This window comes from Oncorhynchus keta, chromosome 17 (genome assembly GCF_023373465.1).
Source record: "Oncorhynchus keta strain PuntledgeMale-10-30-2019 chromosome 17, Oket_V2, whole genome shotgun sequence".
Lineage (NCBI taxonomy): Eukaryota > Metazoa > Chordata > Actinopteri > Salmoniformes > Salmonidae > Oncorhynchus > Oncorhynchus keta.
In genome coordinates this window covers 51,240,633-51,312,721 of record NC_068437.1, presented here as the reverse complement: position 1 = coordinate 51,312,721, position 72,089 = coordinate 51,240,633, and the positions used below count along the sequence as shown (strand labels likewise).

At 43.9% G+C, this 72,089-nt stretch overlaps 2 protein-coding genes and 1 long non-coding RNA gene across 6 annotated transcripts; 2 read left to right on the top strand and 1 right to left on the bottom strand.

The window, feature by feature from the left end:
• Positions 1-27,630: 27,630 nt before the first annotated feature.
• On the top strand, positions 27,631-30,878 carry LOC118396198 (parathyroid hormone-related protein-like). Its single transcript, XM_035790300.2, has 2 exons — positions 27,631-27,792; positions 29,425-30,878. The coding sequence occupies exons 1-2, from the start codon at positions 27,641-27,643 to the stop codon at positions 29,876-29,878; spliced, it is 606 nt and encodes a 201-aa protein (XP_035646193.2). The 5' UTR covers positions 27,631-27,640; the 3' UTR covers positions 29,879-30,878.
• Positions 30,879-37,266: 6,388 nt separating this feature from the next.
• LOC118395996 (cytosolic carboxypeptidase 2-like) lies at positions 37,267-52,363 on the bottom strand. Of its 4 annotated transcripts, none has more exons than XM_052466414.1 (23): positions 51,528-52,362; positions 51,256-51,374; positions 50,969-51,124; positions 50,493-50,675; positions 50,134-50,241; positions 49,774-49,921; positions 49,435-49,567; positions 49,102-49,281; positions 48,163-48,401; positions 46,309-46,536; positions 45,704-45,863; positions 45,258-45,384; positions 44,572-44,672; positions 44,292-44,459; positions 44,096-44,179; positions 43,898-43,948; positions 41,237-41,329; positions 40,897-40,950; positions 40,736-40,799; positions 40,245-40,394; positions 39,985-40,039; positions 37,731-37,859; positions 37,267-37,457 (listed from the first exon to the last, which is right to left on the bottom strand). In XM_052466414.1, the coding sequence occupies exons 2-23, from the start codon at positions 51,284-51,286 to the stop codon at positions 37,319-37,321; spliced, it is 2,781 nt and encodes a 926-aa protein (XP_052322374.1). In that variant the 5' UTR covers positions 51,287-51,374; positions 51,528-52,362; the 3' UTR covers positions 37,267-37,318. The 4 variants fall into 4 exon arrangements, with proteins under 4 accessions (XP_052322374.1, XP_052322372.1, XP_052322373.1 ...); XM_052466412.1 differs by having other exon boundaries at positions 37,731-37,889; positions 51,528-52,361; XM_052466413.1 differs by having other exon boundaries at positions 37,731-37,889; positions 52,203-52,361.
• Positions 52,364-65,049: 12,686 nt separating this feature from the next.
• Positions 65,050-66,256, top strand: LOC127908527 (uncharacterized). The gene is made up of 4 exons (XR_008067564.1): positions 65,050-65,195; positions 65,326-65,481; positions 65,716-65,871; positions 66,080-66,256. It is a non-coding gene; the product is annotated as an uncharacterized LOC127908527 (long non-coding RNA).
• Positions 66,257-72,089: the final 5,833 nt, after the last annotated feature.

Below are 72,089 nucleotides of genomic sequence, written 5' to 3'. Positions count from 1 at the left end.
CAGTAACACTGATGTGAAGGATCATGTCCTTCATACTTTGCAGCGCCCTTTAAAGGTGCAATCTGCAGTTGAGTCAACAACAAAGCGGTCACCCCGTCACTTGTTTTTGTAAACAGCTGAGGGATGGGGTTGGAGAAATTGAACCAATCTCAAAGTGAATGTAGCAATCACAGATTGCCCCTGTAATGCCTTCTAGTGCTTCTCTTCTGTTCTATAGGGCTCATTGTTTTTGCCATTAAGCTAATTGGGTCTTTCAGCATGTTTCAAATACAGTTACATTGCAAGACTGGTAATATTGTTTTTAAAAGTTAGATCGATTTCTCATAACCTGTCAACAGTTTTCTCATTCTAACAGAGGGCCAAGGGTTGGAGTTAAGTCGGTTTGTGTTGGCCTTTGGTGGAGTGAATACTGGATATAGAATAGAATCCTTGTCAAGATGTCACACACAGTCAGAGAAAAATTCCACACCTCACTGCAACCAAAAACAAAAATAACGTATTAGTACTAGTTTAAATTGAAAGCATATGTCCAGCATCAGTGATGTAAATGTAAGAATGTGTTAATTCACTAATGAACAGTGAATTCATTAGACATTTGATTACACATTCTGGGCAGCAGATAAATCAACACGCAGTGTTGTCCAAACACACGCCCTCGCCAGACAAACTTGTTTTCTGTCCGACTGTGGTTTTCCAACAGTCTAAATCCATGAAACCGAGTTTCGTTCAAAACAAACCAGCATATTTCTCAAATCTGCATCCCCTCGTAAAGAAGCCGGGCCGGACCGGGGGGAAGGAAGGCTGGAGTGGCTAGAGCTAACTGTCTGTTTTGTACTGCCCACGCTCTCAGGCCTCTGTCTCATCCATTCAAGCCTCTACATAAGGCCCGGCTTTCATTAACTCTACGGCAATTCATGAGCAAGAGGGGATTAGGTTTTTAAAAGTTTGTTTTTAAAGGGCTGTAAATAACGCTGTACTGATTCAGAGTTCATGGCTCCTCACAAGACTTGTGGAGGTGGATTTGGAAATATTGAGCCATGTAGGGTATGTTTATAATACAATGTCCCAGGGGCAGCTGAGCTCGTGGCACAGATGTATTACAGACGGGGGGGGGGGGGTGTCACTGGCTATTAAAGTGAATGTTACTAGGAGGAACCTCCTCTATATTTAAGTGGCTGAGTGGGTGTGATCTGTCATTCCAGTTGCTGCTGTCAAGGATGCCGTGTTAGCGTAACGTTATCTGACTTCTGTCTGTGTAAGAGTTATTGCTGGTTAGGTGGCCCTATTCACTGATTTGTTTTTCACCGATTCATGTTTCATAACAGAATAAAAAAAACTAATGGAAACTAATGGAAAAACTAAAACATTTAAAACATTTGGTAGATTTCCAGTAACGTTTTGTAAAATAGCCTTAAAATAGCCAGTCTGCTTATGTGGAGAGTAGGGGTTTCATAAGTCAGCACAGAGCATGTTTCATTCAGACGGAGTTCAGAGATGGAGAGTTACAGAGTTCAGAGATGGAGAGTTACAGAGTTCAGAGATGGAGAGTTACAGAGCTCAGAGATGGAGAGTTACAGAGCTCAGAGATGGAGAGTTACAGAGTTCAGAGATGGAGAGTTACAGAGCTCAGAGATGGAGAGTTACAGAGCTCAGAGATGGAGAGTTACAGAGTTCAGAGATGGGAGTTACTCAGAGATGGAGAGTTACAGAGTTCAGAGATGGAGAGTTACAGAGCTCAGAGATGGAGAGTTACAGAGCTCAGAGATGGAGAGTTACAGAGCTCAGAGATGGAGAGTTACAGAGCTCAGAGATGGAGAGTTACAGAGCTCAGAGATGGAGAGTTACAGAGCTCAGAGATGGAGAGTTACAGAGCTCAGAGATGGAGAGTTACAGAGTTCAGAGATGGAGAGTTACAGAGTTCAGAGATGGAGAGTTACAGAGCTCAGAGATGGAGAGTTACAGAGCAGAGATCAGAGATGGAGAGTTACAGAGCTCAGAGATGGAGAGTTACAGAGTTCAGAGATGGAGAGTTCAGAGATGGAGAGTTACAGAGCTCAGAGATGGAGAGTTACAGAGCTCAGAGATGGAGAGTTACAGAGTTCAGAGATGGAGAGTTACAGAGCTCAGAGATGGAGAGTTACAGAGCTCAGAGATGGAGAGTTACAGAGTTCAGAGATGGAGAGTTACAGAGCTCAGAGATGGAGAGTTACAGAGTTCAGAGATGGAGAGTTACAGAGTTCAGAGATGGAGAGTTACAGAGCTCAGAGATGGAGAGTTACAGAGCTCAGAGATGGAGAGTTACAGAGCTCAGAGATGGAGAGTTACAGAGCTCAGAGATGGAGAGTTACAGAGCTCAGAGATGGAGAGTTACAGAGCTCAGAGATGGAGAGTTACAGAGCTCAGAGATGGAGAGTTACAGAGCTCAGAGATGGAGAGTTACAGAGCTCAGAGATGGAGAGTTACGGAGCTCAGAGATGGAGAGTTACGGAGCTCAGAGATGGAGAGTTACGGAGCTCAGAGATGGAGAGTTACGGAGCTCAGAGATGGAGAGTTACGGAGCTCAGAGATGGAGAGTTACGGAGCTCAGAGATGGAGAGTTACGGAGCTCAGAGATGGAGAGTTACGGAGCTCAGAGATGGAGAGTTACGGAGCTCAGAGATGGAGAGTTACGGAGCTCAGAGATGGAGAGTTACAGAGCTCAGAGATGGAGAGTTACGGAGCTCAGAGATGGAGAGTACGGAGCTCAGAGACAGAGCTCAGAGATGGAGAGTTACAGAGCTCAGAGAGATGGAGAGTTACAGAGCTCAGAGATGGAGAGTTACAGAGCTCAGAGATGGAGAGTTACAGAGCTCAGAGATGGAGAGTTACAGAGCTCAGAGATGGAGAGTTACAGAGCTCAGAGATGGAGAGTTACAGAGCTCAGAGATGGAGAGTTACAGAGCTCAGAGATGGAGAGTTACAGAGCTCAGAGATGGAGAGTTACAGAGCTCAGAGATGGAGAGTTACAGAGCTCAGAGATGGAGAGTTACAGAGCTCAGAGATGGAGAGTTACAGAGCTCAGAGATGAGTTACAGAGTTACAGAGCTCAGAGAGATGGAGAGTTACAGAGCTCAGAGATGGAGAGTTACAGAGCTCAGAGATGGAGAGTTACAGAGCTCAGAGATGGAGAGTTACAGAGCTCAGAGATGGAGAGTTACAGAGCTCAGAGATGGAGAGTTACAGAGCTCAGAGATGGAGAGTTACAGAGCTCAGAGATGGAGAGTTACAGAGCTCAGAGATGGAGAGTTACAGAGTTCAGAGATGGAGAGTTACAGAGCTCAGAGATGGAGAGTTACAGAGCTCAGAGATGGAGAGTTACAGAGCTCAGAGATGGAGAGTTACAAAGCTCAGAGATGGAGAGTTACAGAGCTCAGAGATGGAGAGTTACAGAGCTCAGAGATGGAGAGTTATAGTACACTGGTGCAGCTGCTTTGAATGTAAGATGGTAGAGTTGGGGTAGGAGAGGTGGGAAGAAGGGAAGAAGGGAGGAAAAGAGGGTGGAGAGATAGTGAGTGAGAGAGAGAGAGAGAGAGAGAGAGAGAGAGAGAGAGAGAGAGAGAGAGAGAGAGAGAGAGAGAAAGAGAGAGCGAGAGAGAGAGGAATATACTGTAGGTAGAGAGGTTGGGTGTCCGTTTCTCATTTCTTTTCAGACACTTTCACAAGCTATAAATATCTGTTCCCAATCACCCCCTTTCCTGTAAGAGCACACCTTGGATTACACCCTCTCTCACTGTAATGAACCGCAGAGTGCCTTGCCTACTACTTCTGTATGGATCTGAATGTAAGTGAGTGTGTGAGTGTGAGGGTGTGTGAGTGCAAGTGTGAGGGTGTGTGAGTGTGAGGGTGTGTGAGTGCAAGTGTGAGTGTGAGGGTGTGTGAGAGTGTGAGAGAGAGAGAGAGAGAGAAAGAGAGAGAGAGAGAGTGTATGTATGTGTTTGAGTTTGTGCGTGCGTGGGTGGTTGTGTGTGTTCATGCAAATGTGTGTGTCTGTGTGTGTGTGTGTGTGAGTGAATGAGTGAGTAAGAGTGTGTGTGGTCAGGCATGCCTGAGGTTGCTGAGACTCTGCCTTCTCTCTCAGCATTAATGACAACTTCCTTCCTCCCAGACATTCAAACACCTGATCACTTACTGTACTGAGGTGGACATGCCCACGCATCCCTCAGAGTCTACAGTAGCTCAGACCTGGCAGGCTCACACAGTGTCTAATAAGGACATTGACCTCTTGCAGTGTTAAAGTGTCAATCAGCGATTGGTACGTGCATTTTGTTACTTTCAAATTTATTCTTGAAAAATATACCCATGAGCTTAGATTAGCTTAAATTGTACCCCATCAGAACTTAAAATATAAGCTTGTTTTACTTCAATATTTGTAAACAATGGAAATGTAAACAAACACTGTAAAGCCTCAAAACATGGTTTCAACTATAATGGTGATATCATGGACGGTCAGTCCTTGAATCTATAGGTCTGTCTATGAATCTGAGAATGGTTACTTTTCTCCAGCCAGGGAAGAGAGTCGGTTGGCCAGGACAGGAGCGGGAAGAGAGGTGGTTGGACATTGGGATAGGCCAGACCAGGCATATGGACAAGTTAATGATTGTAATTTCTTCTTAACTTTTATCTTGAGGAATAACATTAGCAATAGCGCAAGAACATTTCCAATAACCTTTTTGAGGGATAGCAACTTTGCTTAACTTTCTTCTTAAGTCTATAGGAAAAAAAGGGCAGTGAAGAAGAAATATCTTCTTAAGAAGGTTTTCTGAATCTGGGCCCAGGTGATCCAGAAATCCTGGTTGGAGGATTCCGGATTTTCTGCTTATTCCCTCCTGATTTTGGAAGTCATCCAGCTTCTGAAAAACAATGGAAATTTGGGGACATCTACTGGATTTTTGTAACCCTAGTCACTAAAAGCTATCTAGGGGTCAAAAGTTACAGTAAGAAAGGAAGTAAGGGATAGGAACAGTAATGTCAGTTTTGTTAGAAGACAAAACGTTCCTAAGGCAGGACGTTCCTAAGGCAGGGTGTTCCTAAGGCAGGACGATCCTAAAGCCGGACGTTCCTAAGGCAGGACGTTCCTAAGGCAGGGTGTTCCTAAGGCAGGGTGTTCCTAAGGCAGGACGTTCCTAAGGCAGGGTGTTCCTAAGGCAGGACGTTCCTAAGGCAGGGTGTTCCTAAGGCAGGATGTTCCTAAGGCAGGACGTTCCTAAGGCAGGACGTTCCTAAGGCAGGACGTTCCTAAGGCAGGACGATCCTAAGGCAGGATGATCCTAAGGCAGGACGATCCTAAGGCAGGACAATCCTAAGGCAGGACGTTCCTAAGGCAGGGCGTTCCTAAGGCAGGACTTAGGCAGTAAGCCAAGGAGTTTGTCCTTAGACCACTGGTTCAAATCCGTCTCAGAGGACCATGAAAAATAGCTATTTTCCACACAGAAGGTCATAAAAATATATAAAACATTTATTTAACCTTTATTTAACTAGGCAAGTCAGTTAACAACAAATTCTTATTTACAGTGACGGCCTACCAAAAGGCAAAAGGCCTCCTGTGGGGATGGGGGCTGGGATTAAAAATAAAATAAACATATAGGACAAAACACATCACGACAAGATTTAACCCACAGTGTAGTTTTACAGACCAGACGAAGTGTTCAGATGACGTGGATGCTACACTTCAGGAATGTTTTACTATTACAGACTGGAATATGTTCGATGACGTCGTACCCACAGTGACTGTACGTACATAACCCAACCAGAAGCCATGGATTACAGGCAACATCCGCATCGAGCTAAAGGCTAGAGCTGCCACTTTCAAGGAGCGGGAGACTAATCCGGACGCTTATAAGAAATCCCACAAGCTGCCCAGTGCCTACAAGACGAGCTAAATGTATTTTATGTTTGTTTCACGGCAAGCAACACTGAAGCAGGCACGAGAGCACCAGCTGTTCTGGATGACCGTGTGATAATGCTCTCGGTAGCTGATGTGAAAAAAACTTTTAAACAGGTCAACATTCACAAAGCCGTTGGGCCAGACGGATTACAAGGACATGTACTCAAAGCATGTCCTGACCAACTGTCAAGTGCCTTCACTGACATTTTCAACCTCTCCCTGATGAGTCTGTAATACCTACATGTTTCAAACAGACCACCATAGTCCCTGTGCCCTAGGAAGCGAAGGTAACCTGCCTAAATGATTACTGCCCCGTGGCACTCACGTCGGTAGCCATGAAGTGCTTTGAAAGGCTGATCATGGCTCACATCAACAGCATCCTCCCGGACACCCTAGACCCACTCCAATTCGCATACCGCCACCACAGATCCACATATGACGCAATCTCAATCTAATTCCACACTGCCCTTTCTCACCTGGACAAAAGGAACACATACAGCATGTGAGAATGCTGTTCATTGACTACAGCTCAGCGTTCAACATCATAGTGCCCAGGTAGCTCATCACTAAGCTAACGGCTCTGGGACGAAACACCTCCCTCTGCAACTGGATCCTGGACTTCCTGACGGGCCGCCCCAGGTGTTAAGAGTAGGCAACAACATGTCTGCCACGCTGATCCTTAACACTGGGGCCTCTCATGGGGTGTGTACTTAGTCCCCTCCTGTATTCCCTGTTCAACCACGACTGCGTGGCCAAACACGACTCCAACAACATCATTAAGTTTGCTGACGACACAACAGTGGTAGGCCTGATCACCGATAACGATGAGACGGCCTATAGGGAGGAGGTCAAATAACTGGCAGTGTGGTGCCAGGACAACAACCTTTCCCTCAATGTGAGAAAGACAAAGGGGATGATCGTGGACTACAGGAAAAGGCGGGCCGAACAGGCCACCATTAACATCGATGGGGCTGTAGTGGAGTGGGTCGAGAGTTTCAAGTTCCTTGGTGTACACATCACCAACAAACTATCATGGACCAAACATACCAAGACAGTCACGAAGAGGGCACACCAAAACCTTTTCCCCCTCAGGAGACTGAAAAGATTTGGCATGGGTCCCCAAATTCTCAAAAGGTTCCTCAGCTGCACCATCGAGAGCATCCCGACCGGTTGCATCACTGGCTGGTATGGCAACTGCTCGGCATCTGACCATAAGGCGATACAGAGTGTAGTGCGAACGGCCCAGTACATCACTGGGGCCAAGCTTCCTGCCATCCAGGACCTATATAATAGGCAGTGACAGAGGAAAGCCCATAAAATTGTCAGAGACTCCAGTCACCCAAGCGGTACCGGAGCGCCAAGTCTAGGACCAAAAGGCTCCCAACAGCTTCTACCCCCAATCCATAAGACTGCTGAACAATAAATCAAATTGCCACCGGACAATTTACATTGACCCCGCCTCCCTTTTGTACACTGCTGCTACTCGCTGTTTATTATCTATGCATAGTCACTTTACCCCTACCTACATGTATAAATAACCTAAACTAACCTGTACCCCCGCACACTGACTCCGTACCGGTACCTCCTGTATATATCCTCGTTATTGTTATTCTTATTGTGTTACTTTTTATTATTACTTTTTATTTTAGACTACTTGGTAAATATGTTCTTAACTCTTCTTGAACTGCACTGTTGGTTACGGGTTTGTAAGTAAGCATTTCACGGTAAAGTCTACACTTGTTGGATTCGGCGTATGTGGCAAATAAAATTTGATTTGTTCTAGAATAGATCACATACTAAAGATCAGTGTACAAAGTCCTTTCATTAACATGGACTGACTGGTTCAATGTAATAAGATTTTGCCATTCTATCAGCGGCTAGATGTCTCCATCTCTTCATTCAAAAGACTTAATCATGGACACTCTTACTGACAGTTGTGGCTGCGTTGCGTGATGTATTGTTGTCTCTACCTTCTTGCTCTTTGTGCTGTTGTCTGTGTCCAATAATGGTTATACAATGTTCTGTGCTGCTTCCATGTTGTGTTGCTACCATGTTGTTTTCATGTTGTGTTGCTACCATGTTGTTTTCATGTTGTGTTGCTACCATGTTGTTTTCATGTTGTGTTGCTACCATGCGGTGATGTCATGTGATGCTGCCATGCTATGTTGTTGTCTGGGTCTCTCTTTATGTAGTGTTGTGGCGTCTCTCCTGTCGTGATGTGTATTTTTTTTGTTGGTAGTCCGTCATTGTAAATGTGAATTTGTTCTTAACTGACTTGCCTAGTTTAATAAAGGTAACAAAAAAATAACAAATATAAATTTTAAAAATATACAAAAAAGCATTACACATTAAATACACATAATGTCACAGCACATGGGCCATGCAATAACCTTCTCCTAAGGGTTTACGTTGGCAGGGATGGTAAAGGCTGGCATTCAGCCTAACACACAATGTAGGAAACCTTCACTGGAGAATATTTTTGTTTGATACAGTGGCACATGAAGCCCATATTAAATAGTATGATTACTCAAGACAATGATTACTGGATGAGATAAAAAAAAAAAAACAAGCTTCAATTTTAATTAAAGGGTGCTGGTTTTGCAGTGCAGGAACTAGCATATTATGTGAATTCAATTTTCTGAATTTGTGAATTGCAGATGTACTTTTTTTGACTCTGACCCTAAAGTTTCATACGGCTATTCTATCAGGTTCTCCCACCCTGTTTGATTAGGGACTAACACACAGGAGGTCCTGCAACCACACTGTTTTCTTTCCCTGGGCCCATAACTCTTAAAAACACACAAACACTTGGGTTGTAAATGACCTGTTCATCAGGCAATGACAGGAGAGGTGATTCTGGACTCTAGGTGGGCCAGGTGTGCAGATCAGGACAGGCCAGTGGCTTGCCAAAGCCTTGTTGGCATGGCGACACAGGACCATGGAAAGTTCTGGAATCTGTCACTGCTGGCAGGGTGCTCTCAGAGTGGGACTAGTGTTGGCTTTGCCTCCAGCTGTTTCTTTACAGACAAGCTGAACGCCAAGCAACAGCCAGGGGCCAAGATCAGCCTAGAGATGGCTGCTGAGCCCAGCCCACTGGCCACACACAGACCATTTATACACATACACAACCTCTCTCTCTCTCTCTCTCTCTCTCTCTCTCTCTCTCTCTCTCTCTCTCTCTCTCTCTCTCTCTCTCTCTCTCTCTCTCTCTCTCTCTCTCTCTCTCTCTCTCTCTCTCTCTCTCTCTCTCTCTCTCTCTCTCTCTCTCTCTCTCTCTCTCTCTCTCTCTCTCTCTCTCTCTCTCTCTCTCTCTCTCTCTCTCTCTCTCTCTCTCCTCTCTCTCTCTCTCTCTCTCTCTCTCTCTCTCTCTCTCTCTCTCTCTCACACACACACACACTCTCTCTCTAACACACACACTCTCTCCTTTTCTCTCTCACACACACACATACATGCACATACACACACACACACACATACACACACACACACATACATACTTCGTATGAAATAGTAGGTCACAACCACTCGGTTACAATAGGTGACCTCAATCTCTTTGTGTGAAACCCATTTTGCAGACTGGTAAAATGGGAATCAAAACATCATTCTGCAAACTGCAAATTTCATAAGAATATAATCTTACTTATCATTTATTTTTCCACTTTTGACAACTGTAATCAATGGTGCTTGAAAACCGTTGATTGAAGCAGCCTTGAAGGTGATGTGGGTGAATAACCTCACTTAAGAAAATGGATAAAACCACAGTAAAATCAACTAGACCCCTTTATTTTCCTTGCGTGGTTGATGGTATTTCATTGAAGAAATTATTTTCTTTTTGAGGCTTTTTGTTCATTACCGTTCAGGTAAATGGTGGAAAGAAGCTGCGGAAATTAAAATGTATTGAAATCTATTTCAGTGGTAAAGTTGGCTGTGTTTCTTGGCACGCGTTCGCACATTTTTTTTCTCGAAAACTTCAACAGCGTGTATTGGTCAAGGAGGGGTGAACTCCTTTTGTGGCTTGACTCGGAGGTAAGAGTGTTTAGGTTTGCGGCCTGTGGAGCCTGCGGATAGAATAATTGGTGGAATTGGTGATGGATGGCCCAGAACAACGTAGGTTGAAGTATAGTACATTATTCCAGTGTAATACTGTACAACATTCTACAGTATAATTCATGAAAGCCTGGCTGGAATGGTGAACTAGAAGAATGAATGGATGGTGGATTGGATTTGATTTATTAGCATCCCCATTAGCCGATGCCAATGGCGACAGTTAGTCTTACTGGGGTCCGACACATAATTAAAAACACATTACAGACAAAAGACTACAATTTACATACAGTACATTATAAAAACATTAACGTGTAGTGTGTGCATCTATCCGTTACACATACAGTGCATTCGGAAGGTATTCAGACCCCTGGACTTTTTCCACATCTTGTTACGTTACAGGCATATTCTAAAATTGATTAAATAAACAATTTTCCTCATCAATCTACACACGATACCCCATAATGGCAAAGACAGGTCTTTAGAAATGGTTGCAAATGTATAAAAAAAAATAAAAAAAACATAAATACCTTATTAATATAAGCATTCATACCCTTTGCTACGAGACTCGAAATTGAGCTCAGGTGCATCTTGTTCCCATTGAGTCCACCTGGGGTAAATTCAATGATTGGACGTGATTTGGAAAGGCCTGTCTATATAATGTCCCACAGTTGACAGTGCATGTCAGAGAAAAAACTAAGCCATGAGGTTGAAGGAATTGTCCATAGAGCTCCGAGACAGGATTGTGTCAAGGCACAGATCTGGGGGAAGGGTACCAAAACAATTTTGCAGCATTGAAGGTCCCCAAGAACACAGTGGCCTCCATCATTCTTAAATGGAAGAGGTTTGAAACCCCCAAGACTCTTCCTAAAGCAGGCCGCCCGGCCAAACTGAGCAATCGGGTGAGAAGGGCCTTGGTCAGGGAGATGACCAAGAACCCAATGGCCATTCTGACATAGCTCTAGAGTTCCTATGTGGAGATGGGGGAACCTTCCAGAAGGACAACCATCTCTGCAGCACTCCACCAATCAGGCCTTTATGGCAGAGTGGTCAGACGGAAGCAACTCCTCAGTAAAAGCACATGACAGCCCGGTTGGAGTTTGCCAAAAGGTACCAAAAGGACACATCTCTGGTCTGATGAAACCAAGATTGAACTCTTTGGCCTGAATGTCAAGCGTCACGTCTGGAGGAAACTTGGCACCTTGGTGGTGGCAGCATCCTGCTGTGGGGAGGTTTTTCAGGGGCAGGGACTGGGAGACGAGTCAATATCAAGGGAAAGATGAACGGAGCAAAGTACAGAGAGATCCTTGATGAAAACCTTGTCCAGAGAGCTCAAGACCTCAGTCTAGGGCAAAGCTTCACCTTCCAACAGGACAACAAAGCTAATCACACAGCCAAGACAATGCAGGGGTGGCTTCGGGACAAGTCTCTGACTGTCCTTGAGTGGCCCAGCCAGAGCCCGGACGTGAAACCGATCGAACATCTCTGGAGAGACCTGAAAATAGCTGTGCAGCGACGCTACGAATCCAACCTGACAGAGCTTGAGAGGTTCTGCAGCGAATAATGGGAGAAACTCCCCAAATACAGGTGCGCCAAGCTTGTAGCGTCATACCCAAGAAGACTCAAGACTGTAATTGCTGCCAAAGGTGCTTCAACAAAGTACTGAGTAAAGGGTATAAATACTTATGTAAATGTCACAAAAAAAAGAAAAAGAAATTTGCAAACATTTCTAAAAACCTGTTTTTGCTTTGTCATTATTGGGTATTGTGTGTAGATTGATGAGGGTGAAAAGGCTTAAACATAACACAATGTGAAAAAGTCTAGGGGTCTGAATACTTTCCGAATGCAGTGTACATGTCAGTACATACACACAACCAGTAGGTCACATGTCAGTACATACACACAACCAGTAGGTCACATGTCAGTACGGCAGCTCTTTAGCTCGGTGCGGATGTTGCCTGTAATCCATGGCTTCTGGTTTTTGATATGTACATATGGTCACTGTAGGGACGACGTTGTTGATGCACCTATTGATGAAGCCATTGATTGAGGTGGTGTATTCCTCAATGCCATTGGATGAATCCCAGAACATATTCCAGTCTGTGCTAGCAAAACATTCCTGTAGCGTAGAATCCACGTCATCTGACCACTTCCATTTTGAGCAAGTCACTGGTACTTCCTGCTTTAGTTTTTGCTTTTAATCTGTAGGATAGCATTGTTAGTCATGCCAGTGGCAGGTCATTGGTAAAAATAGAAAAAGAGAGATGCCCTGCAGTACACCACACTTGACATGTTTAACATTAGAGAAGCTTCCATTAAAGAAAACCCTCTGTTCTCTTAGATAGATAGCTCTGAATCCATGATATGGCAGAGGTTGAAAAGCCATAACCATAGGTTTGTGGTCAATAATATCAAAGGCTGAACTGAAATCTAACAGTACAGCTCCCACAATCTTCTTGTTATCAATTTCTTTCAACCAATCATGTCATTCGTGTCAGTGCAGTACATGCTAAGTGCCCATTTCTGTAAGCATGCTGAAAGTCTGTTGTTAATTTGTTTACCGAGAAATGGCATGATAGGTCTGCTGTTAGAACCAGTAAAGGTCCCCTTTACCACTCTTGGGTAGGGAATTACTTTACATCACACTCCAGGCCTGAGGACAAAGACTTTCCTCTAGGCTCAGATTAAATATATGACAGATAGGAGGGGCTATATGTCAGCTACCATCCCTAGTTGGAAGAATGGATGGATGGTGGATTGGAAGAATGGATGGATGGTGGATTGGCGATTTTTAGGTAAGCAAATTGCTATAAAAATTTTAACATTTAAAAAACAATGCCCATGGATTTCAGTTCAGCTGAGAGAGAGAGATCGGATTGAGAGAGAAGAAAAGGAAAGTCGAATGACCAGAGGAAACACCAGTGTTTTACTGTTCCCCATAAAGCAGCAGGGAGGATTTAGCAAGGAAGGGTTTCAGCTCCTGTGCTGTGAATCCTTCAGTGGCAACAGCCTGATAGCCTGCTGAGATGAGCTACGGTCTGACTAACCGACTGACTATGACTGTACGGCTTCCTTCCTTCCTCTGCCATGTCCCAGTTCACTGCACAGTACAGTGTGAACAGCCACTGACTGGGTGGAGGCTACATTATTAAATATTATTCAAAACAGGCTACTTTTTAAAAATTAGCTTGTCTAATGATAAGCTTTGGACTCGTTGAATGGCTGGCAAATAATTTTCCAATCCAAGCCATGTTGGTGATTTTTTATTCCAACAAAGTGGTTGGCCTTGCAAAAATGCATGGGTGGATGGGTGTTTTTTGACCTGTACAGGTGAAAATGTAAATATTCTAATCGTATAACATTGATAATACTTAATACCAGCTAAATAGAGTTAATAACGAAACCTTTTAGGCTACTTGTAGGAATCAGAGGAGAAAGGAGAAGGATATTCTAGGCAGGAATACTATTATCTTAACTATCGCCTTTACTCATTCATAACCAAACGTTTTACAGGCAAAATGTCCCATGTCAGATATTTCCAGCATAGAAAATAATGATATAATGTACCTGCCTGGGTTTCCTGGGTTCTGGACTGGTTCTGACTCTGAACAACATGCTTTTGTCCCACTAAAACCTCCTTGGATCACTGTCTCCAATAGCCTGACATTTATGACAATTTAAAATAAATTCATCTACAAGTTAGACATGAGGGATTGGCCTTCGAGGATTGACTTACATACAACTGATCATTTATACTTCAAATGGCTAAGACAGAAATGGAGAAACCGCAAAACTCATTCTCAGCTACCGCAGATCAGTAGAATGAGTTACAGAGGAGTGCAAGGATGTGTCTCAAATGTCAACCTATTCCATTCATAGTGCACTACTTTACAGAGGGCCCTGGTCAAAAGTAGTGCACTATATAGGGAATAGGGTGCCATTTGGTATGCAGTCCATGTTATGGTAACCCTGAACAGGCATTAGGTAATGTTCAGGATGTACTGGTTTTCAGAGTTTCAGAGTGAGACTTGAAGAGTGACCTGTTTTTTAAACCCTGGTCTGCCAAGCCAACCCATTGTGTATTGTATTACACACTGAAATCAATGACATTCTGTGGAAGTTATATCCAGTCTGTACTAAAACAATTCATTAAGATCGTGTGTAATGTGACCACTTCTGTTTTGTGTGTGTGTGTGTTGTGCTTTGTTTTTGTTTTGTGTGTGTGTAGCAGTGTGTGTGTGTGTGGTGTGTGTGTGTGTGTGTGTGTGTGTGTGTGTGTGTGTGTGTGTGTTTGTGTGTGTGTGTGTGTGTGTGTGTGTGTGTGTGTGTGTGAATCCATGTGTGTGTGTGAGTGTGAGTGTGAGTGTGAGTGTGAGTGTGTGTGTGTGTGTGTGTGTGTGTGTGTGTGTGTGTGTGTGTGTGTGATCCAGAAAGTATTTTCAAAGTGCTACAGTATCTTGGAATATCTTTCGAATGGTCTTCCTTAAAATTCTGATATAAACAGCAAACGTAAGGACAGAATAGTTTTTCCTATTACAGTGAGTAAAATGCATTGTTTAATATATTGTTTTTTAAGGTGGTTTTCTTAGAAAAGGAAGAGAAAGAACAGAAATATATCCAGGTTTTCTCATTCCACAACTCCCCATCTAGTTTAAACAAAGAAAAACATTTCAAAAAGTGGTCTATCAAATAGATAATGAGAAAGGTTTAGCACATTGCATCATTTAATCCTGAGTGGCGCAGCAGTCTAAGGAACTGCATCTCAGTGCAAGAGGTGTCACTACAGTCCCTGGTTCGAATCCAGGAAGTATCACATCTGGCCGTGATTGGCCGGTGTAGGCTGTCATTGTAAATAATAGTTTGTTCTTAACTGAGTTGCCCAGTTAAATGTTATTTTTTTTTTTTTTTAATATACACTGTAATAGTTAACAATAAGTATTTCATTTCTCTGCTGAGAAAATGAAAAGTTACTAAACAATCATATTCATCGATTAAAAATAAATAAATCTGGGTGTTCAATGACTTTGCTGTTTCTCCTAAAACGCAGCCAGGGAAAGTTGAAACATGTCAAAGTAGGATTTGTATTCACATTTTGCTATCCACTTAAGATTGAATCCATACGTTTTAGAACATATACTATAGATTAAGTACCACGGTAAAATTTTGTCATAGTCATTTACATTTGCATTTAAGTCATTTCTGGACGTTCTTATCCAGAGCGACATACAAATTGGTGCATACACCTTATGACAACCAGTGGAACAGCCACTATGCATCTAAATCTTGTTGGGGGAGACAGGGGGGTGAGAAGGATTACTTACCAACTGATACTTATACTATCCTAGGCTATTCCTTGAAAGGTGGGGTTTCAGGTGTCTCCGGAAGGTGGTGATTGACTCCGCTGTCCTGGCGTCGTGAGGAGTTTGTTCCACCATTGGGGGCCAGAGCAGCGAACAGTTTTGACTGGGCTGAGGGAACTGTACTTCCTCAGTGGTAGGGAGGCGAGCAGGCCATGAGGTGGATGAACAGGCATTGCCCTTGTTTGGATGTGTAGGGCCTGATCAGAGCCTGGAGGACTGAAAGGTGACCGTTAAACCCTGGTCAGCCAGGCGAGCACCATGGTCTTGTAGCGGATGCGAGCTTCAACTGGAAGCCAGTGGAGAGAGCGGAGGAGCGGGGTACTAAAAGAACTTGGGAAGGTGTGAACACCAGACGGGCTGCGTGCGTTCTGGATGAGTTGTGGGGTTTAATGGCACAGGCAGGGAGCCCAGCCAACAGCGAGTTGCAGTAATCAAGACGGAGATGACAAGTGCCTGGATTAGGACCTGCGCCCGCTTCCTGTGTGAGGCAGGGTCGTACATTCTGTGGATGTTGTAGAGCATGAACCTACATGTGTGTGTGTGTGTGTGTGTGTGTGTGTGTGTGTGTGTGTGTGTGTGTGTGTGTGTGTGTGTGGTGTGGCCGTGTGTGTGTGTGTGTGTGTGTGTGTGAGACACCGCCAGTGTGAGGTAGGGTGTTGTCCAGGATCACGCCAAGGTTCTTAGCGCTCTGGGAGGAATACACAATGGTCTTGTAAAACCGTGATATAATCATGCAAACGTAAGGCAGTTTTTCCTTACAGGGAGTAAAATGCATTGTTTAATAGGTTGTTTTTGAGGTGGTGATCCGTAGATCCAGGAAGATATGTCTGCCAGACATGCAGAGATGCTCATTCGCACACCTGGTCATCAGAAGGGGGAAAGGAAAAGATTTAAAAGTGGTCTATCAAATAGATAAGAGACCATGTGAGGTTATGACAGAGCATCATTGACTTGGTGCGCAGCAGAATAAGGAACTGCAGATCCCTGGGGGACACCAGTGGTGAGAGCAGTCCCTGGTGAGGAAGATCACATCTGGCCGTGACGCCACCTGGTGGAGCGACCTGTCAGGTAACGCAATAGCGTGTTCTTAACGGAGATGCCCAATGTTTTTTTTTTTTTTTTTTTTCGGAGAGGGTGGAGAGGGAGGATCTGATGGTTCACAGTATAGGCAGCCGATAGGTCTAGAAGGATGAGAGCAGAGAAGAGAGAGTTAGCTTAAACAATCATATTCTCCGTGATAAAAATAAATAAATCAGTTGAATGACTTAGTCTTGAAACCTGACTGAAATTTGGTCAAAGAAGGATTTGTATTCATTTTGCTAGAGAGATAGCTTTAGAGCTGGCCAAGGACGGTAAATCTTTTGTCATAGTCGTGATATATTGTCTGACATACCACGGCTGTCAGCCAATCAGCATTCAGGGCTCAAACTACCCAGTTTATAGCATAGATTAAGTACCACAATGCCAATATATCTGCATAAACATGTGGAGAAATGGTGACAACATCGTTGAAAGGGTTTAGGATAGAGAACAGGTTGTTAGGAGAGACCAGGGGGAATACAGTACAGGCAATTATTTTATATTTAAAAAAAAAAGAAAATATTTTGCTGGTTGAAGACTAAGATTGATGGGTGTGAATGATTTGTAGAACAACAGCAGCAAAATGATATTCTTACTGCCTATAGTGAGACGTTGTACAGTAGAGCAGCATACCTCAAATGAACTAAGTGCAGTTGCCTGTAATTTACTTCTGAGAGACCACAGAGAGGGAAAGTAAAACTCTGCTAAAACCCATTTATCACCTTTAAGGTTTTCTAAACTAACAAACCAAGAATTAATATGCTTAGAAATGGCCAAGCTATCCAAGCACTGGCTAAACCATAAAGAAACCTTAATCAAACACATCATAACCCCTTTATGTTGTTTTTCACAGTATAGGCTATGTACACAGTGGTTAGATTAAACATGGTTTAAATACGGTGAATGGCCATCTTTTGCTTTTTCATAGACAGACTGACAGTCATGTTTTACATGCAAGCCAACTATACAGCTTTATGATTAGAATAATAATAATTATAAGAAGAAGAAGTAGAAGACGAAGAAGAAGAAGAAGTAGAAGAAGAAGAAAAAGTAGAAGAAGAAGAAGAAGAAGAAGAAGAAGAAGAAGAAAAAGTAGAAGAAGTAGAAGAAGAAGAAAAAGTAGAAGAAGAAGAAAAAGTAGAAGAAGTAGAAGAAGAAGTAGAAGAAGAAGAAAAAGTAGAAGAAGTAGAAGAAGAAGTAGAAGAAGAAGAAAAAGTAGAAGAAGTAGAAGAAGAAGAAGAAGAAAAAGTAGAAGAAGTAGAAGAAGAAGAAAAAGTAGAAGAAGAAGAAAAAGTAGAAGAAGTAGAAGAAGAAGTAGAAGAAGAAGAAAGCTGCCCTTGTCAGCCTCACAACAAAATGTGGAATATAGAACGGTTGAAATGAGCAAAGCCTGGATTCACTGAAGGATGACACGATGGGTGTTCCAAATATAGGACTGTGCAGGGGATGTATACAAGCGTAGAAATATATTCCAGATTAGAACAGGTCCTAAAATCAAAACATGAGGGAGTCTGGATTTGTGATGAATAAAACGAGGGTGTTACTTTGGCTTCAACATGGGGTATGAGCTGTTTTGGAAGAGCACAGTCTGTAGGCCTAAGTGTGTGACGTTCAACAACTGTAGGTAGGATGAAAAACGGACAACTAGCTAATGTTGTTCTGTGTTGAGAGAGCAATTTAGCATGAATCAAAAGCAGCTTTCCTGGCTCGGATTCTGCATGCTGGTCTGAGCCTGCCAGGAAATGAGGGGATTTTTTTCTTTTTGCAGGTAAAAGTCGGAATAATAATAATAATAATAATATGCCATTTAGCAGACGCTTTTATCCAAAGCGACTTACAGTCATGTGTGCATACATTCTACGTATGGGTGGTCCCGGGAATCGAACCCACTACCCTGGCGTTACAAGCACCATGCTCTACCAACTGAGCTACAGAAGGACCTCGTTCAAGAATGGAATCAAATTTGGTATTTTTTTCCTACCGAATGTGAACGTGTTATTAGTTAGCATTGGGGACGCAGACCAGTTTGAAACTATAGCAAGCAGATTTTGGGGACGATGAGAGGGGGGCTACTCCCAAACTCAAGGCACTTTACAGTAGGACCCCTTGCTGAATTGGTTGCTTGTAAACTGCATTAAGAACTCTACCACCCACCAGGTACATTACCCTCCTGTGTTCCTTTACTAAGGTCTGCTAAGCTACAGCACTTAGAAAAATCTGGTTTCTGAGTTTTATTCATGAAGAGAGATGCACGTTATTAAATCCAGATTTTGCTCGTTGACATATTTCATGCTGTGTTTTATATGGCCAACTCGTAATATACAACATAAAGAGCATTCAGAAAGTTTTCAGACCTTTTCACTTTTTCCACATTTTGTTACATTACAGCCATATTCTAAAATTGATTGACTTAAATGTTTTCCTTATCAATCTACACACAATATCCCATAATAACAAATCGAAAACAGGTTTTTCGAAATGTGTGCAAATGTATAAAAAAATACCTTATTTACAGTGGGGAGAAGAGGTATTTGATACACTGCCGGTTTTGCAGGTTTTCCTACTTACAAAGCATGTAGAGGTCTGTAATTTTTTATCATAGGTACACTTCAACTGTGAGAGATGGAATCTAAAACAAAAATCCAGAAAATCACCAACCTCTCCACAATGGCCAAGACCAGAGAGCTGTGTAAGGACATCAGGGCTAAAATTGTAGACTTGTACAAGGCTGGGATGGGCTAAAGGACAATAGGCAAGCAGCTTGGTGAGAAGGCAACAACTGTTGGCGCAATTATTACAAAATGGAAGAAGTTCAAGATGACGGTCAATCACCCTCGGTCTGGGGCTCCATGCAAGATCTCACCTCGTGGGGCATCAATGATCATGAGGAAGGTGAGGGATCAGCGCAGAACTACACGGCAGGACCTGGTCAATGACCTGAAGAGAGCTGGGACCACAGTCTCAAAGAAAACCATTAGTAACACACTACGCCGTCATGGATTAAAATCCTGCAGCGCACGCAAGGTCCCCCTGCTCAAGCCAGCGCATGTCCAGGCCCGTCTAAAGTTTGCCAATGACCATCTGGATGATCCAGAGGAGGAATGGAAGAAGGTCTTGTGGTCTGATGAGACAAAAATAGAGCTTTTTGGTCTAAACTCCACTTGCCGTGTTTGGAGGAAGAAGAAGGATGAGTCCAACCCCAAGAACACCATCCCAACCGTGAAGCATGGAGGTGGAAACATCCTTCTTTGGGGATGCTTTTCTACAAAGGGAACAGGACGACTGCACCGTATTGAGGGGAGGATGGATGGGGCCATGTATCGCGAGATCTTGGCCAACAACCCCCTTCCCTCAGTAAGAGCATTGAAGATGGGTCATGGCTGGGTCTTCCAGTATGACAACGACCCGAAACACACAGCCAGGGCAACTAAGGAGTGGCTCCGTAAGAAGCATCTCAAGGTCCTGAAGTGGCCTAGCCAGTCTCCAGACCTGAACCCAATAGAAAATCTTTGGAGGGAGCTGAAAGTCCGTATTGACCAGCGACAGCCCCGAAACCTGAAGGATCTGGAGAAGGACTGTATGGAGGAGTGGGCCAAAATCCCTGCTGCAGTGTGTGCAAACCTGGTCAAGAACTACAGGAAACGTATGATCTCTGTAATTGAAAACATCGGTATCTGTACCAAATATTAAGTTCTGCTTTTCTGATGTATCAAATATTTATGTCATGCAATACAATGCAAATTAATTACTTAAAAATCATACAATGTGATTATCTGGATTTTTGTTTTAGATTCCGTCTCTCACAGTTGAAGTGTACCTATGATACAAATTGCAGACCTCGACATGCTTTGTAAGTAGGAAAACCTGCAAAAACTGCAGTGTATCAAATACTTGTTCTCCCCACTGTATATAAGTATTCAGACATGATTTGGAAAGCCCTGTTTACATAATGTCCCACAGTTGACGGTGCATGTCAGAGCAAAAACCAAGCCATGAGGTCGTAGGAATTGTCCGTAGAGCTCCGAGACAGGATTGTGTCGAGGCACAGATCTGGGGAAGGGTACCAAAATGTTTCTACAGCATTGAAGGTCCCCAAGAACGCAGTGGCCTCCATTCTTAAATAGAAGAAGTTTGGAACCACCAAGACTCCTCCTAGAACTGGCCGCCCGGCCAAACTGAGCAAACGGGTGAGAAGGGCCTTGGTCAGGGAGGTGTGAAGATGGGAGAACCTTCCAGAAGGACAACCATCTCTGCATCATTCCACCAATCAGGTCTTTATGGTGAAGTGGCCAGATGGCAGCCCACTTGGCGTTTGCCAAAAGGCACCCAAATGACTTTCAGACCATCAGAAGCAAGATTCCCTGGTCTGATGAAACCAAGATTGAACTATTTGGCCTGAATGCCAAATGTCACGTCTGGAGGAAACCAGGCACTACTTATCACTTGGCCAATACCATCCCTACGGTGAAGCATGGTAGAGGGAGCATGTCACACCCTGATCAGTTTCACCTGTCCTCGTTATTGTCTCCACCCCCTCCAGGTGTCGCTTGTTTTCCCTAGTGTATTTATCCCTGTTTCCTGTATCTCTATGCCAGTGTATTTATCCCTGTGTTTCCTGTCTCTCTGTACCAGTGTATTTATCCCTGTGTTTCCTGTCTCTCTGTACCTGTGCATTTATCCCTGTGTTTCCTGTCACTCTGTACCAGTGTATTTATCCCTGTGTTTCCTGTCTCTCTGTGCCAGTGTATTTATCCCTGTGTTTCCTGTCTCTCTGTACCAGTGTATTTATCCATGTGTTTCCCGTCTCTCTGCACCAGTGTATTTATCCCTGTGTTTCCTGTCTCTCTGTACCAGTGTATTTATCCCTGTGTTTCCTGTCTCTCTGTACCAGTGTATTTATCCCTGTGTTTCCTGTCTCTCTGTACCAGTGTATTTATCCCTGTTTCCTGTCTCTCTGTACCAGTGTATTTATCCCTGTGTTTCCCGTCTCTCTGTACCAGTGTATTTATCCCTGTGTTTCATGTCTCTCTGTACCAGTGTATTTATCCCTGTGTTTCCTGTCTCTCTGTACCAGTGTATTTATCCCTGTGTTTCCTGTCTCTCTGTACCAGTGTATTTATCCCTGTCTCTTCCTGTATTTATCTGTCTCTCTGTACCAGTGTATTTATCCCTGTGTTTCCTGTCTCTCTGTACCAGTGTATTTATCCCTGTTTCCTGTCTCTCTGTACCAGTGTATTTATCCCTGTGTTTCCCGTCTCTCTGTACCAGTGTATTTATCCCTGTGTTTCCTGTCTCTCTGTGCCAGTTCATCTTGTTTTCCCCAGTGTATTTATCCCTGTGTTTCCTGTCTCTCTGTGCCAGTTCATCTTGTTTTCCCCAGTTTATTTATCCCTGTGTTTCCTGTCTCTCTTTGCCAGTTCATCTTGTTTTCCCCAGTGTATTTATCCCTGTGTTTCCTGTCTCTCTTAGCCAGTTCATCTTGTTTTCCCCAGTGTATTTATCCCTGTGTTTCCTGTCTCTCTGTGCCAGTTCATCTTGTTTTCCCCAGTGTATTTATCCCTATGTTTCCTGTCTCTCTTTGCCAGTTCATCTTGTTTTTCCCAGTGTATTTATCCCTGTGTTTCCTGTCTCTCTGTACCAGTGTATTTATCCCTGTGTTTTCTGTCTCTCTGTACCAGTGTATTTATCCCTGTTTCCTGTCTCTCTGTACCAGTGTATTTATCCATGTGTTTCCCGTCTCTCTGTACCAGTGTATTTATCCCTGTGTTTCCTGTCTCTCCGTGCCAGTTCATTTTGTTTTCCCCAGTGTATTTATCACTGTGTTTCCTGTCTCTCTGTGCCAGTTCATATTGTTTTCCCCAGTTTATTTATCCCTGTGTTTCCTGTCTCTCTTTGCCAGTTCATCTTGTTTTCCCCAGTGTATTTATCCCTGTGTTTCCTGTCTCTCTGTACCAGTGTATTTATCCCTGTGTTTTCTGTCTCTCTGTACCAGTGTATTTATCCCTGTGTTTCCTGTCTCTCTTTGCCAGTTCATCTTGTTTTCCCCAGTGTATTTATCCCTGTGTTTCCTGTCTCTCTGTACCAGTGTATTTATCCCTGTGTTTTCTGTCTCTCTGTACCAGTGTATTTATCCCTGTGTTTCCTGTCTCTCTGCACCAGTGTATTTATCCCTGTGTTTCCCGTCTCTCTGTGCCAGTGTATTTATCCATGTGTTTCCTGTCTCTCTGTACCAGTGTATTTATCCCTGTGTTTCCTGTCTCTCTGTGCCAGTTCATTTTGTTTTCCCCAGTGTATTTATCCCTGTGTTTCCTGTCTCTCTGGGCCAGTTCATCTTGTTTTCCCCAGTTTATTTATCCCTGTGTTTCCTGTCTCTCTTTGCCAGTTCATCTTGTTTTCCCCAGTGTATTTATCCCTGTGTTTCCTGTCTCTCTTTGCCAGTTCATCTTGTTTTCCCCAGTGTATTCATCCCTGTGTTTCCTGTCTCTCTGTGCCAGTTCATCTTGTTTTCCCCAGTGTATTTATCCCTGTGTTTCTTGTCTCTCTGGGCCAGTGTATTTATCCCCGTGTTTTCTGTCTCTCTGTGCTAGTTCATCTTGTTTTCCCCAGTGTATTTATCCCTGTGTTTCCTGTCTCTCTGTGCCAGTTCATCTTGTTTTCCCCAGTGTATTTATCCCTGTGTTTCCTGTCTCTCTGGGCCAGTGTATTTATCCCTGTGTTTCCTGTCTCTCCTTGCCAGTTCATCTTGTTTTCCCCAGTGTATTTATCCCTGTGTTTCCTGTCTCTCTGGGCCAGTGTATTTATCCCTGTGTTTCCTCTCTCTCCTTGCCAGTTCATCTTGTTTTCCCCAGTGTATTTATCCCTGTGTTTCCTGTCTCTGTGTGCCAGTTCGTCTTGTATGTTTAGTCAAGTCAACCAGTGTTTTTTTTCCCCTTACTCCTTTTCTATTCTCTTTTGCTAGTCCTCCCGGTTTTCTTTCTGGACTCTGTAACTGCCTGCCTGGCTATTCTGCTTGCCTTGACCTCAAGCCTGTCTACTACTCTGTACCTCCTGGACTCTGAACTGGTTTTGACCTTTGACCTGTCCACGACCATTCTCTGTCCTACTCCTTTTGGATTATTAAACATCTTAAACTCCAACCATCTGTCTCCTGTGTCTGTATCTGGGTCTCGTCTTGTGTCATGATACAGCATCATGCTGTGGGGATGTTTATCAGCGTCAGGGACTGCGAGACCTGTCAGGATCAAGGGAAAGATGAATGTACAAGACAGGTCCTTGATGAAAACCTGCTCCACAGCACTGAAGACCTCAGACTGCGGCGAAGGTTCACCATCCAACAGGACAATGACCCTAAGCACACAGCCAAGACAATGCAGAAGTGGCTTCGGGACAAGTCTCTGAATGTCCTTGAGTATAACCCTAGCGAATATCTCTGGAGAGACCTGAAAATAGCTATGCAGCGACGCTCCCCATTCAACCTAACAGAGCTTAAGAGGATCTGCAGAGAAGAATGGGAAAAACTCCCCAAATACCGGTGTGCCAAGCTTGTAGCGTCAAAGTACTGAGTAAAGGGTCTGAATGTAAATGTGATATGTCTGGTTTTTATTTGTAATACATTTCTAAAAACCTGTCTGTAATGTAACAAAATGTGAAAAAAGTGAAGGGGTCTGAATGCCTTACGAATGCACTATATATACAAAAGTATGTGGACACCCCTTCAAATTAGTGGATTTAGCTACTTCAGCAACACCCGTTGCTGCAATCTCCATAGACAAACATTGGCAGTAGAATGGCCTTACTGAAAAGCTCAGTGGCTTTCAACGTGACACCGTCATAGGATGCCACCTTTCCAGCGAGTCAGTTCGTCAAATTTTTGCCCTGCTAGAGCTGCCCCAGTCAACTGTGCTGTTACTGTGAAGTGGAAATGTCTAGGAGCAACAACGGCTCAGCCATGAAGTATTAGGCCACAGAAGCTCACAGAATGGGACCACCAAGTGCTTTAAAAAATCTATATATATATATTTAACTATGCAAGTCAGTTAAGAACAAATTCTTATTTACAATGACGGCCAAACCCAATGCTGGGCCAATTGTGCGCCGACATATGGGACTGCCAATCTCGGCCGGTTCTGATACAGCCAGGATTCAGGGTGTCTGTAGTGACACCTCTAGCACTGAGATGCAGTGCCTTAGACCGCTGCGCCACTCTGGAACCCAGTGCTGAAGTCCTTAGCGTGTACAAATTGTCTGTCCTCCATTGCAACCCTCACTACCGAGTTCCAAACTGCCTCTGGAAGCAACGTCAGCACAAGAACTGTTCGTCTGGAGCTTCATGAAATAGGTTTCCATGGCTGAGCAGCCGCACACAAGCCTAAGATCACCATGCGCAACGCCAGGCATTGGCTGGAGTGGTGTAAAGCTCACCGGCAGTGGAAACAGTCCAACGGACAAATTTTGGTTTGGCCGATTGCAGGAAAACGCTACCTGCCCGAATGCATAGTGCCAACTGTAAAGTTTGGAGGAGGCGGAATAATGGTCTGGGGCTGTTTTCCATGGTCCGGGCTAGGCTCTTTAGTTCCAGTGAAGGGAAATCTTAACGCTACAGCATACAATGACATTCTAGACGTTTCTGTCCTTCCAAATTTGTGGCAACAGTTTGGGGAAGGCCCTTTCCTGTATCGGCATGACAACGCCCCCGTGCACAAAGCGAGGTGCATAGAGAAATGGTTTGTTGAGATGTGTGGAAGAACTTGACTGGCCTGCACAGAGCCCTGACCTCAACCCCATTGAACACATTTGGGATGAATTGGAATGCCGACTGTGAGCCGGGCCTAATCACCCAACATCAGTATCCAACCTCACTAAAGCTTTTGTAGCTGAATGGAAGCAAGTCCAACGTCTAGTGGAAAGCCTTCTCAGAAGAGTGGAGGATGTTATAACAGCAGAAGGGGGACCAAGTCCATATTAATGCCCATGATTTTGGAATGAGATGTTCGACGAGCAGGTGTCCACATACTTTTGGGCATGTCGTGTATTTGGGACTTGCTGATCTTAAATGTATACTGTTCATCTAAATCATCACATGATCATTCTATTTTTATCTGGGAAAATATACTATCTATGTTTAACGAAGGTCTGTATATTTAGATCCATACATTTAGATAATATAATCATACACTCATGTTTATGCAGTAATTTAAAAAATGTATTGATTATTACACTGTTGCAAGGTCACGAGCCTTATTAAGCTTCTGATTAATGCTGTCTTTGAAAGAGACTTGTTATCCCCTATCGGCTCCATAAAAACATATTTATGTTGTTGTTGAAAACATGTCTGACAAGAGAAAACTGTATACCGTCCTACATTTTGTATCCAAATCTTCAAACTCTCTGAGAATCTCTCATGGCCATCTACTGGCTGTATTATTGACCTGGGTTGGGGTCAATTCCATTTCAATTCAGTCGTTTCAGAAAGAAAACTGAAATTCAGTGATTTGAAATGGAATTGACTCCAGCCCTGTGGTCTAACTTTACTCTATTGAATAAAGACTAGATTCTTCTCTGGCCACTGTGACCATTACGTGGCAGCCTGGTTGACTGAGGTGGTCAAGGTTACTGTAAGGCCTGTAGTGTGGGTTGTGTGTGGTTGGGTTTCTCTGAGGTTTCGGTCACGTTCCCAGGGACGGTGGTGAGGCTCTGAGACCTGTTTACCTCGGAGGCCAAGGGGAGCTCCTGCATGGATGGGGGCTTTTGTTGGTGGGCCGGACACTTGTCCTTGAGACGATTATGTCACTACAAACTAATGCAAAAGGTGTCATCAGAATCCATAATATTTCATACTGTTTACATGCTGTACCTGTTTAGATGTCAAGGGACAGAGATGACAGGGCTTTGTAGTCATAATGATGTCATATAACACAATTACATTCTATTCTGTATTCTTTGTTACAGTGTTGCTTGGGCGCCACCTTCTTGTTAGTGCTGGTCTGTATGTGTGTCTGTGTGTGTGTCATCAGGACTGGACTGAGATGGGCAGGGGGAGGGGTGGGTGGGGGGTTGGGGGGGGCAGTGTTTGCAGCTTCACCCACTAACTAGGGAGGGGCTGTACTCTCACTTACTCACACATGCTAACACACAAACATATGGTCGCTTGGAGTGGTCAGACAAGGCAGCAGCGTGCTTCACACTCTCTCACCTCCCCCTGCTCTTGCTCCAGCCATACAGACATGATGCTACAGGAGAGCACTTCACAAGACTGTTACAGGAGCTATCGGCATAACAGAAGCTGATGTGCTGCAGTCTGATGTGCCTCACTTTTTTTCTTCATTTTATCGTTCCTTTTTCATTGGGATTTGTGAGATAAATAATTACCTAAATATACAGGAGATATTGGGAAGGTAGCTGGCTAGACCAGTCTCAAGGGGGTTTCCCCATGTTACCCTCTCGCTGAAGGTCTTACTCTGAACCATATAGAATTGGGCAGAATAAATACGAGTTTCTTATTTTTTGTGAAGATATCTCTATTTTGGATCTTAGAACGTTTGGAAAGAAATCTCTATTTGGGATCTTTGGAAAGTTTGCAAAGATATCTATTTTTGGGGAATTTGCAAACTGGAGAAAACCTTTTTGTGGATAACTTGTTTTGGAAATCTACTCCATGTGAGTATTTTTCATTTGGTGTATTTGATGTTTATTTGGAAGTACCAGAAAAGCCTCTCTCTGCTTCGATAAATTCTTTACTAGGTATTTCAGTATTAGCCTAGGTATTTCAGTATTAGTCTAGGTATTTCAGTATTAGTCTAGGTATTTCAGTATTAGTCTAGGTATTTCAGTATTACCAGGTGGTCTTGTTTAGTAGACAGAATTGGTGTCAGGCACGGGAATCAAAGGTGGCTCAGAAAGTTGTTGAGTTGGTCAGCAACCAGATTCATGCTGCCAAGTAAAAACCACCTGATAAGTAGCAGTAAGGTACGCTGCAAACTTCTGAGGGGTTTTCTGTACCACTTACAGTACTGCATAAAATATCATTTCTCAACACATCATACTCAACAAATGAAAGGGGCTTTAAGTGTTCTATTTAATTATTTGTATTGTTGTTTTCAATTCATGTTTGCAGGGGGCCATTTCAAATAAATAATTGGTATTACGTATTTTACAACACCTTAATAAACCATGCTTTGTACATAGTTGATACTGTACATACTTTAGTTCCTGGTGAATAGCGATACAATGAAGGATGGAACATTGTCTGTTGCGTGTTCTAGAGTTCCAGACTTCCAGAATGCTGTGTTCCAGAGGCATGCTCCAGCAGTGGAGTCTAGCTGTGTTCCTGCTGTACTCTTCTGTCCCTCTCTACGGGAGACCCCTCGATGCTCTCACTAACAGAATGTAAGTGTCTGTTTTTCACTCGTTTACAAACTGTAGATTATCTCAGTTTCACTCTCTATTCATTATCATATTACCTCCTTTTCCAATATTAAATGGTACAAGAAAAGGTAGATCAATCAATGACATCTTTTAAACAAATCACTGGACTCGCATCTATGTTTGATCAAACACAGGACTGCTTTACTCCATCCATTGTTCGTTGATTTGAGAAAAGAGGTCTAGATATGCAGACAAGAATAGATCCACTGTACAGAACAAATGACATACTAGATTTAAGTGGTACAACTTGAAAATAAATGGAACAAGCAAATATATTTTTTATTCAATACATTATATATTTTATGGAATATATTATGTTTATGGAATATACTAAATAATTGGTCAATTGTCTGTATATTAGACCTGCATGTACAGTATTTGAGTTGTCTCATGTAAAAACAAACGTTTTCATTACAGTTTGGATTGACATTGTTGGTGAGGGTGACATGTTTTGTGGTTAACAGGATCCGCCCCATTTCTTCAATTTTTGCCTAAAATGACATACCCAAATCTAACTGCTTGTAGCTCAGGACCTGAAGCAAGGATATGCATATTCTTGGTACCATTTGAAAGGAAACACTTTGAAGTGTGTGGAAATGTGAAATGATTGTAGGAGAATATAACACAATAGATCTGGTAAAAGATAATACCATGAAAAAACCAACAGTTATTTTGTATTTTTTTTTGTACCATCATCTTTGAAATGCAAGAGAAAGTCCATAATGTATTATTCCAGCCCAGGGGCTATTTTGATTTTGGCCACTAAATGGCAGTAGTGTATGTGCAAAGTTTTAGACTGATCCAATGAAACATTGTATTTCTGTTCAAAATGTTGTATCAAGACTGCCCAAATGTGCCTAATTGGTTTATTAATAACTTTTCATGTTCAAAATTGTGCACTCTCCTCAAACATTAGAATGGTATTATTTCACTGTAATAGCTACTGTAAATTGGACAGTGCAGTTAGATTAACAAGAATAAAAAAATTCTGCCCATATCAGAGATGTCTATGTCCTGGGAATTTTTCTTCTTACTTACAACCTCATGCTAATCGCATTAGCCTACGTTAGCTCAACCATCCCGTGGACGGGACACCGATCCCGAAGAAGTTTTAAATGTATGCCTCATAGCATGGTCTTTTCTTACATTACAGTGTTCACATAGAACAGCTCCCAGCTTCCACTGTACATGTGTTGTTTATGCTGCCACCTATTGAGGTCTACTGGAACGTGACCTTGGCTGCCATTCAACAACCAACACCTTACAAGTAGGGAGTTCAGAGTCACTATACTACTGTACAGTAGGTAGGCACCACTGTACACAAGACAACTGTAAGAGAAAGGGATAGGTTGATAGGTAGGGTTGTAAATACTATCTCTGCAAAGAGTCAAGTCTCCTCCTGAGACTCAATTAGTAAGTTACTGTCAGCTCACTATGGAGCTCCTGAAGGGGTATTGCAAAGATACCAATTCCATTTAATTGACTTAATTGAAATGGAACTGTCCCCAACCTGTGATTATTTTCCATTGCCATCTACTCTTAAAAGGAGAGTGAGTCCAGTTGAAACAATCTCCTTCTCCCCTCTCCATTCAGGAGGAGGTCAGTGAGCCACGCCCAGCTGATGCACGATAAGGGCCGTTCCCTGCATGAGTTCAAGAGACGGCACTGGATCCAGGAACTACTAGACCAAGTCCACGCGTCCGACAGCGAGCGAGCCCCGGCTCCCCAGAGCAGGACCAGTGCTAATGAGTGTCACAGCACCTTCAGCGGAAGCGCCCTATCCCCCCCCAAACCCTCTGGAGGGACCAAGAACCTCCCCCTGAGCTTCCGGCTGGGAGGGGAGGGGAGCAACCTCCCCCAGGAGACCAACAAATCTGTGGCCTACAAACACCAACCTCTGAAGGTGGTCACCAAGAGGAAAAAGAAGGTGAAGGGGGAGAGAGGGAGACGGAAGGAGAGCGAGAAGAGGAGGAGGAGGGCTCGCTCTGTAGTCACAAGTCTTACGACACAAAGAGAGGAGTTACAGAGGACACAAGACACTGTGTGACAAACATACTTCATGATGTAGCCTTTGGGTGGCGCTGCACTAAGGACTCTGACTGACAAAGATTCCAGCATCACTGACTGAGACTCAGCCTAATGTCTCAGACTCGAAACAACTGGTCTCTCCATACCATGGCCATTGGTCTTTGCTTGTATTGTTTTAATCTGCTGCTTTTTCCGTGTGCCTTGATATACAGTAATATGTTGCTACTTTTATTATAACATATAACTTCTGTATACATATTTATTAGGTAAATAATAAGAAAATCATCAGCCATGTTAAATGAATCTTTAACTCATCCCTAGTTAGATAACAATGTAAGATATGGGCCCTTCAGGAGCAATTTACTGTATCTCCCTAATACCCTTTAAATCCTCTTCAATCAGATGTCCATGTGTAAAGTACAACATAGGCCACACAGTAAACGTTACGCATGAAATATTTATTGTTTGTACATATTTAAATTCACAAAATGAGGGAGGATCATTCTTTCTTTTTTTTACTGCCCGGTAGCTTTTTAGATAGTCGATATTGTGAATATATAATTTCTTATCTGTAGTTAGTATTATTAGATCCATAACAAATGTTTTTACCATAATTTATTTTATTTGAACTGTATATTTATTTTGTGAATGTATTACCGTGCTGCTGATTTTTTGATATTTTATAATAACATAAAATGCACTTTAGATATAATGATGATATCCATATGTTTTGTTAAGTTACATTGTTATAAGTGTTCTCATTTGTGGTTGATTTGAATTAAGAAAGAAAACGTTCCTTTGTTGATAAACCCTTTATATTTTATTTTCTTCTTGGTTTCTAATATTACCCAATCATCTCATTGACTAGTGAGTTATTGGATCGTCCATCAAATTCTCTCTAGTTTTAAAATATTTTTTTGTTTGTTGATAAAAACAAGCCAGAGTTGAACCTGTTGGAATGATTCCAGACTTGTTAAGATTCATGCCGTGTTTAGCATTTGCACTGAGAGCACAATCATTAAAATAATAATAATAATCAAACCAAAGATTAAAATCTTCATGAAAACATTGTGTTCTCTCTTTATGTGATGTACTACAATCAAATACTCTATCTTTACTATTCTCTCTCATTGAGTTATGAAAGAGACATTCATCTATGTATTTATTGACTGTTCACAAGGTACCTTGCAAGGTTGTTCATGTCACACTAGAGAACCACGTGGTGTATTTTAACAGCCTCTCTCTGACTGAATAGACTGTATGTGATGGGCTTCCGTCCCAAATGCCACCCTATTCCTTGTATAGTGCTGGGCCCTGGTCAAAGGTAGTGCACTGGATAGGAAATAGGGGGCCATTTGGGACACAGGCATGGATCTGCTGGTAATGGAGGAGAGGAGAGAGAGTACCAGGCAGCAGAGTTAGTACACTAGCTACATCCTGTCCTAAGAGCCTTGGGCTCAGGCAATTAGCTGGACAGTCATAAACATAGCAGAATGTCCTGATAAAGAATCCGTCAGAAGACTATAGCTCCACAGCTATGAAAAAAATCAATGTAAGAATGGACAGAGGCATTAATAACTCACTCACTGAGAGAGAGAGAGAGAGAGAGAGAGAGAGAGAGAGAGAGAGAGAGAGAGAGAGAGAGAGAGAGAGGGGAAGAGAGGGAGAGAGGGAGGGAGGGAGGGAGGGAGGGAGGGAGGGAGGGAGGAGGGAGGGAGGGAGGGAGGGAGGGAGGGAGGGAGGGAGGGAGGGAGGGAGGGAGGGAGGGAGGGAACAGACAACAGAACAGGAAGGATCCCTGTTCTATGAAAGGTCGGAGAAGGTCTGTGATAAGACCTCTCACTTTATCACTTCCATTCAGCCACTATAATAGCCTACAGTAATTGCCATAGAAACTGCCAATGTCAACAACAAAAAAATCTGAACATATACATTCATAGTCATAAACCTCTTTGGAATTCAAAACACTGGAGTGTGCGCGTCTGTCTGAGTCTGTATCTTTAAACTCAGTCGACCAGAATCAATTTGACTTGTGAGTGGTGTTCGCTTTTCTTTGCTCCATAGTCCGCAATCAAAGTTTAATACAGAGAGTCAAGGATCAAATCAAATCACATTTTTATTCTCACAAGAAATACCGTTTTCTTAAACAATTTTCATCATTATGAGGACCTTCTAAATTAAATTCACGGAGTGGCTGCCGAATTCACCCATGTCGGAGAACTGCAATTTATCTTGGTACACATGAACTTCACTCAATAAACTAAGAGTATGGCGAGTACCCCACAAGAGCAGAACAGAGTCATCTAAACTATTATTTCAGAAACAGAACATGTCCATGTAGTTTTAAATACTATAATAACAGTGATTGTCAGTTTTTTTCAGTTATTTGTGGTTATAAAACCTAAATCAAGCTAATTATATTCCAAGTATATAAAGTGTATTTCGTCTTCACCCAAAAAGAGGCCTGCTTTTGCAGTGTGAAATGGAATTATCCCAAACATTAACGAAGCCTTCCCTGTATCTCACAACATGCTGTCGCCAACATGTCCTTCCTGATCTTCTCCTGTAGCTGGAGGGGTGATCCTGGGCATCGGTTTCTATGCCAACCTGATGGTGTTCTCTCTTTTTGCCAAGTAAAACACCCCGAGGAAGAACCGGCTGGATATCCTGCTGCTCAGCATGGCCTTGGCAGACTTCCTCGGCATGCTGCTCATCCCCTTCACAATGCACTCAGGTAGGTTATTTATCCCTTATTTTACCAGGTAACTTGACTGAGAAGAACTTCTAATTTACAGCAACGACCCGGGGAACAGTTAAAGGGGAGAGGGGATGAATGAGCCATTTGGAAGCTGGGGATGATTAGGTGGCCATGATGGACAAATTGGGAATTTAGCCAGGACACCGGGGTTAACACCCCTACTCTTACAATAAGTGCCATGGGATCTTCAGTGACCACAGAGAGTCAGGACACCTGTTTAACATCCCATCCGAAAAGACAGCACCCTACACAGGGCAATGCACTGCCATGGGATATTTTTTTTAGACAAGAGGAAAGAGTGCCTCCTACTGGCCCTCCAACACTACTTTCAGCAGCATCTGGTCTCCCATCCAGGACCAACCCTGCGTAGCTTCAGAGGAAATCCAGCATGGGATACAGGGTGGTATGCTTCTGGCTGTTAGAGATCAGAGAGCATGGCTCTGGCAGACCTCTTCACCTTGCTGCTCATCCCCTTCACCCTGTAGTCACGTAGGTTGCCGGTTCGAATCACAGGTCTGACTGGAAAATTCTGGTGGGCCAGCAACCTGAGGGTTGCCAGTTTGAATCGAGGAAAAAAAACACACATAAAAAACTGTTGAGATGGGTATGTGAGCCAGTTACTATACTGGAGGGTTGAGATGGGGATGTGGGCCAGTTACTATACTGGAGGGTTGGGATGTGGGCCAGTTACTATACTGGAGGGTTGAGATGGGGATGTGGGCCAGTTACTATACTGGAGGGTTGGGATGTGGGCCAGTTACTATACTGGAGGGTTGGGATGGGTATGTGAGCCAGTTACTATACTGGAGGGTTGTAATGGGGATGTGGGCCAGTTACTATACTGGAGGGTTGGGATGGGTATGTGAGCCAGTTACTATACTGGAGGGTTGTAATGGGGATGTGAGCCAGTTACTATACTGGAGGGTTGGGATGTGGGCCAGTTACTATACTGGAGGGTTGAGATGGGTATGTGAGCCAGTTACTATACTGGAGGGTTGTAAAATGGGGATGTGAGCCAGTTACTATACTGGAGGGTTGTAATGGGGATGTGAGCCAGTTACTATACTGGAGGGTTGTAATGGGGATGTGAGCCGGTTACTATACTGGAGGGTTGAGATGGGGATGTGGGCCAGTTACTATACTGGAGGGTTGAGATGGGGATGTGAGCCAGTTACTATACTGGAGGGTTGTAATGGGGATGTGAGCCAGTTACTATACTGGAGGGTTGGGATGTGGGCCAGTTACTATACTGGAGGGTTGGGATGTGGGCCAGTTACTATACTGGAGGGTTGTAATGGGGATGTGAGCCAGTTACTATACTGGAGGATGGGGATGTGGGCCAGTTACTATACTGGAGGGTTGAGATGGGGATGTGGGCCAGTTACTATACTGGAGGGTTGGGATGTGGGCCAGTTACTATACTGGAGGGTTGAGATGGGGATGTGGGCCAGTTACTATACTGAAGGGTTGGGATGTGGGCCAGTTACTATACTGGAGGGTTGGGATGTGGGCCAGTTACTATACTGGAGGGTTGAGATGGGGATGTGGGCCAGTTACTATACTGGAGGGTTGGGATGTGGGCCAGTTACTATACTGGAGGGTTGGGATGTGGGCCAGTTACTATACTGGAGGGTTGGGATGTGGGCCAGTTACTATACTGGAGGGTTGTAATGGGGATGTGAGCCAGTTACTATACTGCAGGATGGGGATGTGGGCCAGTTACTATACTGGAGGGTTGGGATGTGGGCCAGTTACTATACTGGAGGGTTGAGATGGGGATGTGGGCCAGTTACTATACTGCAGGGTTGGGATGTTGGCCAGTTACTATACTGGAGGGTTGAGATGGGGATGTGGGCCAGTTACTATACTGGAGGGTTGGGATGTGGGCCAGTTACTATACTGGAGGGTTGAGATGGGGATGTGGGCCAGTTACTATACTGGAGGGTTGGGATGTGGGCCAGTTACTATACTGGAGGGATGGGGATGTGAGCCAGTTACTATACTGCAGGATGGGGATGTGGACCAGTTACTATACTGGAGGGTTGGGATGTGGGCCAGTTACTATACTGGAGGGTTGAGATGTGGATGTGGGCCAGTTACTATACTGCAGGGTTGGGATGTTGGCCAGTTACTATACTGGAGGGTTGAGATGGGGATGTGGGCCAGTTACTATACTGGAGGGTTGGGATGTGGGCCAGTTACTATACTGGAGGGTTGTAATGGGGATGTGAGCCAGGTGGAATGTTCTCTAAACAGACTGGTACCCAGGATAGACCAAGCAGTGGAATGTCTTCTAAACAGACTGGTACCCAGGATAAACCAAGCAGTGGAATGTTCTCTAAACAGACTGGTACCCATGATAGACCAAGCAGTGGAATGTTCTCTAAACAGACTGGTACCCAGGATAGACCAAGCAGTGGAATGTTCTCTAAACAGACTGGTACCCAGGATAGACCAAGCAGTGGAATGTCTTCTAAACAGACTGGTACCCAGGATAGACCAAGCAGTGGAATGTCTTCTAAACAGACTGGTACCCAGGATAAACCAAGCAGTGGAATGTTCTCTAAACAGACTGGTACCCATGATAGACCAAGCAGTGGAATGTTCTCTAAACAGACTGGTACCCAGGATAGACCAAGCAGTGGAATGTTCTCTAAACAGACTGGTACCCAGGATAAACCAAGCAGTGGAATGTTCTCTAAACAGACTGGTACCCAGGATAAACCAAGCAGTGGAATGTTCTCTAAACAGACTGGTACCCAGGATAGACCAAGCAGTGGAATGTTCTCTAAACAGACTGGTACCCAGGATAGACCAAGCAGTGGAATGTTCTCTAAACAGACTGGTACCCAGGATAGACCAAGCAGTGGAATGTTCTCTAAACAGACTGGTACCCAGGATAGACCAAGCAGTGGAATGTTCTCTAAACAGACTGGTACCCAGGATAAACCAAGCAGTGGAATGTTCTCTAAACAGACTGGTACCCAGGATAGACCAAGCAGTGGAATGTCTTCTAAACAGACTGGTACCCAGGATAGACCAAGCAGTGGAATGTCTTCTAAACAGACTGGTACCCAGGATAGACCAAGCAGTGGAATGTTCTCTAAACAGACTGGTACCCAGGATAGACCAAGCAGTGGAATGTTCTCTAAACAGACTGGTACCCAGGATAGACCAAGCAGTGGAATGTTCTCTAAACAGACTGGTACCCAGGATAGACCAAGCAGTGGAATGTTCTCTAAACAGACTGGTACCCAGGATAGACCAAGCAGTGGAATGTTCTCTAAACAGACTGGTACCCAGGATAGACCAAGCAGTGGAATGTTCTCTAAACAGACTGGTACCCAGGATAGACCAAGCAGTGGAATGTTCTCTAAACAGACTGGTACCCAGGATAAACCAAGCAGTGGAATGTTCTCTAAACAGACTGGTACCCAGGATAGACCAAGCAGTGGAATGTTCTCTAAACAGACAGACTGGTACCCAGGATAGAACCAACAGACAGTGGAATGTTCTCTAAACAGACTGGTACCCAGGATAAACCAAGCAGTGGAATGTTCTCTAAACAGACTGGTACCCAGGATAGACCAAGCAGTGGAATGTTCTCTAAACAGACTGGTACCCAGGATAGACCAAGCAGTGGAATGTTCTCTAAACAGACTGGTACCCAGGATAGACCAAGCAGTGGAATGTTCTCTAAACAGACTGGTACCCAGGATAGACCAAGCAGTGGAATGTTCTCTAAACAGACTGGTACCCAGGATAGACCAAGCAGTGGAATGTTCTCTAAACAGACTGGTACCCAGGATAGACCAAGCAGTGGAATGTTCTCTAAACAGACTGGTACCCAGGATAGACCAAGCAGTGGAATGTTCTCTAAACAGACTGGTACCCAGGATAGACCAAGCAGTGGAATGTTCTCTAAACAGACTGGTACCCAGGATAGACCAAGCAGTGGAATGTTCTCTAAACAGACTGGTACCCAGGATAAACCAAGCAGTGGAATGTTCTCTAAACAGACTGGTACCCAGGATAGACCAAACAGTGGAATGGTATATTTATGTATCATCTGTCACATGAGAATAGACAACAACCTGGCTACTATTTAGGGGTAGGGGAATCTTTTTTATTTTATTTTAATTTTCTCCCCAATTTCGTGGTATCCAATTGTTAGTAGTTACCATCTTGTAATATTGTTTGTACAGATGAACAGTTTTGGAAATTGCTCCCATGGATGAACCAGACTTGTAGAGGGCTACAATTCTTTTTCCGAGGTCTTGGCTGATATCTTTTGATTTTCCCATGATGTCAAGCATAGAGGCACATCCACAGGTGCACCTCCAATTGACTCAAATAATGTCAATTATCCTAGCCATGACATCATTTTCTGGAATTTTTCAAGCTGTTTAAAGGCACAGTCAACTTAGTGTATGTAAACATATGACTCACTGGAATTGTGATACAGTGAATTACTTGTGTCATGCACAAAGTACCTAACCGACTTGCCAAAACTATAGTTTGTTAACAAGAAATTTGTGGAGTGGTTGAAAAACTAGTTTTAATGACTCCAACCTTTAGTGTATGTAAACTTCCGACTTCAACTGTAATTATTGTGTGATGTTTTTAACACTTAAAATAACTTCATACGGTCTGAATATGAATATTTATTCAGTATATAGTATTACATTACAATGCAGTACATTAGCTCACATTCATCGGTGAGGTTCCTGATGTGGTTTTGTTGTGTTGATGATGTAAAGATCTGTTTCTTGTCATTTCTTCAGTTACTTTCCGCTTCTTCTTTTTGTGTGTAATTCTTGCCGGATCAGAATGACATGTGCTGTATATTGGATAAAAAGGGGAGTAACATATTATTGTTTTAATGTTAAACTTGTTTTATTGTCAGGCACTAACAGTATTCTATACTGGCTATTTATATATTGTAAACTGGAATTAAAATTCCGCTGTGTTCAGACAGGAATATGATTAAAATTTCATTACATTAATTTGATTAATCGATTTAAACTTTTTGTTTGATTCAGTTGTTTTGTATGCTGAAGTTACTTTTGGAACCCAAACAGACCTGGGATCAGGCTAATGAAATGCCACTCACCTTTGGAAACAGGCTCCTGAGACTGAGTCGGTCCCCAGGTGGGTGAATATGGGGCAGGGTGGTCTCAGAAACAGCCATTCCATCCCTGCTGACATGCTGGGTAGCTCCTCGGGCTCAGAGACAAACTCCCTTACAGGGACAGGAGGCAGTGGAGGGAATCTATCAACAGAGATTCAATACATCCATCCTAAGGTCAAATGGGTTTGGCATGTCGCCAGGGTTGGGATCAATTACATTTTAATTTAGGAAATATTCAGGAAGTAAAATTAAGTGGAAAACAAAGGGAGAATTGGAATCAGATTTCCATGCTTATTTCCTCAGTTGAAATGGAATTGACCCCAATCCTGCATGTCAAAACATGGTAGTGAATATACTGTTAATGAAATGTGTACAGTTCTGTTAATGAAATGTCTACAGCTGTTAATGAAATGTCTACAGCTCTGTTAATGAAATGTGTACAGTTCTGTTAATGAAATGTCTACAGCTGTTAATGAAATGTGTACAGCTCTGTTAATGAAATGTGTACAGCTGTTAATGAAATGTCTACAGCTCTGTTAATGAAATGTGTACAGCTCTGTTAATGAAATGTGTACAGCTCTGTTAATGAAATGTGTACAGCTCTGTTAATGAAATGTGTACAGCTCTGTTAATGAAATGTCTACAGTTCTGTTAATGAAATGTCTACAGCTCTGTTAATGAAATGTCTACAGCTCTGTTAATGAAATGTCTACAGCTCTGTTAATGAAATGTCTACAGCTCTGTTAATGAAATGTCTACAGCTCTGTTAATGAAATGTCTACAGCTCTGTTAATGAAATGTGTACAGCTCTGTTAATGAAATGTGTACAGCTCTGTTAATGAAATGTCTACAGCTGTTAATGAAATGTGTACAGCTCTGTTAATGAAATGTCTACAGTTCTGTTAATGAAATGTCTACAGCTCTGTTAATGAAATGTCTACAGTTCTGTTAATGAAATGTCTACAGCTCTGTTAATGAAATGTCTACAGCTCTGTTAATGAAATGTGTACAGCTGTTAATGAAATGTGTACAGCTCTGTTAATGAAATGTCTACAGCTCTGTTAATGAAATGTGTACAGCTCTGTTAATGAAATGTCTACAGCTCTGTTAATGAAATGTGTACAGCTGTTAATGAAATGTGTACAGCTCTGTTAATGAAATGTCTACAGCTCTGTTAATGAAATGTCTACAGTTCTGTTAATGAAATGTGTACAGCTCTGTTAATGAAATGTGTACAGCTCTGTTAATGAAATGTCTACAGCTCTGTTAATGAAATGTGTACAGCTGTTAATGAAATGTGTACAGCTCTGTTAATGAAATGTCTACAGCTCTGTTAATGAAATGTGTACAGCTCTGTTAATGAAACGTCTACAGCTCTGTTAATGAAATGTCTACAGCTCTGTTAATGAAATGTGTACAGCTCTGTTAATAAATGGCAGTTTGTTTCATCCTCAGCCTCCTGTAATGTACCTGTACCTCCTAACTCTTCACTCACTTTGGACAACCTCCATCTATGTTGTATCTTGTGGCAATGTGTGTAAGGATAACAGACACTGTTGTGTTTGACCATTTTTCTGTTAGGAATATGGAGACCATCTGTTGTCTGTCCAACTGTAGGTTTATGTCTTTCTACTACTGACTCTTGGAGAGTGTATTGTACCAGAGTACTCTAAGAGCATCTGAATGTGAGAGGAATAACATATCAAACAGGCTTCTGTTGGTGGATATTTGACTGTCTATTTGAGATAATCTATTGAGATACTAAACTGGGTGAAATTAAATAAGACATCAACAGATAAAGCTTGTAAACAAGTAAACAAACAACACACAAATGACAGCATGTTTAATGAGTGATCTTGGACAGGTAGAGCGAGGGTTACTGTGTGAGGTCTGTCTGTGGAGAATAAAAGGCTATGTATTTTCTAGTGGCTGCCACTGATATCCTTGGTCTTCCTGAGTCCTTTTGTTGTCCTCCCAGTCCTGTCCTCCGTCAGTCCTAGACCGTACCACAGCTGGCACTTACACTGGTGTCCCTGAGCTATGCTGCACTTCGCCTGACTACACACACACACACACACACACACACACACACACACACACACACACACACACACACACACACACACACACACACACCTATAATGTCTACTATTGTATGCTTACTGAAGGTACGTCATCATTTGTACATCTACGCATCTATATTTATGTATATCACTGGGTAACTACGTGTCTTTACCTGTTGGATGGGAGTTTCAGGCTGGATGGGGCGGTGTAGGATGTGGGTCCTCTCCCTGTTGAGAGAGAGAGAGATAAGAATTTAGAATAAATAGAATGCTTTTCACATACAGTATGTCAAAGAGAGCAGAAATGCCCATTCCTAAAAACGTCTCAGACAATGGCAATTTGGCTGGTACGCTTTGAATTCAATTGCAATGCCCTTTCTAGTCATTTTTGAGTCTATGGCTGTAACAGTTCCATCTACCACTCTCTGCTTACACTGGACTGGGGAGAGCCTTCTGATGGACTTGTCTCCTACAGGCAGATTAGTCAGGCCGGGCAGTCGCTCCCCGTCTCTGTTGTCCCGGGGAAGCTGTGAGTGGGGCAGGTGGGTGGCCTGGGGGCACTGGCAAGGACCCCAGTCGTAGCCTACAGTGCAACATGGACAAGATGGGATGGATACAGATTAGTAATGAGAGGCAGGTATGTGGTGTTACAGAGAGAAGTATTGAAGGCAGAGAAGAGAAGCAAAGAGAAGAGGAAACGAGAGGGAAAGAGAGAGGAGAGGAGAGGAGAGGAGAGAAGAGAAGAGAAGAGAAGAGAGGAGAGGAGAGGAGAGGAGAGGAGAGGAGAGGAGAGGAGAGGAGAAGAGAAGAGAAGAGAAGAGAAGAGAAGAGAAGAGAAGAGAAGAGAAGAGAAGAGAAGAGTAGAGAAGAGAAGAGAAGAGAAGAGAAGAGCAGAGCAGAAGACCTTGAAAAGACCTACTCTACCATTGAGGGTCAACTGCATCCTGCTCCTCACATAATCAGCCATCAGGTGCTGCAGGTACTCCGACTGTAAAATCGAAACCAAGACAAGCCAATCTTTCAAATAACGTACTGTAGTGTAAAACAAAGTGTTGTCGGCTTTGACCTGTCAATAAGAGTTCTACCTTCGATGTCATGGCCGGCTTCTTTGTGTCAAAGACAAGGTATAGGACAGATACCTGGAGGAAACACGCAGGGAGGACGGTGATACATGCTCTGAACATGTATCATCATGATAAAGGAATAACTGAGGGATGCAGAAATAAACACATGCTTAAGAGGAATGCTTATTTACATGCACAACAGGAGAAAACAGACTTTCAGTGGTTCAAATGAATATCATGTTGTGAGTGTGAACGTGGGAATGCAGTATTCTCCAACACCACTTGAGGGGGGTAAGAGAATGATGAAAAATATAACCAGTGTAACAGTCTTTCTCTCCGTTCAGAAGGAACGATAGACTGCCTTCTTATCTGGAGGACTTGGCTCAGGGGGGATCAGTTGTCTCTCCCTCCATTTTGGAGGTTCCCTCCTGGGCACTGCTGGAGGAGCCTTTAACTGGAACACAAACAGAGGCCCCGTACACACTCAGGTTCTACAACTGATGTACAACACATTTGACACAATGGTTGTAGCTAATACAACAGATAATTTCTGATGAACTTGACTACACAAAAAACGTTAACATAACCTTAGAGGAGACACCACACAATGGTTGTGTAAGTGACACCACACTCTCTACACTCTTAGAAAAAAGGCAGTGGGAGGATATTTTGGGGGGTTCCAGGTCCCTTTTGAGTTCCATGTAAAATCCTCTGTGGAAAGGGTTCTACATGGAACCAAAGGGGTTATACCTGGAACTAAAAAAGGTTCTACATGGAACCAAAAGGGTTCTACCTGGAACTAAAAAGGGTTCTTCGAAATGGCACCTTTTTTTCTAAGAGCGTAGCCCTCCCTCGTACATCTATCCACCAGTTCCTGTTTCACCTGACATGCTTTCCTTTTCATCAGATTGGTGAGCAGGGTCAGGGTCATGGTCATGGTCCGGGTCAGGGTCCAGGTCCGGGTCAGGGCAGGGTAATGGTCAGGGTCATGGTCAGGGTTAGGGTCAGGGTAATGATCAGGGTCAGGGTAATGGTCAGGGTAATGGTCAGGGTTATGGTAATGGTCAGGGTCATGGTCAGGATTAGGGTCAGGGTTAGGGTAATGGTCAGGGTTAGGGTCAGGGTCAGCGTAATGGTCAGGGTAATGGTCAGGGTAATGGTCAGGGTCATGGTCAGGGTAATGGTCATGGTCATGGTGAGGGTAATGGTCAGGGTAATGGTCAGGGTCAGGGTCAGGGTAGGCTGGCAGAGGAGAAGGACTTGCTAGCTCCATGTCAGTCACACTAACAAGTGCTAATGGCCCCAAGTTGTTAGTTGATTATGGCCTTTGTCCTAACATATTCCATCCATGCTATACACATGTTCAGGTTTGCACATTTATCAATATGTACAGTGCATTCAGAAGTATTCAAACCACTTGATTTTTTCCACATTTTGTTACGTTACAGCCTTATTCTAAAATGGATTCAATTGATTTTTTCCCTGATCAATCAACACACAACACCCCATAATAACAGAGCAAAAAAACATTTTAGATGGTTTTTGCAACAAATAATATACAAAACTGAAACATCACATTTACATAAGTATTAAGACCCTTTACTCAGTACTTTGTTGAAGCACTTTCGGCAGCGATTACAGCCTCAAGTCTTGTGTATGACGCTACAAGCCTGGCACATCTGTATTTGGGAAGTTTCTCCCATTCTTCTCTGCAGATCCTCTCTGCTCTGTCAGGTTGGATGGGGAGCGCTGCTGCACAGCTATTTTCAGGTCTCTCTAGAGATGTTGGATCGGGTTCAAGTCCGGCCTTTGGCTGGGCCACTCAAGGACATTCAGAGACTTGTCCCGAAGTCACCTCTGCATTGTTTTGGCTGTGTGCTTGGGATCGTTGTCCTGCTGGAAGGTGAACCTTCGTCCCAGTCTGAGGTCTTCAGTGCTCTGGAGCAGGTTTTCATCAAGGATCTCTCTGTACTCCGTTTATCTTTCCCTCGATCCTGACTAGTCTCCGCCTCTGAAAAACATCCCCACAGCATGATGCTGCCGCCACCATGCTTCACCGTAGGGATTGTGCAAGGTTTCCTCCAGACATGACGCTTGTCATTCAGGCCAAAGAGTTCAATCTTGGTTTCATCAGACCAGAGAATCTTGTTTCAAACCAAGCGGGCTGTCATGTGTCTTTTACTGAGGAGAGGCTTTCTGTCTGGCCACTGTAACATAAAGGCCTGATGCTGCAGACATTTTTTGGTACCCTTCCCCAGATCTAAGCCTCGACACAATCCTGTCTCAGAGCTCTATGGACAATTTCTTCGACCTCATGGCATGGTTTTCGCTCTGACTTGCACTGTCAACTGAGGGACCTTATATAGACAGGTGTGTGCCTTTCCAAATCATGTCCAATCAATTGAATTTACCACAGGTCGACTCCAAAACCATTTGAACAAGTTTGGAACACATGGGAAACCTGACCAAAGACAGGTTCAGGATAATGGTCAGGGTCATGGTCAGGGTAATGGTCAGGGTTATGGTAATGGTCAGGATAATGGTCAGGGTAATGGTCAGGGTCATGGTCAGGGTAATGGTCAGGGTTAGGGTCAGGGTAATGGTCTACAATTCTGTTGTAGAAACATCTCAAGGACGATCAATAGAAACAGGATGCACCTGAGCTCAATTTCAAGTCTCATAGCAAAGGGTCTGAATACTTATGTAAATAAGGTATTTCTGTTTTTTATTTGTAATAAATGTGCAAAAATGTCTAAAAACCTGTTTTCACTTTGTCATTATGGGGTATTGTGATGTCATTATGGGGTATTGTGATGTCATTATGAGGTATTGTGATGTCATTATGCGGTATTGTGATGTCATTATGGGGTATTGTGTGTCGATTGATGAGGTAATTTTAGAATAAGGCTGTAACTAACAAAATGTGGAAAAGGGGAAGGGGTGTGAATACTTTCCAAACTCACTATACTTGGGAGTTCCTCTTCATTTTCATTGCCTATGATGTTAAAAGCATGGGACTTACAGGCTTCAATACATATTTGCTTTTCTTCAACGTCTTTTTGACACCATTATCCTGTAACGTAAAAGGATAGAAAAAAATCAAGCTTACTAAGATGAACTAACAAAGGAAACTGATCCGTACTTCTAAAGGACAAATCTGACAGTGTAGTCCATATTGAGAGAGAGAGAATGACACAAACATCCCAATGATGATACTCACCCCATTTTCCTCTCTCTCCCTGGCTCTGACCAGGGGAGATCTGTTCCTCTCCTTCTTGGACTTCAGCTTCTTACGGGACGTCATCTGTGTTATAGAGAGAATACAAACAGACCGGTGGGTTATTAGTCACCTCGAAAAACACCTACCCAGAGACAAAAACGTTTTGTTAGCGAGACAGTAATACTACTGTTACTACCTTGTTGAAGGCCTGGAGGTGAGTAGGAGGCCCGTCCGTCTGGGAGCTGTTGGATCCACTGGTGCTGGCCTCGTGGTCAGTCAGTGAGATATCTGTAGGCTTGTTGTCCATTGGCAAACCTGCCTCCTGTCTCATGATCTCCTGTAGCTCTCTCAAACACGCACTGTACTGCAGAAACAACACACCAGTGAGATCTGTTTCAGTATAGCTACTGTGCTTACACTGTGGACAAGCAGATATCGGCAGGACTACAGACAGTTGTGTCCGATTCTGGTCCCACCTTTGTCCGGTCCGGGTCACAGTAGTCCAGTAGTGTGTCACAGAACTGAGCCCCCAACATCTCTAGGTCCTGAGTGCTGAAATGGGTCCCCTTCCTCGTACCTGGAATCCAACCAAAAGTGAACATCTTTGGTCTGAATCTGACTTGTAAACTCTGAGACGTCAGAGTTCACTCTGAATCAAGTACTTTAGTAATAATACATCTATGAAATGTCTTTCCATTCACACGCTGTATATAGACTTATTTTTTATTTTTTTTTACTGTATGTTTTGTTTATTCCATGTGTAAACTCTGTGTTGTTGTACGTGTCGAATTGCTATGCTTTATCTTGGCCAGGTCGCAGTTGCAAATGAGAACTTGTTCTCAACTAGCCTACCTGGTTAAGTAAAGGTGAAATAAATAAATAAATAAAAATGTAACTAACGTTTGGTAGAAAAATCTATCTCCACTGTCTCTCTCTCTCTTCTGCTAGAGAGACAGCAATCCTTTATTATTTTAACTAGGCAAGTCAGTTAACAACAAATTCATATTTTCAATGACAGCCTAGGAACAGTAGGGTTAACTTCCTTGTTCAGGGGCAGAATGACAGATTTGCCCCTTGTCAGCTCAGGGATTTGAACTTTCAACCTTTCCGTTACTTGTCCAACACTCTAACCAATAGGCTACGCTGCCCTGGATATCATTACCGATGTTGGAGCCACAGAACGATGTCTCAAGGGTGAAGGAGTTGAGGACCCCCAGCCTCCACAGAGACACTCTGCCTGTTCCCTCCTTACTGCGCTGTACCTTGAACTTACAGCTCCCGAACGAGAACTGAGGACACACAAGATTAGCTGAATCTTGGAAAACATCAACAGCCAACATGAGAAAGAACTAGGCAGTTCAGATCAAGCTAAATTCTGTTTAAACTGTGTGATCTTATCTCAGCCATTTCATCTCAATTGGGGCTGTGTTCATAAAGTGTCTCAGAGTAGGAGCGCAGCTCTAGGATCAGATTAGCCTTTTAGATCATAATGAATAAGATTACATGGACAGTGGGGGACCTGATCCTAGATCAGCACATACTCTGAGACACTTTGTGGATACGGAACCTCGTCTTGACTAAAACAATGAGTGAGGAAGAGTAATGAACCATGTCAGGGCAATTCTTGCTGAGCATCAGAGGGAAGACTCGTTCGTGAGGGTGTCTGTCAGCGGGCCGGGGGTTCTCACAGCCGTAGGTGAAGACGTTGTGTTTACGGCTGTGTCCATGGAGATCACAGTACAGCAGCACCTTACGCTCCTCACACAGTCTGGAGAACATATGTGGTATTATTGTTTGATCAAATTGTCTGACTGATTGGTTAACTGAGTGATTGGTTTATTGGTTAACTGATTGATTGGCTAACTGATAGATTGGTTGATTGGTTAACTGATTGATTGGCTAACTGATAGATTGGTTGATTGGTTAACTGATTGATTGGCTAACTGATAGAGTCTCTGAGGATGGTTGATTGGTTAACTGATTGATTGGCTAACTGATAGATTGGTTGATTGGTTAACTGATTGATTGGCTAACTGATAGGAGCTGTTGGTTGATTGGTTATTTGATTGATTGGCTAACTGAGTGATTGGTTTATTGGTTAACTGATTGATTGGCTAACTGATAGATTGGTTGATTGGTTAACTGATTGATTGGCTAACTGATAGATTGGTTGATTGGTTAACTGATTGATTGATTAACTGATTGATTGGTACCTCTGGACCATGGTGTGTGTGGCCCACACGGTAGGGAAGGAGTCTCTGAGGATGGACTTGTAGTTGCGGTTGAGGTCACGTCCGGTCAGCGAGCAGCGGTAGTTTCCTACTATAACCCCGTCCGGGTTCAGCATGGGCACCAGCTTGAAGACGAACGCATCTCGGAGTAGCGCCGCATCCGGAGAGTCTCCCAGCAGGAAGTTCAGGATACCCCTCATCACCCAGGAGCTGTTGGTCGGTTGTATATTTGATGTATAGTATGGCACTCTATCAGAGTTATCCTACCATGCTTTACGGAATGAAAATAACACTTCACTTAGATTGTGTGGCAATAAAGAAATCAGGACTCTGCAGTGCACTATACAGAGACCTCAACCTCAACTCTGGGCCTGGAAGCAGTGCACTATACAGAGACCTCAACCTCAACTCTGGGCCTGGAAGCAGTGCACTAAACAGAGACCTCAACCTCAACTCTGGGCCTGGAAGCTAGTTGCACTGCATTTTCATTGTTCCCCTCTAATCAGGGACTGATTTAGACCTGGGACACCAGGTGGTTGCAATTAATTATCAGGTAGAACAGAAAACCAGCGGGCTCCGGACCTCGTAGGGTCAGAGTTGAATAACCCTGATATACAGAATAGAGTGCCATTTCAGACACGTCCAAAGCACTACCCGTTGGTCTGTACCCGTTGGTAACTAACTGCCTGTTGGTCTCTACCCATTGGTCTCTACCCGTTGGTCTCTACCCATTGGTCTCTACTCGTTGGTCTCTACCCGTTGGTCTCTACCCATTGGTCTTTACCCGTTGGTCTCTACCCGTTGGTCTCTACCCATTGGTCTCTACCCGTTGGTCTCTACCCATTGGTCTCTACCCATTGGTCTCTACCCATTGGTCTCTACCCGTTAGTCTCTACCCGTTGGTCTCTACCCATTGGTCTCTACCCATTGGTCTCTACCCATTGGTCTCTACCCGTTGGTCTCTACCCGTTGGTCTCTACCCGTTGGTCTCTACCCGTTGGTCTCTACCCATTGGTCTCTACCCATTGGTCTCTACCCGTTGGTCTCTACCCGTTGGTCTCTACCCGTTGGTCTCTACCCATTGGTCTCTACCCATTGGTCTCTACCCTTGGTCTCTACCCGTTGGTCTCTACCCATTGGTCTCTACCCATTGGTCTCTACCCGTTGGTCTCTACCCATTGGTCTCTACCCGTTGGTCTCTACCCGTTGGTCTCTACCCATTGGTCTCTACCCATTGGTCTCTACCCGTTGGTCTCTACCCATTGGTCTCTACCCGTTGGTCTCTACCCATTGGTCTTTACCCATTGGTCTCTACCCGTTGGTCTCTATCCGTTGGTCTCTACCCGTTGGTCTCTCCCATTGGTCTCTACCCATTGGTCTCTACCCTTGGTCTCTACCCATTGGTCTCTACCCATTGGTCTCTACCCGTTGGTCTCTACCCATTGGTCTCTACCCATTGGTCTCTACCCATTGGTCTCTACCCATTGGTCTCTACCCGTTGGTCTCTATTGGTCCCGTTGGTCTCTACCCGTTGGTCTCTACCCATTGGTCTCTACCCATTGGTCTCTACCCTTGGTCTCTAGTCTCTACCCGTTGGTCTCTATTGGTCTCGTTGGTCTCTACCCGTTGGTCTCTACCCATTGGTCTCTACCATTGGTCTCTACCCATTTCTCTACCCATTTCTCTACCCGTTGGTCTCTACCCATTAGTCTCTACCCATTGGTCTCTACTCGTTGGTCTCTACCCGTTGGTCTCTACCCATTGGTCTCTACTCGTTGGTCTCTACCCGTTGGTCTCTACCCATTGGTCTCTACCCATTGGTCTCTACCTCTCTACCTGTTGGTCTCCCCGGGGTGTATCCGGGCGGTCAACACCACAGCAGGCTTGTGAATCCTGTCCTCACGGTGGGATGGGTTGGTCACCGTCAGCACCGGAACCAGGTTACCCGCCAGCGACCGGCACAGAGTCCGCACCTTACAGAACCGCGAGCGGTGGGGGTCCCGCTCGATCTCGGACAGGTGGGCCCACAGGTTGGAGTAGGTGTAAGGGAAGCAGTGGGCCAGGTAACAGGTGTCCTGATCAAGGTAACAATAATAACAACGTCACTCTATTGTAAATACAATGTATTATATTGTGTATTTGAAGAGAAGTAAAATATATATTGATATATTGTAACATAAATAAGCCAAGGAAAATGACAACAAAATCCTCATTTATACCTGATTCTAACATGTATCCTTTGTTGTGATCTTGTCCACATTCTGATTGGGCCCACATTTTTACACAAGTGTAGACAATTAAAAGATGCATTGTGGTCAGATCTTCCTGACCACCTCAGGAGGTATTCAGACTTGCATTATGTCTGGATATCTTACAAGTGTAAACAGATCTGGACACACCATTTAAATAGTTATTATCCCTCCTTCTAAAATCATTGACAGGTGGCACTATTGACTTATGGCATCAATATGTCAAATGTAAATAAATACATCCATATTATTTTTGAAATAATACTTGTCGAATAATTTGCATACAGGGACGGACCAGGAAATCTATTCACAATGCGGACGCAGTGGATGGATATGACATATTTTAATACCACGTGTAGACATATTTCTGAAACTGTGGGTACAATCAGAATGTGGACAAAGGATTAAAGTCAGAGCTGGCCCTTTTCATTTAATGATGTGATTGATTGTTGGCTCCAAGCACCGTTTCATTGATTTACACAAGACAAGAGGATAAGAGTTCAGCACTGTGGTTCTTTCCCTTTACCTGGTCATAAGGGAAGCAAAAGGTCCAGGAGAGGGAGTAGCAGGGCTGGTCGGCGTGGTGCCGTCCGTTACGTTGGTAGGAGACCTGTTGGCCCACGCGGTGCCAGCCCACCCCCTGGATCCGGGCCTCCTCCTCAGAGTAGAGCAGAGGCAGCTGCCCCTCTTCATACAGACTGGTCACCTTCAAATCAACATATATTCATTATTATTACTTATTAAGTGTTAAGTTACTGTGTGTCATATGAACATGTTGTAAAATACTTCACGACATAAAAAGAGAAGAGAATAGACGTGAGTGAAAAGAGTCCCAGTAATAATGGTAATAACTACCTACCTTCAGCAGGTTGGTGATGGTGAAGTGGTAACGAACCCCCGCCCTCGTGTTCCTCACCCGGAAGTAGAACCACTGAGTGTGCTTCTCTGTGTACAGGTCCGTCCGCAGGGAGAGCTCATAATCAAATTCACCACTGGAATGAAATTAAATAAGATTATACAGAATGAAAATGACTGGGGACATTCATTCACTCAGAACTAGGATGTGTGACGACATACGAGGATTGAAATCGAATCACACAACACAGAAAATAGGTTGTTGGTGAGTGAACATTCATTCACTCATAACTTCGAATGACAGTGTGAGGGTTTACAATACTTATGGATGCTCTGTACTCACACCCTGGTTGCTTTCAGCAGGTTGCCACTCTCGAAGCGTCCCTCGAACAGCAGAGTGATGTCATCAGGGCCAGAGAGAGACACAGCAGCAGCGGTCAGGGAGGAGCGACAGCCCCCCACACGAGAACCCAGGAAGTAGTTATCTTTATCTGCACAGACATGGACATTTAAAACAAAGAGACACATGACGTGTCCTGGGGATGAGCATCTGTTTCTATCCATGTGCACTTGATTTGTCTTGACTGGAGAAATGGAATCAGTGAAGTACCCCCCCGCCCATCTGAGGTTCCACACACCCAGGCAGGTGTGTGGAAGAGCTCAGTGATTGACAGAGTGGACATTTGCTTTTAAATGAGTTTACTTCTCTGTGTGTCATACACAACGGTGCCTTCCTCTTCAGACTCTGGTCTCAGCCACTCGCTGGTGTTCATCTGAGCACACAGCGGCTCTGGGAAGGGAGGAGCCCACTCTGACAACAGACAAAAGACAGAGAGAAAAGAGAAGACAAAATAGGGAGGGCTGCTTTGCTTGTAAAAAAATGTATAAATAAAAAAGGTGCTCTTTGGATCTAAGATTGAGAGAGCTTTTCCTGAATCTCTTTTCAGTACATGAAGTGCTCTTGTAATGTGATATTGACTCTGGCCTAAAGTCTAGCTTTCCTCTAAATGATTATACATCTCTTGAGACCTCCCATTTCTCTTTAATCTGTAGTATTCTCACCAATATGCTGAATTTCCCCCGGGATGACCTCCCACTCGTGGGGCCAGCGTGGCAGTGTTTGGGACACATGTCCAGACACACCGTACAGGTGTCGGGGCTCCCTAAGGCGAGGGACAGCCCTTCCCGACTGGATCTCAAATACCACCTGGGTGGTTCTGGGTAGTGGAGAAACACGTGACACATCTGTGTGGGAAGAAGTTGGGGTTTTAGCCAATATGGTGAGCAGTTTGGGAAGCAGTTACAATACCTGTAGCTTCATGACTAGTTTAACTACAAGTTCCATTGGTTTGGTGAAAGTTAGTTAGATTAACTAATTTCCAAACCATGTAGTTAATTCAGTGATTTCATTGTTCTTTGAAACTTTAATGATACAATAGACTTAAACATTTCTTACAGCTCTACCTTTGACAGTGAAAACAAAATAACCAAGCTATGGTTGGTGCTATGTACCATCCTGTTCTTGGATTCTATCTCACCTTCACTCTTGTGGGAAAACTCCTCCTCTGCAGGTGCCTTCACCTGTTCTTCATCCTCCAACTCCTCTTCATCATCAAAAGATGAGTAGCTGAAAGAACTGTGACATGTTCTTCTATGAATGTTGTCCCTCATCTCATTGTCATCCCCTGTAAATCCTGTGGAATGGCAGGATCATTTATCTAATTTTGAACGTACATCAGGGTAATCTCACTCACCGCGAGACTGCAAGCTTTCATAAACATGCATGAATCTCATGCCATGATCTCAGTGTCAAGATCATACTAACCCTCATATTGCCTGTTGTAGAGAGGATACATTGTAGATGCATGTCCTTTTAGACCGGTTTCTACATCTGTGTCTTCGTATTGTTGCCCATGGAACTGTTGGTATCATGAATATAGTTTTCTGAAATAGTCACACATAGGTTATGATTGTGAAGTCTGCTTCTAAAAAGCATAATAAACATGAGTCAGGTAAACCCAGCAGAACACCATTTTTTGTTGTTTACAGTTGCAATATCAATTTCCATAGTGGTTTGAGGGCAGATTTCCAAAATACCTCTCCTTGGAGTCCTGCAGCCAGTCAACCAGACTGTAATTCAATCTGACTGCACAGAAATTCACCCCATCACTTAAAACTTGCTGGCCTGATCTCATTTAGCAGCGTTGTACATTCAAAAAGATGAGACACACACTCCAGAAAGTCAGAGGCCAGCTAAATTAATTAGAATCTGACAGACGTTTTCCTGTGACATCACCCATCGTGGTTTGGTTTCATTGACTGATGAACTAAGCAAAAATAAACGTCTTCAACAAAAACGTGTATTAAATCCAAAACAACAACAAAAAAAACAGGTAACGTTAAAATGCATTACTATCGTGATAACTAGGTTTAATTGGTTTAGCCAACAATTATAATTTATAATTATATATTTATAATATAATGCTGACGTTATATTCATTCAAGGTCAGGATTTGATCAACATCAGGAACACAAGCATTTCGCTACACCCGCAAAAACATCTTCTAAATATGTGTATGTGACACATTTGATTTGATCAACTCACACACATTGTCACCTGTGAAAGAACAAAACACAACACACACCAGTCAGTGGGCACGTTAACGTTAGCTAGTTAACGTCTTTGTTACTGTTTGGTTTAGGTAAAACTACAATAGCTCGTTATCAATATACTTCCTATGCAATTATTGAGTGAGTGCATTCGCTACCTACCGCATAGTAGAAAAGCATCATCCGCAGCGTGCTGTTTCCGGTGAAGACAGCAGAGCGGAAAATGCACAGTACACGGTCACCGTGACAACTAACGTGGCGCGAGATCCCCCACATTCTTCTACTTGTTAGTTGAAAGATACAATATTTTCTTAGGACGAACGGCTACACTGTATCACATGTATCACAAGTATACCAATCAGTATGTTACATATAAACAACAAGTGTCTAATTGTTGTTAATGTATACAAATGTATTGATAGCCTCATTAAAAATATATCGAGCACCGGACCGGAAATCGTCCTGCATGAGCGCACTAACTTTTTCTTAACTGATATGTGAAGAAAAGCGTTCTGTTAAATTCCAATATTATTTATGGTTGTTCACAATTCATTATTTCTTCTAAAAAAGGTGTTGGGTGTTATCTCATGTAAAACATGCCTTGTGGTGACAACAAATGACTGATTATCTGGCAGTAGTAATTTGATAGGAGGACCACAATGGAAATAAGTCCCAGACCCCAGACAAGTCCCAGACTTGTGAGTTATCCTCAATTCATGTACATCTATGTTTTTGTTCAAGTTTTATGTGTCCTTGTTTTTTTTTTTAAATAGTTGAATTAATAAATGGAACTAAACGAGTCCTGGGGAGGTTGTCCACCCAAGACGACAATTTTTGCAGAATAGCATGCCTTCACAATATATATTTCTACTGTTGGGCAGACCTAAAGCGATGATTCCCTTTCCCAAAACATACTTTCATTGAGTTATTTGCTGGAGTTGTGGTCAATTCTCAACCACACTATAAAATGAGCCTCGTGGCCAGCCAGTGAGATAGGCCTACTTGAAACTGTCAGAGATCCATGAGGATAGTGTCAAGTGTCAATGAGGGTAAAGAGATAAGGTCAATTACTACAGACAAAGAAGGGTAACGTTAGAATCCTCATACCATCATCATTATCTTCATTTATCTCTTACGTTCATTATCTCTTGCGGTGTGAGACCTTCCTGTTCATCAGACACTGCTGCTCTCACAGTGTTCATTTGGTAATGGTATGTAATGGCCTGCCAGGTGTCAGGGAAGAGGTGGTTGGTATCAGGGGTCCTGAGCCAACAGCAGATAAAGGGACTTTGACACACGCACGCACCCCTGCGTTGTATGTAACTTGCACCACTCTAAATGATTGATTGGTTGATGTTATTCATTTTATTTGTAACATGATCTACCTCTTCTAGGAACACTAAACCCAGGGTTGGAAACATATATTTCCAGGTATTTACTTGTACGGCACCTGGTCAAACGCTTATCACAAAGTTATAGCCTATGAATTAGGCTACTTGTCATTTGGTTTCGTGTAGAGTTTACAACCATGAACATTATAGTATGGACCCAAACTAAATTGCTTCACGACGAAGTGAAACGGAACAATTCTGTTAGGATCCAGACTATAGATACATCCTAGAGGATCAGAAGAAGCCTGGTGCCATGAGCTCATAGCTCCATAAAAGCCACTAGAATGTGTGTCTGTTTATTTATAGGTGTTTCTAAAGTTCCCTAGCAGTGGTTTGCCTCCTGAGCTGGTTTCAGTTACACCTACTGCTCTGGAAAATGTATCTCTCTCTCTCTCTCTCTCTCTCTCTCTCTCTCTCTCTCTCTCTCTCTCTCTCTCTCTCTCTCTCTCTCTCTCTCTCTCTCTCTCTCTCTCTCTCTCTCTCTCTCTCTCTCTCTCTCTCTCTCTCTCACACACACACACACACACACACACACACACACACACACACACACACACACACACACACACACACACACACACACACACACACACACACACACACACACACACACACACCATGAGATCTTTCGGTGAGATTCCATAAGACTTTCTGTGCCCGATATTCTAAGATAAAAGTATGGTAACTGATGTCATGTAATATACATGACAGTACATGACAGTACATGCATGTATATAGGTGGTGTTACTATGCAGACAGCATGCACGGCAAGAAATAGTGTTGCCAGACAACAGTACACTTACAAAAAAGTGTGCAATTACCCCACTGTTTGCACGTGGAGAAACTAGACATATATAAATAATTGAAGTAACATGGTGGAAGCAACAAGCACAGGTGCTACTCAGACTGGGGCAATATTATAAAAGGTCAATCGTGACCTGGATGTTAACCCTTGACCACATTCATTACACAGGCCAGCTTGTGACACCCGTGGTGGTAGGTTTGGGATTGTATCTTCTATTTAAAATGGTTTAGAATAAGGGAATGTAGAGTACAGTCGAGCACAAAGTAAATGTCGGTGCTATACAATAACAATATTGTCTATTCAGTATACAGTGCATTCGGAAAGTATTCAGACCCCTAGACCCCCCAAAACAGCCTTATTCCAAAATTGATAAAATAAAATCTACAAACAATACCCCATAATGACAAAGCAAAAAAGTCAATACGTTTTTTAAATTGCAAATGTATTACAAATAAAAACTGAAATATCACATTTACATAAGTATTCAGACCCTTTCCTCAGTACTTCGTTGAAACACCTTTGGCAGCGATTACAGCCTCGAGTCTTCTTGGGTAAGACGCTTACAAGCTTGGCACACATGTATTTGTGGAGTTTCTCTCAATCTTCTCTACAGATCCTCTCAAGCTCTGTCAAGTTGGATGGGGAGCGCCGCACTCGCTGCACAGCTATTTTCAGGTCTCTCTAGAGATGTTCGATTGGGTTTCAGTCAATGCACTGGCTGGGCCACTAGAGGACATTCAGAGACTTGTCCCGAAGCCATTCCGGCGTTGTATTGGCTGTCCTTAGGGTCGATGTCCTGTTGGAAGGTGAACCTTTGCCCCAGTCTCAGGTCCTGAGTGCTCTGGAGCAGGTTTTCATTAAGTATCTCTATTTCCTTTGCTCCATTAATCTTTCTCTCGATCCTGACTAGTCTCCAAGTCCCTGCCGCTGAAAAACATCCCCACAGCATGATGCTGTCACCGCCATGCTTCACCGTAGGGATGGTGCCATGTTTCCCCCAGACGTGACGCTTGGCATTCAGGTCAGATAGTTCAATCTTGGTTTCATCAAACCAGAGAATCTTGTTTCTCATGGTCTGAGAGACCTTTAGGTGCCTTTTGGCAAACTCCAAGCCGGCTGTTATGTGCCTTTTACTGAGGAGTGGCTTCCGTCTGGCCACTCTACCAAAAAGGCCTGATTGGTAGAGTGCTGCAGAGATGGTTGCCCTTCTGGAAGGTTCTCCCATCTCCACAGAGGAACTCTGTCAGAGTGACCATAGGCTTCTTGGTCACCTCCCTGACCAAGGCCCTTCTTGCCCGATTGCTCAGTTTGGCCTGGCGGCCAGCTCACTCTGGGTGGTTCCAAACTTCTTCCATTTAAGAATGATGGAGGTCACTGTGTGACGTTTTCCTTGGGGACCTTCAATGCTGCAGACATGTTTTGGTACTCTTCCCCAGATCTGTGCCTCAACACAAAAAGTATCGGAGCTCTACGGACAATTCCTCCGACCTCATGGCTTGGTCTTTGCTCTGATTTGATTTGATTTGACATGCACTGTCAACTGTGAAACCTTATATTTAACCTTTATTTAATTAGGCAAGTCATTTAAGAACACAATCTTATTTACAATGACAGCCTACCCCGGCCAAACCCTCCCCTAACCCGGACGATGCTGGGCCAATTGTGCGCCGCCCTATGGGACTCTTGATCATGGACGGTTGTGATACAGCCCAGGATCAAACCCGGGTGTGTAGTTACACCTCTAGCACTGCAGTGCCTTAGACCGCTGCACCACTCGGGAGGCCCTTACATGTTCTATTGGGTTATATAAACAGGTGTGTGCCTTTCCAAATCATGTCCAATCAATTGAATTTACCACAAGTAGACTCCAATCAAGTTGTAGAAACATCTTAAGGATGATCAATGGAAACAGGATGCACCTGAGCTCAATTTCAAGTCTCATACATAGCAAAGGGTCTGAATACTTAAGTAAATAAGGTATTTCTGTTTTTTTATTTAATTCATTTGCAAATATCTCTAAAAACCTGTTTTCATGTTGTCATTATGAGGTTTTGTGTGTAGATTGATGAGGAATAACAATTATTTAATCCATTTCAGAATAAGGCTGTAACATAACAAAATGTGGAAAAAGTTGAGGTGGCTGAATACTTTCCGAATGCTCTGTAAATTCTTCTGTGGCTTACTAACGATACAGTTAATCTGGAGTCACATCAGCCACATAGTGGAATAAAGTACATCCTGCCAACCAGAGTTACTTTAGGTCAAGTATTTATAGTTCATTACTGAACCATCCAGATGAGATGGGCTAGCTCGCAGATCATGATCCATAAAAGTGAATTAAAGTGACACAACCAAAATGTCCTTTACGACATTATACATTTTCAGTTTCTTAAAAACTGAACTATATACAAGGGTTGCAATTTTGGTTTAATAAGTGGGTGGGTACGCAAAACTGCCCCCCGTCATCAAGGTAATTCAATAATCAATATTGTGCTGTACCTTTAGCCAATAGCCTAACAAATCTAACAACACTGAAACTGTGTTTTATTAAGACATCCTCTATATCAAATTTCAGCCTCTCTCCCCACAAAACTTTCCCTCCACTTTTTTATTTGTTTTTACTCACACGGGAAAGGTTTGAAAACAGAAGTAAATTTGCTTACCGCCCCAATAGATCCACAGACGATGCAATCGCCATTACACTGCACACTGCCCTATTCCATCTGGACAAGAGGAATGTAAGAATGCTGTTCATTGACTATAGCTCAGTCTTCTACACCATAGTACCCTCCAAGCTTATCATCAAGCTCGGGGAACTGGGTCTGAAACCTGTAATGTGCAACTGGGTGTTGGACTTCCTGATGGGCAACCCCAAAGTGGTAAAGGTAGGAAACAACACCGCCAATTTACTGATCCACAACACAGGGGCCCCACAAGGGTGTGTGCTCAGCCCCCTCCTGTAATCCCTGTTCAACCATGACTGCGTGGCCACACACACCTCCAACTCAATCATAAAGTTTGCAGATGACACAACTATAGTAGGCCTGACTACCAACAATGACGAGACAGCCTACAGGGAGGATGTGAGGGTCCTGGGGGATTGGTGCCAGGAAAAGAACCTCTCCCTCAATGTCAACAAAATGAAGGAGCTGATGGTGTACTTCAGGAAAAAGCAGAGGGAGCACGGCCCTATCCACATTGACAGGACCGCAGGGGAGAAGGTAGAAAGCTTCAAGTTCCTCGGCGTACACATCGCTTACGATCTGAAATGGCCCCCCCACACAGACAGTGGGGTGAAGAAGGTGCAACAGCACCTCTTCTACCTCAGGAGGCTGAACAAATTTGGCTTGGCCCATAGACACTCACAAACTTTCACAGATACACAATTAAGAACATCCTGTCGGACTGTATCACCGCCTGGTACGGCAACTGCACCGCCTGCAGATTTTCTGGGTGGCCATTTGATTAGCTGATCAGGAGTCTTATGGCTTGGGGGTAGAAGCTGTTTAGAAGCCTCTTGGACCTAGACTTGGTGTTCCGGCACCGCTTGCTGTGCGGTAGCAGATAGAACCGTCTATGACTAGGGTGGCTGGAATTTTTGACAATTTTTATCGCCTTCTTCTGCCACTGCCTGGTATTTACGTCCTGGATGGCAGGTAGCTTGGCCCCGGTGATGTACTAGGCCGTATGCACTACCCTCTGTCGTGCCGAGCAGTTGCCATACCAGGCAGTGATGCGACCCATCAGGATTTTAACATTTTTAAACATTTTTATTTCACCTTTATTTAACCTGGTAGGTCAGTTGGAACAAGTTCTCATTTACAACTGCGACCTGGCCAAGATAAAGCAAAGCAGTGTGATAGAAACAACAACACAGAGTTACATGGAATCAACAAGCGTACAGTCAACACAATAGAAGAAAAAATAAAGTCTATATACAGTGTGTGCAAATGGCATGAGGAGGTAAGGCAATAAATAGGCCATAGTAGCAAAGTAATTACAATTTAGCAGATTAACACTGGAGTGATAGATATGCAGATGATTATGAGCAGATGATGGTGTGTAAGTAGTGATACTGGTGTGCAAAAGAGCAGCAAAGTAAATAAAAACAATATGGGGATGAGGTAGGTAGATTGGGTGGGCTGTTAACAGATGGACTATGTACAGCTGCAGCGATCGGTTAGCTGCTCAGATAGCTGATAAAGTTAGTGAGGGAAATGTAAGTCTCCAGCTTCAGCGATTTTTGCAATTCGTTCCAGTCACTGGCAGCAGAGAACTGGAAGGAAAGGCGGCCAAAGGAGGTGTTGGCTTTGGGGATGACCAATGCTGGAGCGCGTGCTGCGGGTGGGTGTTGTTATCGTGACCAGTGAGCTGAGATAAGGCGGAGCTTTACCTAGCATAGACTTGTAAATGACCTGCAGCCTAGCGAGGGCCAGCTGACTAGAGCATACAGGTCGCAATGGTGGGTGGTATAAGGCGCTTTGATAACAAAACGGATGACACTGTGATAGACTGCATCCAATTTGCTGAGTAGAGTATTGGAAGCTATTTTGTAGATGACATCGCCGAAGTCGAGGATTGGTAGGATAGTCAGTTTTACTAGGGTAAGTTTGGCGGTGTGAGTGAAGGAGGCTTTGTTGCAAAATAGAAATCCGATTCTAGATTTGATTTTGGATTGGAGATGTTTGATATAAGTCTGGAAGGAGAGTTTACAGTCTAGCCAGACACCTAGGTATTTGTAGTTGTCCACGTATTCTAGGTCAGAACCGTCCAGAGTAGTGATGCTAGTCGGGTGGGCAGATGCGGGCAGCGAACGGTTGAAAAGCATGCATTTGGTTTTACTAGGGTTTAAGAGCAGTTGGAGGCCACGGAAGGAGTGCTGTATGGCATTGAAGCTTGTTTGGAGGTTAGTTAGCACAGTGTCCAAAGAGGGGCAGAATGGTATACAGAATGGTATTGTCTGCGTAGAGGTGTATCAGGGAATCGCCCGCAGCAAGAGTGACATCATTGATATATACAGAGAAAAGAGTCGACCCGAGAATTGAACCCTGTGGTACCCCCATAGAGATTGCCAGAGGTCTGGACAACATGCCATCCGATTTGACACACTGAACTCTGTCTGCAAAGTGAACCAGGCGAGGCAGTCATTAGAGAAACCATGGCTATTGAGTCTGCCGATAAGAATACAGTGATTGACAGAGTTGAAAGCCTTGGCCAGGTCGAAGACGGCTACACAGTACTGTCTTTTATCAATGGCGGTTATGATATCATTTAGTACCTTGAGCGTGGCTGAGGTGCACCCGTGACCAGCTCGGAAAACGGATTGCACAGTGGAGAAGGTACGGTGGGATTCTAAATGGTCAATGATCTGTTTATTAACTTGGCTTTCTAAGACTTTAGAAAGGCAGGGCAGGATGGATATAGGTCTGTAACAGTTTGGGTCTAGAGTGTCACCCCCTTTGAAGGGGGGGATGACCGCGGCAGCTTTCCAATCTTTATGGATCTCGGACGAAATGAAAGAGAGGTTGAACAGACTGTTAATAGGGGTTGCAACAATGGCGGCGGATCATTTTAGAAAGAGAGGGTCCAGATGTTCTTGCCCAGCTGATTTGTACGGGTCCAGGTTTTGCAGCTCTTTCAGAACATCTGCAATCTGGATTTGGGTGAAGGAGAAGCTGGGGAGGCTCGGGCAAGTAGCTGAGAGTGGCGCGGAGCTGTTGGCCGGGGTTGGGGTAGCCAGGAAGAAAGCATGGCCAGCTGTAGAGAAATGCTTAATGCCATTTTCGATTATCATGGATTTATCGGTGACCGTGTCGCCTAGCCTCAGTGCAGTGGGCAGCTGGGAGGAGGTGCTCTTGTTCTCCATGGACTTTACAGTCTCACGGGCCTCCCGGGTGGCGCAGTGGTTAAGGGCGCTGTACGGCAGCGCCAGCTGTGCCATCAGAGTCCCTGGGTTCGCGCCCAGGCTCTATCATAACCGGCCGCGACCGGGACGTCTGTGGGGCGACGCACAATTGGCCTAGTGTTGTCCGGGTTAGGGAGGGCTTGGTCGGTAGGGATGTCCTTGTCTCATCGCGCACCAGTGACTCCTGTGGCGTGGCGTGGCGGGCCCGGCGCAGTGCGCCGACACATTGGTTGGATGTGCGCTGTGTTAAGAAGCAGTACGGCTGGTTGGGTTGTGTATTGGAGGACGTCTCTCCCGAGCCCGTACGGGAGTTGTAGTGATGAGACAAGATAGTAGCTACTACAACAATTGGATACCACGAAATTGGGGAGAAAAAAAAGGGGTAAAATTTTTAAAAATTATTAAAACTTTTTGGAGTTAGAGCTACAGGATGCAAATTTCTATTTGAAAAAGCTAGCCTTTGCTTTCCTGGCTCACTGTGTGTATTGGTTCCTGACTTCCCTGAACAGTTGCATATCGCGGGAACTATTCGATGCTATTGCAGGATATTTTTGTGCTGGTCAAGGGCAGTCAGGTCTGGAGTGAACCAAGGCCTATGTCTGTTCTTAGTTCTAGATTTTTTGAAAGGGGCATGCTTATTTAAGATGGCGAGGAAATTACTTTTAAAGAACGACCAGGCATCCTCGACTGACGGGATGAGGTCAATATCCTTCCAGGATACCTGGGCCAGGTCGATTAGAAAGGCCTGCTCGCAGAAGTGTTTTAGGGAGCGTTTGACAGTGATGAGGGGTGGTCGTTTGACCGCGGACCCATCACGGATGCAGGCAATGAGGCAGTGATCGCTGAGATCCTGATTGAAAACAGCAGAGGTGTATTTGGAGGGCAAGTTGGTCAGGATAATATCTACGAGGGTGCCCATGTTTACGGATTTTGGGTTGTACCTGGTGGTTTCCTTGATAATTTGTGTGAGATTGAGGGCATATTAGCTTAGATTGTTGGACTGCTGGGGTGTTAATGGCTTAAGGACAACAAAGTCAAGATATTGAAGAGGCCATAACTAAGCCCTGACCTCAACCTATAGAAAATGTGTGGGCAGAACTGAAAAAGCGTGTGCGAGCAAGGAGGCCTTCAAAGCTGACTCAATTACACCAGCTCTGTCAGGAGGAATGGGCCAAAATTCACCCAACTTATTGTGGGAAGCTTGTGGAAGGCTACCCAAAACATTTGACCAAAGTTAAACCATTTAAAGGCAATGTTACCGAATACTAATCGAGTGTATGTAAACTTCTGACCCACTGGGAATGTGATGAAAGAAATAAAAGCTGAAATAAATCCTTCTCATGTCACGTTCGTCATAACGAGGAGACCAAGGCGCAGCGTGATATGAATACATCTTCTTTAATTAACAAAGACCACTAAACAAACTAACAAAATAACAAAGACGTGCAACTACACATAGACAATAACCCACAAAAACCAAAATGTAAAATGGCAACCTAAATAGGATCCCCAATCAGTCAACGATAAACAGCTATCTCTGATTGGGAACCAATTCAGGCCACCATAGACCTACATATACCTAGACATACTAAAACCCCATAGATATACAAAAACCCTAGACAGGAGAAAAACACCTCGACAATACAGAACTAAACCAACCACCGTTGTCACACCCTGACCTAACCAAAATAATAAAGAAAACAAAGATAACTAAGGACAGGGTGTGACATCTCTCGACTATTATTCTGACATTTCACATTCTTAAAATAAAGTAGTGACCCTAACTGATCTAAAACAAGGAATTTTTTCTAGGATTAAATGTCAGGAATTGTGAAAAAAGGAGTTTAAATGTATTTGGTGTATGTGTAAGGTGTATGTAAACTTCCGTCTTCAACTGTTTATACTGTATTCTATTCTACTGTATTTTAGTCCATGCCACTCCAACATTGCTTGTTCTAATATTTATATATTTCTTAATTCCATTATTTTACTTTTAGATTTGTGTGTATTGTTGTGAGTTGTTAGATATTACTGCACTGTTGGAGCTAGGAACACAAGCATTTCGCTACACCCGCAATAGCATCTGCTAAATATGTGTGTCACCAATAAAATTGGATTTGTGTACTGATGGTGCACCATGACAGTGAAGCCTGTAGAGCTGCTTAACACTGTGTCAGTGTGAAAAGTAGGGAATTAGCTAGGAAAACGGACAAATCAATAACATTACATTGCTATACTGACTCTAAAAAAACATCTGAATTATCGCTTAATTAGGCCTCTGGTTTAAACGTTTGATTCAGGGCTAATGTGAATGAAAAGAATACCTATTTTTTGCCAGCTCTCTCTCAAACGGTACATCAACTGGCGAAAGCTAGCTAAGTTCATTTACTTCTGCTGAAATGGGAAAAAAGGATATAAACAACAGCTGTTTGATAGTAATAATGGACACTTCATATCGTTATCTGACAGATAGCTACAGGCTGGAGCTGAACTGGTTGTGGTAGCTACTAGCTAGCTAATTCATTCACCTCAGTCAAGAGGGGATGAAACATTAGCTAAAGTTACATCTCAGTTACACTACTCGCTCAGCACTGGGAATAAAAACCAGTTTAGTTTTTTTTCTGTTAAGTTAAACAGCAGTTACCTTACCAGCTACATCAGTCAACTCAAGAGTAGCCAGTTTCTGCTCTGCTGGCATTTACAACTTGGAGAATGAGCGCAACACATACACACTGACAGCAGCTGCCTCAGTTCAACTCTCCTGTGCTGGTCCAGCCAATTTTTCAGAAGCTTTGCCTTCACACAGCCTGTCCGACCACTCTGAGACATCCGCATGGTCCTAAAGCACATTAATGCCATTTATGGTATCACAGTGCAAAAAACAAAACTCTGGGTACCAAAACTGCAATTTCAGAATGTGTGTGGGGGGGGATCATAATGCTCCCCCGTCCCCAATGAACGTTGCGCCCCTGCTATATACTATACATAACATGAGTTATTACTAAAATAAAAATGAATGTTCCAGAAGAACATTGATGTCGTTCCCTGATTAACAACCATGAAGAGGACAGCGTCTCAGTCTTGGAATTGAACCCTCTATAGATGCCAGGCAGGGCTTGGATTCACACCTGGGTTCAAATACCATTTGAAATCATTCAAACACTTTAAGCGTTTGCTTTTGCCTGCCTGGAGTGTAGGTTGGTGCAGGGTTTGCAGTTTGGGAGTATTATGTTGGTCGATTAAAGCCAGGTAAGCTCAATCAAGCACAGAGAAAGTATGTTCAATTATTTCAAATACTATTTGAACCCAGATATGTTTGGATTGGAAGCTGCCTTCCGCCAATGCTGTCTACTAAAAAAAGGGCTTGATATGATCAAGCAGTGAAATCATTCTCGGACAGAGCATGAAGGGGAGCCGAGGAGATAGAATGTAGAATGCAGAAGAGGATATTCCGAGGAACCCACAGCCTTCCGGAACTGGAGTGTCGGGTTTCAAACCCTCTTGCCCCATGCCTAGTTGGTTAGCTACGTATCTGCAAAAACATCGACATCAACTTCAGATGACAACCTTTTAAAATGATTGCGTGGCAATCAAATCCTTGGGGGACACAGAGGGTGCCTCCTTCCCCACAGAGTAAGCCACTGGCTAGGAAAGACACCCTTTTGCTTTAGGGTGTTTGAGTGCCAGGTGGGCTGAGTTTGCACTTTTGGGACTTTTCCCATTGGTTCCATTACATCCGTCAAACTCAGTCAAGCACAACTAAAGTATTTGAAATGACTGAACTCAGGTCTGGATGCCTGGCGGTGTCTCCGGTCCCCTCTGATTACGTGCTCACATTCATACACGGGGCTAAGGGGGATGGCATATGAACATCTTATCGTTGATTAGGCCAACACTTTCATACTCCTAATGAGAAGGGATTGCACTCAGTCTTGGCATGTCAGACATATTTATAATACACCAGGGAGATGAAGGACGAAATGTTTGACAAGATATAGCCTACTGTAACTAATTTTACTTACTGCCATATCGTGAGATTCGTTGTTGTGTGACGTTAACTCTAAATTAACAATGTTGCTAAACCCTTAGGTCCCCCATAGGACCTTGTTCCTGACCTTACAAAATATGCTTGCTAATGAAACAGAGGTTATTTTCCTTTCTCAAAATGAATACCAATACACAATAATCTCACAATAGCTGGATATTCCCCACATCCTTAGATATCATTTGTATCTCACCTGCTGGCTGTGGTAATAATATATGCCATTTAGCAGACGCTTTTATCCAAAGGGACTTACAGTCATGTGTGCATACATTCTATGTATGGGTGGTCCCGAGAATCGAACCCACTACCCTGGCGTTACAAGCGCCATGCTCTACCAACTGAGCTACAGAAGGACCACATTGTGTGAGAATAGTCGAAATGACTAAACCCTTATGGTCTCGAGACCAAACTTAAGAGTGCTGTGTAAAAAGGAAACCTGTTTAAATATGAAGCATCCAAGTCAAAGACCCCCTACTTCATATCCAACAACATAGTAGGAACAAGAATGAGCTGTTGACTAGTGAGACTGACCTGCTAGAAACCTGATATACAGTGGGGTCCAAAATTATTGACACCCTTGATAAAGATGAAAATAAATAAATAATTCAAATACTGAGCTATATTGTACGCTTAAGAACATTTGGAAATTAGATCATTTTATACTAATGCAATTAGTTTATTTTCAGTGGGTTTCAAGTCCGGAGAATGAGATGGCCATTTCAAAATCTGGATTTTGTGGCCAATTAAAAAACAGAAATGTGGATTTTCATGTCTGCATCGTGTTTTTGTCTTGCTGAGGATACGTTTCAGTCTCCTGGAAGAGGCAACCAGGTTTTTGGCTAAAATGTCCTGGTTCTGGGTAAAATTAATGATGCCGTAGACCTTGACAAGGGTTCCCAGGACCAGTGCATACAAAATAGCCCCATAACATCAAAGATCCACCATATTTTACAGTAGGTATGGGGTTATTTACTGCTCATACATTCTCATCCACCATATTTTACAGTAGGTATGGGGTTATTTAACATTTAACATTTAACATTTAAGTCATTTAGCAGACGCTCTTATCCAGAGCGACTTACAAATTGGTGCATTCACCTTACTGCTCATACATTCTCATCCACCATATTTTACAGTAGGTATGGGGTTATTTACTGCTCATACATTCTCATCCACCATATTTTACAGTAGGTATGGGGTTATTTACTGCTCATACATTCTCATCCACCATATTTTACAGTAGGTATGGGGTTATTTACTGCTCATACATTCTCATCCACCATATTTTACAGTAGGTATGGGGTTATTTTCTGCTCATACCTTCTCATCCACCATATTTTACAGTAGGTATGGGGTTATTTTCTGCTCATACATTCTCATCCACCATATTTTACAGTAGGTATGGGGTTATTTAACATTTACCATTTAACATTTAAGTCATTTAGCAGACGCTCTTATCCAGAGCGACTTACAAATTGGTGCATTCACCTTACTGCTCATACATTCTCATCCACCATATTTTACAGTAGGTATGGGGTTATTTACTGCTCATACATTCTCATCCACCATATTTTACAGTAGGTATGGGGTTATTTACTGCTCATACATTCTCATCCACCATATTTTACAGTAGGTATGGGGTTATTTACTGCTCATACATTCTCATCCACCATATTTTACAGTAGGTATGGGGTTATTTTCTGCTCATACATTCTCATCCACCATATTTTACAGTAGGTATGGGGTTATTTTCTGCTCATACATTCTCATCCACCATATTTTACAGTAGGTATGGGGTTATTTACTGCTCATACATTCTCATCCACCATATTTTACAGTAGGTACGGGGTTATTTTCTGCTCATACATTCTCATCCATCATATTTTACAGTAGGTATGGGGTTATTTACTGCTCATACATTCTCATCCACCATATTTTACAGTAGGTATGGGGTTATTTACTGCTCATACATTCTCATCCACCATATTTTACAGTAGGTATGGGGTTATTTTCTGCTCATACATTCTCATCCACCATATTTTACAGTAGGTATGGGGTTATTTTCTGCTCATACATTCTCATTTTAACACCGAACCCACCACTGGTGTGCTCTGCCAAATAGCTCTATTTTCCTATTTCCTTTGGCATGTGTTAATTTGTGGATGTCCATCATCCATTTAGTATGATACACTACATGACCAAAAGTATATGGACACCTGCTCGTCGAACATCTCATTCTAAAATCATGGGGATTAATATGAGGTTGGTCCCCCCCTTTGCTGCTATAACAGCATCCACTCTTCTGGGAAGGCTTTCCACTAGATGTTGGAACATTGCTGCTATAACAGCCTCCCCTCTTCTGGGAAGGCTTTCCACTAGATGTTGGTACATTGCTGGGATAACAGCCTCCACTCTTCTGGGAAGGCTTTCCACTAGATGTTGGAACATTGCTGCGGGGACTTGCTTCCATTCAACCACAAGAGCATTAGTGAGGTCGGGGGCACTGATGTTGGACGACTTGGCCTGGCTCGCAGTCGGCATTCCATTCGGGCAGGTAGAGTTCTCCTGGCATCCACCAAACGGGACGGCAGGGTAGCCTAGTGGTTAGAGCGTTGGGCTAGTAACTGGAAGGTTGCAAGTTCAAATCTCTGAGCTGACAAGGTCTGTCGTTATGCCCCAGGCTGATATCCCACTGTTCTTAGGCTGTCATTGAAAATATGAATTTTGACCTGACTTGCCTGGTAAAATAAGTTAAAAAACAGATTCATTTTTGAGTGTAAAATGAAACATCACTTGGTGTAAATATTTTTAGTACGCATTCACCATCACATTTACTTTAAATTAATTTTCATTAATGCTATTGAAAATGTAAAATTATTCCAATGGCTCGAGTAACATTGACATTTTTATGAAATTGAGCACATTGATAGATATTAAGGCAACTTTGAATAAGACCGTAATTGAAACTGTAAAGCCTACGGACTTTGTTTCGATGTCTTTTGTCATTGGAGACTACCTGTGCTGGAGGACATCTGCAAGATGGTGCTGGCAGACTTAAATAATAAATTAATGTCAAATCAGTTGCATTAAGTTGTTGTTCTTTTTTGTTTGCTGTCAAACATAAGGTCTACAACAAAAATACCTATAAATAGTACTTTTCTCACCGGATACTTTAAACAAAACTTTTATTTGAGTCGTTTTTTAAGAGTGTTATTTATTCAAGTAAAAATAAGCATCTTATTTACAGAACTTTTAATGAAGTATAGATTTTCAGTACTCTATCCATCTGTGCAAATTATACATAGCCTAACTATAACATGTGGGCAGGCATCCACACTGGAGTTAAATGTATCATTCTACCATCTGTTAATCAACTGAAGGCCCAAATCAGCTCATCAACTCAGCCAGGAGGGAAAAAACTGTAGCATATTACTGTTTTTCACACCTTCCAATATGTGGCTAATAATATGATAGGCTAATGGATAGTATACAAAATGTAGCCTATTTGAATATAATCAAATTAACCAGGGGCCTATTGCAACCATTGATGGCACTAGATTATCGGCAGCTGGTGTCTAGTCAAACCATCAATATGCGCTAAATTCACCATTACAGCGGATCTTAATTGCAACCATTATTGGTCACCTCATTACCGCTCTCTAAATGATGTCGCCATTACCTTAATCAGAGATATGTATTTAATGGCGGGAATGCAGGGTAGCCTAGTGGTTAGAGCGTTGGACTAGTAACCGGAAGGTTGCAAGTTCGGACCCCCGAGCTGACAAGGTACAAATCTGTCGTTCTGCCCTTGAACAGGCAGTAAACCCACTGTTTCTAGGCCGTCATTGAAAATAAGAATTTGTTCTTAACTGACTTGCCTAGTTAAATAAAGGTCAAATATAAAATAAAAAATGCTCATGTCTCCACCCTAACAATGGGAGTTGTTGTCCCAAAGGCAGGAAGGCAGGCAAGAAGTTTAGCTCTTCATATTAAACCCATAGAAACACATTTGGCTTATTCTGGACAGATTTTGGCAAGAGTGAGCCTTCTCGCTTCCCTTGCTAAATCCGGAGAAATTATGGACCATGTAAAATGCAAATAAAAACTGGTCACTAAATGTAGCTAGAATGAAAAAGTAAAAACAATTGGCTGGTATGCCCTCACTGATTGGTTTACCCGCGATAGTGCTGTCCGGTTAGAACATGATGTTGAGGCCCATCACTGTACTCCTGATAAGTCACCACCAGACACAGCTGTTTGCATTTGAGGATGTTTATATGATTTTTGTAATCCGAATGATTTGGAATCTCATTGTTGTGGTTATTTAGATACAGGCACAACATGCAGACATTCGTGTTCCTGTCGACAATAAAAACAGTCCTCAGAAACATGGCGTCTTCTCCCTTCAGACGACGATAACGCTCTGACCTGAATGGGCGGGTGCAGTGTCCAGATGCTCATTTCCAAGCGCTCTGATTGGTTGGGTATGGCAGGGCTATGATGGGTGAGGGATAATTTTGGTAGGCTGAGCAGCCAAACTAACGGGACTTAAGGGAAACTGAAGAGACCGTGAGGGGAAGTTAGGTAGAGAGGAGAGGAGCAGGACAGCCTTTTTTAAAGCCACCCCAATATTTCTTATGGAAATATTAACATCCACGAAAAGGCTCTAACCTAAATGGCACAGTCTCTAATGGGGGCCACAGTATTGAAAGGACAACAGTCTCTGAAAAGCCAGGGGGGAAGCTTACTGCTAGCGTGCCAAATCTTACCCGGCAGGACAGGCAGGGCTTAGGGGCCACCCCATGAGGGCGGTACACAGATACGCAGAGATAGTCTTGGGCCACCCCATGGAACACCACGTGGGTGGGGGGGATGCCCTCTAACTGGACTGGTGCAGGGCAGCTGGGCCCCATCCTTAGACGCTGAGTGCAATGCTGGAGGCTGGCCACGGCTGAAGCAGGTGGCTTGCCTCCTGCGGCGGAGGAATGTGGCATGGCGGCCATAACTGTCGTTGGCAGCTCACTGGCTGCGGCTGGTGACACTTTCCCCACTGCTGAAAGCAATGACTGTCATGGTGGAGCATGTGGGGACCCCTGGGTGAGGATCATCAGGGATCTGAAGACAGGGGCCGGCTGTGCCCCAGAGACAAGGTCAGGTGGTCTCCCATGTGGGAAGGGCTAAGAGTCGTCCAAGGCTGGAAGCAAGCCACCCCCCAGAACTACAGACAGCAGGGTCAGGGAACGGTGGTTCCCCAGGTCAGGGAACGGTGGTTCCCCCAGGTCAGGGAACGGTGGTTCCCCCAGGTCAGGGAACGGTGGTTCCCCAAGGTCAGGGAGCGGAGGTTCCCCCAGGTCAGGGAACGGTGGTTCCCCAAGGTCAGGGAACTGTGGTTCCCCCAGGTCAGGGAGCGGAGGTTCCCCCAGGTCAGGGAACGGTGGTTCCCCAAGGTCAGGGAACGGTGGTTCCCCAAGGTCAGGGAACGGTGGTTCCCCCAGGTCAGGGAACGGTGGTTCCCCCAGGTCAGGGAACGGTGGTTCCCCCAGGTCAGGGAACGATGGATCCCCCAGGTCAAGGGGGCGGAGGGCCTAGCAGGGCAGGGGACTTGGAACCCCGTACTAAATCTGAGTACTGCAAGTCAGGTATAGTGGGAGGCTGCAAACCTAGCCAAGCAGGGAACATATAGTCTAGTATAGTGACTGGGTGCAGGTTGAGGGCTGTGAACTGTCTAACTGCACATCTAGAAGAGCAGATAACTCTGGGTCTAGCAGGACAGGAGACCCAGGGACTAGAACTAGGGCAGGTGGTTTGGCATGTAGCACTGAGGGAGCTGACTGTTGGCAACTGAGGCTGGAGGCTGCCGACCAATTGAGGGCAGATGCTGCAAACCTAGTGGGGCAGAGAACCTATAGCCTGGCGGAGCACTGGACTGAGGACCGACTAGAGCTGGAGACTGCAAAACTAGAACGGCTGAAGGCTGGGGGCCTAATGCTGATTGATAACTTTAGGCTTGACACGGAGAACGTATCTGGACCTGACAGGGAAACCAACTCTGGACCCGACAGGGAGAAAATGACTCTGGACCCGACAGGGAGAAAATGACTCTGGACCCGACAGGGAGAAAACGAAGCTGAAACTGACAGGGAAAATGACTCTGAACTTGACAGGGAGAATGACCCTGGACATCTCAAGAAAACTGATGCTGGACCTGCCAGGCAGAACGACTCAGAACCTGTCAGGGAAACTGATGCTTGGACTTGGAGAATAGTAGAGCTCTGGGCCTACTAGAGAAACTGGTACCTTTGAGCCTAGCGGGAGCTTGTTGACCCAAACTGATGCTGGACTTGGAGAATAGTAGAGCTCTGGGCCTACTAGAGAAACTGGTACCTTTGAGCCTAGAGGGAGCCTGTTGACCCACCTGGGCTAGAGACTGAGGGACGACTAATGCTGGAGACAACAGACCTCATGCAGCTGGAGACAACAGACCTCGTGCAGCTGGACACAACAGATCTCATGCAGCTGGAGACAACAGACCTGCAGCTGCAGCTGGAGACAACAGACCTCGTGCAGTTGGAGACCAATGACCTAGTGCAGCTGGAGACCAATGACCTAGTGCAGCTGGAGACCAATGACCTATTGCAGCTGGAGACTATTGACCTAGTGCAGCTGGAGCCCAATGACCTAGTGCAGCTGGAGACCAATGACCTAGCGCTAGGGACTGAGGGCAGGTGAGGGCTGAGGACTGAGAACCTAGCACAGGTAACTTGTGGCTTAGCAGGGCAGGAGGATCTAAGCCTGGCAGGCGGGCTAAGGAGCTGTGGGCTGACTATGTCTGGAGACTGCGAGCCTAGTACAATGAACTTGGGGCCTTATAAGACTGGGGGCTCTAAACCTGGTGGGATAGGCCTAACAACTTAGGCAGGGGGCAGGGCAGTAGAATGCAGAGCTGCATCTAACTTATGGACTAGCATGGCAGGGGGCTCTAAGCTTGGCAGGCTAGGACGCTGTGTACACAACAAAGAGGGGGTATGCGGTCCATGCAGGGCAGGATACACTAGACCTACTTTAGGGTCAGGACAGACTTGGCATACTGGGAAAACAAGGAACTTTAAACCTGACCCTACCGGGATGAAGGACACTCTGACCCTGTCGGGAGGAAATGGATCTCTGACCCTACAAGGAAGGAAGGGAACTCTGACCTTACTGGGAAGGAGGGGAACTCTGACCCTACTGCGAAGGTTGAAAACTGTAACTCTACCGGGAAGCAAGGGAATTCTAAACCTGACCCTACCGGGAAGGAAGGAAACTCTAAACCTGACCCTACCGGGAAGGAGGGGAACTCTGACCCTACCGGGAAGGTTGAAAACTGTAACTCTACCGGGAAGCAAGGGAATTCTAAACCTGACCCTACCGGGAAGGAAGGAAACTCTAATCCTGACCCTACCGGGAAGGAAGGAAACTCTAAACCTGACCCTACCGGGAAGGAAGGAAACTCTAAACCTGACCCTACCGGGAAGGAAAGAAACTCTAAACTTGACCCTATCGGGAAGGAAGGAAACTCTGAACCTGACCCTATCGGGAAGGAAGGACACTCTGACCCTGTCGGGAGGAAATGGATCTCTGACCCTACAAGGAAGGAAGGGAACTCTGACCTTACTGGGAAGGAGGGGAACTCTGACCCTACCGGGAAGGTTGAAAACTGTAACTCTACCGGGAAGCAAGGGAATTCTAAACCTGACCCTACCTGGAAGGAAGGAGACTCTAAACAATGACCCTACCGGGAAGGAAGGAAACTCTGAACCTGACCCTATCGGGAAGGAAGGAAACTCTAAGCCTGACCGTACCGGGAAGGTTGAAAACTGTAACTCTACCTGGAAGCAAGGGAATTCTAAGCCTGACCGTACCG

Bases quoted from the DNA above. Each gene is read 5' to 3' on its own strand.
- LOC118395996 (XM_052466412.1), bottom strand. From the start codon at position 51,286: ATGTATCCTCTCTACAACAGGCAATATGAGG. The intron at 46,537-48,162 runs GTAGAGAGGTAG...ACCGACCAACAG, and splicing joins CACCCCGGGGAGACCAACAG to CTCCTGGGTGATGAGGGGTA. The intron at 40,395-40,735 runs GTAGAGTAGGTC...GTTGCACTGTAG, and splicing joins GATGCAGTTGACCCTCAATG to GCTACGACTGGGGTCCTTGC.
- LOC118396198 (XM_035790300.2), top strand. From the start codon at position 27,641: ATGGAACATTGTCTGTTGCGTGTTCTAGAGTTCCAGACTTCCAGAATG. The intron at 27,793-29,424 runs GTAAGTGTCTGT...CTCTCCATTCAG, and splicing joins GATGCTCTCACTAACAGAAT to GAGGAGGTCAGTGAGCCACG.